Raw genomic sequence first — 72,089 nt, forward strand, 5'->3', positions numbered from 1 at the left:
GCTAAAAAACAAAGATACGCATTTTATTCGTGAATGCTTTCTCAAAGAAATGCATTTACGATATTTTACATACCCAAGAAGACAAAATAGCTATTTTAGTTTCTTTTTAAAGCCATATTATTCTGGACGATCGTATTTCATTAGTTCTATAATCTTTATCATAATTATACCTGGGAGACTAAACTTCATATGGCAGTTTGTATGTGTGTGTGTGTGTGTTTTATGTGTTTTGTAAGATCATAAATAAAATCCTATCCTATGGCGCGTTTAAAGACTTGGGCGAAATCTAATTGAATTACAAACATAGGATCAAACATGAAAAAATTGTATAGGAGTCCGAAGCTTTAAACATTAATCCTTCTGTGATACATTTATGCAGATCATATATAATCACATGTCAATATTTAGTTATAAAAAATGGTTCTTTTTGTGTGTAAATTCGCGTTTTTACAGAAAAGACACCTATACAGGGTGTTTCATAAATGATGGGAGTAACTTTAAGGGGTGATAGTACACTTCAAGACGAGTAATAGTAAATAGGAAACCAAGTATCCCAAACGTCTTCCGAAGGAGATAGGTCAAAGTTTAGGGCCCTAAAGTTTAAATGATGATAAAAGACGGAAAAATGGATCGATTCATTTGCGGTTTTCGCTAAAATCATTCTTTAAATTAGTATTTTCTTTTTAAAAAAATTTTAAAGACAAAGTTTAAAAAATGCCGATAGAGGGCGCTCTAGACTTTGGGGTACCGAACAACTACTTTTTATCAGTATTTTTTATTTTTTATTTTGTTAAATGTTTACTAAAGCTTAGACTTTAACTTAAATTTTGAGTATATACATACAAGTATATACAAACTTAAAAAGCAAAACCTTATCTAAATACAAAATTTTATCCAAATTGTTAGAACCGATTCGGAGAAATAAATTTTTATATATACAAGAATTGCTCTTTTAAAATTATAAGATTTATCAGCACCTCTGCCATTTAATTAACGGTCATAGTATATAAATAAGATATTATCATTACATTTTGCAATTTTCAACTTTCAGTAATCATTTTTTAATCAGTGAATTATATCTTATATTGAATAGAAATATTGATCAGTTTCCAAATCAATTACTTTTATACAAAATAATTATCATATTTAATTTTTATTTTTATGATTATTAATTCTGATGCCACGAACTATTTCTGAAACTCTGTATAACATTATTTTACTTTGCATTTATTATCCATATTTAAATATACATATTTTATAAATTTCATTGGACGAATAATAAAACTGGTAATAAAAATATCTTATTTTAAAATCACGAACAGATGAAGCATGAATAATAAAAGTTTATCACTGTGAAAATAATCGATAAATACATATCAATGACCCATAGTTCGACTTTTTAAAACAAGTGATTAGATATGGCGACTATAACATATTTATGAGTACATCTCAAATTCACAACCAGCTCTATGTTTAAAATATTCATATCAGGAACGCAACTTTGGCAGTCGTTTATATATTTCGAAATTAATGACTTAAAGTAAAATCTTGAGCTCTGATAAAAACTCTTTAAAATCTTCCGAACTCCCTTCGGCGGAATATTATTATCGCTTAAAATTATCTTCAAAAAATACAGAACATTTTTTTTTATATATTTAGTTTTTAGAAATATTTTAAGATCTTTGATAATATTTTAGGCATGAATTATTTTGTCAGGGAATAGCGACTTCGACTTTTTTATACATTTACCTTAAAACAATTTTCATTACTCATTATTGATGTTTCATAACTTTTTAAAAAGTGTGCACTAAATTAAAAATGCATATTGGATACACTTAATTCAATATAGCTTTTGTTTTCTTTGATAAGTTCATACATTATTTAATAACTGTATAAAGTGATTATGAAAATAAAAATAGCGTTGATAGTTATCATCTTATTAAGATTTTTAATTAGTAAAAATATCTGGAAATTCATGAAATCAAAAGTTCTATGATTTAACTTTTTAATTAATGAGGTAGAGGAAAAGGAAATCATAGAAAAAATATTATTTAAAATATAATTTTTTAATAACTTCTTTACACAAATACAACTGGTAACAACCTAACTAGCATGAGATATGAAATTCTCCTTTTTTTTTTTTTTTGAAATTTCCATATTAATTATGCAACGGTTTAATTATGCAATTAAAAAATCTTTTTTTTATCAACAATTTAAAATACAAAAGTAACTTTCTACTTTCTTGAAAACGAAATATAAATCGTCAAGATATTCAATCTCTAAGGTCTGAAAAACATACTTTTTAAATTACATTTGCTAACCTATTTGTGATCTCTATTGCTCAAAAACACATTCAGCAAGAAGAATGAAACTTTTTGAACTTCTAGCAAATTTTGAACGAAATATTTTGAACAGAATTTTTTCTGTTCAAAAACCTAATTAGAATCTATGGAAAAAAACTGGTTTTAATATTTGGCAAGTAAAAAATTCATGATTTAAATTTCAATGAAATTTTAAACAAAATAGTAAAATAACAATTTTTAAATACATTCTAAACACTATTAATTATACAATCAGATATTTTTAAAATTCTAAAGCTACATATTTTTTTAGAAGTTTTAAACAGCATAATATGAAATATATAAAATATAATCAATTTTTAATATTATCTCACATTTAAACGATACTTGAACAGTTCGTGCATATAGCCTTTATAAATGAAATAAAAGAATAAAATTAACTGTCAATGAATAAAAGAATAAAATTAACTGTCAATGCTCAGAAAAAAAAAATCATAATCGTAATAGAAATTTCAAAAGCCCTAAGCAATTGCTGCTGTCATAAAAAAAAATGATTTTATTCAAATCAGTCAATTAATTGATCATCGAATTCTGAAAACATTAAAACATCATATTCCCATCTCAAAAACACATGTGCATAGACATTCTGAAATCTAGGATACTAGGAAAGCAGAGAAGAGTTCCATTTTTATATATAAAAATAAAAAGCTAGCTTGAAAAAATGCATGCAAAAAACGGTTGCTATCCTCATTTAGAAGAATGTCATGAATAACAAATCAATTAATTGATCGTCAAATCCTGAAAACATTAAAATATCATATTCCCATCTCAGAAACACATTTGCATAGGCATTCTGAAATCTAGAATACTAGGAAAGCAGAGAAGAGTTCCATTTTTATATATAAAAATAAAAAGCTAGCTTGAAAAAATGCATGCAAAAAACGGTTGCTATCCTTATTTAGAAGAATGTCATGAATAACAAATCAATTAATTGATCGTCAAATCCTGAAAACATTAAAATATCATATTCCCATCTCAAAAACACATTTGCATAGGCATTCTGAAATCTAGGATACTAGGAAAGCAGAGAAGAGTTCCATTTTTATATATAAAAATAAAAAGCTAGCTTGAAAAAATGCATGCAAAAAACGGTTGCTATCCTCATTTAGAAGAATGTCATGAATAACAAATCAATTAATTGATCGTCAAATCCTGAAAACATTAAAATATCATATTCCCATCTCAAAAACACATTTGCATAGGCATTCTGAAATCTAGAATACTAGGAAAGCAGAGAAGAGTTCCATTTTTATATATAAAAATAGAAAGCTAACTTTAATAAATGCATGCAAAAAACGGTTGCAATCCTCATTTAGAAGAATGTCATGAATAACAAATCAATTAATTGATCGTCAAATTCTAAAAACATTAAAATATCATATTCCCATTGCAAAAACACATTTGCATAGGCATTCTGAAATCTAGGATACTAGGAAAGCAGAGAAGAGTTCCATTTTTATATATAAAAATAAAAAGCTAGCTTGAAAAAATGCATGCAAAAAACGGTTGCTATCCTCATTTAGAAGAATGTCATGAATAACAAATCAATTAATTGATCGTCAAATCCTGAAAACATTAAAATATCATATTCCCATCTCAAAAACACATTTGCATTGGCATTCTTAAATCTAGAATACTAGGAAAGCAGAGAAGAGTTCCATTTTTATATATAAAAATAGAAAGCTAACTTTAATAAATGCATGCAAAATACGGTTGCAATCCTTATTTAGAAGAATGTCATGAATAACAAATCAATTAATTGATCGTCAAATTCTAAAAACATTAAAATATCATATTCCCATTGCAAAAACACATTTGCATAGGCATTCTGAAATCTAGGATACTAGGAAAGCAGAGAAGAGTTCCATTTTTATATATAAAAATAAAAAGAGTTCCATTTTTATATATTAATAAATGCGCGCAAAAAACGGTTGCAATCCTCAATTAAAAGAATGTCATGAATAACAAATCAATTAATTGATCGTCAAATTCTAAAAACATTAAAATATCATATTCCCATCTCAAAAACACATTTGCATAGGCATTCTGAAATCTAGGAAAGCAGAGAAGAGTTCCATTTTTATATATAAAAATAAAAAGCTAACTTTAATAAATGCGCGCAAAAGACGGTTGCAATCCTCAATTAGAAGAATGTCATGAATAACAATCCACTAAAACTCTAGCACGTCAACTGTTTTCGGTCCTGATAACAAGCCCCACTACACCAGACAAACGAGACATCAAAAAAAACCCTTCTACGTGTTAACTACACGAGAAATCTCTTTCTATCCGATGTCTCACGCTTCAGAGAATTGGCAGCAGCAGGAACAGAAGAATCCACCGCCACCAAACCCCAGGAATTCAACTTCCTGTTCCCTATGGATACCCCCCATCACACAGAGTAGCCCATTAATTCATGATGGTTGCAGCCTGAAACTTGGCGGACAGCATATTGAGTGGAAGACCCAGAATGGGCCATAAAAGCACTACAGACTTTAAGCCGCTATCCGGAGGAAAGTAATGCAATTAGGTAGTAATAAAAAACAGTACAAGCCGGGTTTTATTTTCATGCGCTTCTTCCTTTCGAACTGTGAAAGGCTTTTATACGAAGCGAGAGTCAAAAGATTCAAAGAGTTGGTTGATGTTGCAAGAAAGCGAAGAAAGTTTTGAACATTTAATGTCCGACTGTGCTTTGAATTTCTATGACCCTTAACTAGATATGCGTGCACTATGTATTCATCAATATCTTGGGGAATGCGTTTGAACAAAAATGCAGATAAGATATGTGAGAATCGGAAAGGATTTGCCGAGATTGACATCGGAGAATCATAAAAGTAATGGCTGGCCATGAAATGGGGTCTGGACGTCGTTGTCTATAACATTATATATGCTGAATAATTAAACACACCGACTGTTTTTATAAACGTCACTATTATAAAGCTGATAAGCTAGGAATTTAACTGAATTCCTAAGAAAAGCCAATTTAAACGACTCTTGAAATTATGATGATAATGTAGATTCTATTGGTATCTAAAATTGCATTCCGTGCATTTTCAAAAAGACAACAGAAAGGGTCATCTATCGTTTTTATCTATTGCGACGAAAGGGGAAAAATGTATTTTTAGTTTAAAAACCAAAGTAATTGTGAAAAATTAAAGTGAAATCTGCTATCGCAAATTTCGTATTGTCATGCGAGAACATCATTATTTTATAAATCCTTGTTTGTCTTAATTAATTTAAATCATTAACCAGTTTGAAACAATCACGTGAGTATCAGATTACGCATGCGTCGATATTTAGAAATCGAGGGTAGTTTTTTCACTTGAAAATCATTCGCTCTCCAAAATTTTTTCTCAAAAATAGGGGTTTTTTTTTCTCCAAAAATCCTGTTAAAACTGGTTGGGAATGATCACGTGACTAAAATCCTTTCACCTCCAAACGCTTTCTTGCCAGATAGACAGAGTTAAAATTTAAAACATTTATATTATTATGCATACATATATATTACTGGCCATACCTCTAATCGCTGTTTAGAACTCTGCGCTTATTCGGGCGTCAACTTCTTACGATCCTGCCCTTTATTGGCCAGACAGGAGAATCAGGTACATGGCGGAAATTCACAATAACAGCCTTCTTTATCATTTTCTAATAACCCTATAAGTGAATAAATAATTAATGCCTCAAAAGCGATAAACCGCCCTTTTTTCTACCCATGCATTTTGTGGCTTCAAAAACCTCAAACAAATGTTAAAAAATCAAGAAAATGTAGATTTAAATTTCAATGTGAGTATGCGCAGACATCTGAAGATCAATATAATTTTTTTCAATCCCATTATAATATGTTTTTCTGGAAATTTATTCTATTCTTTATTTTCTTTTTCAGCACATACAAAGAACACATTTCATAACTTTCCAAAACAAATAAGTAGTAAATTGTTGTAGAAATAATGAAATTCTGATGGCATACATTTTAATAATTCAAGTATTATACTTTAGAATTTAATTTTTTAAGTAAAAAAAACTATTAAATTAAAATTACTGTTTTTAACTGACTGGCACAACCGCAAGTGTCTTCATTTCGAAGATTTTTTTTTTTTTTTTTTTTTTTTTTTTGTATTTTAAACTTATTAAAGTTGTTGAAAGACTCAGTTTGTTATTTGATTAAATATTTTGAAATTTTCGAAGAAGTTTCGTAATGATGCTATCAAAGCAATAAAAAAAATAGAATTTCATCTTTTATGTTTATACTTTTGTCTCTCATATTCTATTAAATTATATGCTGCATGCAAATATAATATAATTATAGAAACTGAAACTTTTCGATAGAAACAAACAAACTAAAAAAATGGAGCTGTCCCGACATCTCATAACCATAGAAAAATCTAATTTCACGAATAGTATTCATAAAATAAATTAAAATTCCCTTTCACATTCTGTAATGGAGTCAGTAAATAATAATGGTAATTACTTTATTTGAACTATGAGTTAGTGAATAATTACGATAGTATTACTAATTGAAGAAAGGCTCGCTTTTTTTTCTTTCAAAAATGAACACCTAACATAAATGAAATTTACTAAGAAGGTGGATAAATGCATTATAACAGGATTATAATATTAATATATTTTCAATTGATTAAATTCTAATGGGTTTTATTATTTGGCGGAATTACGAATTGATAATTATATCTATTTCACTTTAACCAGTAATTAGCTATTTCCATAATTATTTCTAATATACAATACATAATAATAAGTCTATGAAATAAAGGTAATGTTCGGTTCATTTTTTTATTAACCCCAATCCCATATTTTTGTTAAAAATTGAAAATTTCTTTCATTTATACTATTCAGACAGAAACAGCATTCTAAAAAATAACAAAATATTTCTAAAACGATCTTATTAAAATCATTAAATAAAGAAACTCTCAATAATTACAAGAGGATAAAATAAAACAGTATTTTTTACAGATGTCATTTAAATCAAATTCTTTAAAAAATTATAAAAGAAAAAAATAAAGAAAAATTTGTACTATTAATGGAAATAATAAAAACCAGTCAATTTTACGTATTAAATTCTGCAATAGTTTCTAATAATTAAGAGCCAGTACTTATTTCCTCTTTATAATCCCCCATTCCCTTAATTCGTATTATTTCAAAACATACTGTCTTTTGCATTTAGTTCCGTATTGTAGGAGAGTGAATTGAATGCGAATTTTAGTTTCTTCTCTTTAACCAATTATGTCTAAAATTCGAGATTTTTTTAACAAAATAATTTAATATAAGATTTTATTTGTATATTTCTCTGTTTTGCACAAACAGACAGATATTATTACAAAAAGTATTTATGGATTCAGAGTAATATGAAGCAAACATCGAGGACATACCAAAATTTTCAGTAGAAAATTTTGAAAACCACAAAATTTTCTCTGTCCATATACAAACAAATAAAAAAGAACACACGCTCTAGAAACAACTTTTATTTAATTTATTCTGCTTTCAAAAATGAGTCATTATCATTTACAGTATTTTTTTTTTTACTTAATTCAAAAATTACATCATAAAGCAAAACTTTTAAAACTGTATTCCCCAACTTTTTAAAATTTTATACCATATAAATAAAAACCAAAAATAATGTATAGTTATAAAAATATATTCTAATTCACAATCAATATATCCAAAATAAGATATTTCAACTTAAAGATAAAGCATTTAAATTCTGTATTATTCAATTATTTTCGTAAATGAAGCTTATTCATTATAACTAGCTGCCCTTTGCGACCAACTGGTTATTCAGGAATATAGGTTGTGTTTACTTTCATTTATACATAAATTCTTGCTCATGAAATTATCAATTTAATTTTTTTTAGCAATAATGACTATTTTAATAAACTCACATCTGTTCTGTTTATTGTACATAATCTATCCAAACGGAGTCAAGTCCTATAATACCATAGTGCTATTAAAAACATATAGCATAATCTATCCAAATGTAGTCAAATCCTATAATACCACAGTACTATTAAAAACATATACATAATCTATCCAAACAGTGTCAAGTCCAATAAAACCACAGCACTATTAAAAGCATATACATAATCTATTCAAAAGGAGTAAAGTCCAATCCAATAAAACCACAGTACTATTAAAAACATATACATAATCTGTCCAAACGGAGTAAAGTCCCATAAAACCACTATTAAAAACATATAGCATAATCTATCCAAATATAGTCAAGTCCCATAAAACCACAGTACTACTAAAAGCATATACTTAATCTATCCAAACGGAGTAAAGTCCAATAAAACCACAGTACTATTAAAAGCATACACATAATCTATCCAAACGGAGTAAAGTCCTATAATTACCACAGTACTATTAAAAACATAATTGTGTAGTTCATCATCGTCTAACATATTCCTCATACGTCAATATAGATACTCGCTGTTTATATTCCTCATGAAAACTGCAGGGATATTCTTTCTTAGGCTTCAACAATGGAAGAAAAGCACGCGATTAAATATTTAATAAAGTAATGGAAACGGTATTAATTTCAAAAAGCAATCAAATATTATCAAATATATCAATTATCAAATTGCTTAAAGATATACAAAAAATATTTTAAAACCTGATAAAATTCGACAGCTATAATATTCGTTTATATTTAAATTATTTAATTTGTACAATAATAATTCCTACAACAAAGCACTTTTAAGCACCAAATTGTTACAAACATTAAAGCTGTGTTAAGGTGAGATCTTTACAGTGCTCCGCTTACAGCGTACATAAATCTTTCTAATGGAGCCCCGTGACATCAGAGAATCATTAAAAACTTAAGTACTTGGTAATCTATTTCAAATTGCACGAAGTATTTTATGATAATACAATTTCACTTTCTGATTTCTCTCGTGGAATCTCTCCCTTTGCTTTCTACAATGGAAGAATTTCAAGTGAGTAAACAGTTGATAAAACATTGAAAACGGTTTGAATTTCATTGCAAAACTATGAAATCTATTGTTGAATATTATGCAAAATAACAATAGTAATAACTGGTAAAATTTAGTGAGGATTTAAAAACAACAAACTGGAAAGATTAAAAAGATAATGTCTTAAATTTATTTTCAGAACTTTCAAGGATAAAATGATAAATCCAAGGTAGATTTTAATTTGAAATTTATTTAAAATTTCAAAAGAAAAAAACACGCCACATTTATATACATTCTTACCATCCAAAATATTTCTGTTTTGTAGCTTTTACACAAATGGTTTGCTTTGGAAAGAGTCAAAACGCTTACATTTTTCTTTATTGTTAATCGAGATTTATAGCATAGATGAAAATACATTTTCGTAATTATGCGAAGCATTGAGAAGTATCAAATATGTTATCGACTGTCAGAAATATGTATAAATATTATTTCGCCCATTTTTTATTAAATGGCATTGGTATTATAATTTCCTTGCAAATAAACGGAAATAATTATATTTAAATGATTTTATAACTACCTTTAAACATTATTGTGTAACATTTGGTTAATATTAATTTTTCAACTAACTAACGTGATAAATTTTTTTCCAACAAATAACATTTGTGGGGATTTATATTGCATTATTTCATCGCAATGAAATAATGTAGGTAATATAATGAAGAGGCGGGAACACATCGGTTGTTGCTAAACATTTATGGTCAATAGGTTTCATAGAATATAACTTACAAAGAATAAAAATCGGATTTAAAAGTACTGATTTCAATACACATCACAAAATAACAATTCACAAGACAAGAACCTTTGCAACCTGATCAAACTATCAAGCAACAAATCAAACTGAAAGAAGCATTGATGGAGAAACGTCTAGAATATGGCAAATGACATTACAAAGATATTTTCCAACATGATAATGCTCGCTCTCATGTCGCCGGACCAGAGAAATAAATTTTAGAATCACTTCTTCTTGCCCAATTGCTTTATTCCCTATATGTTGCTCCTTTAAATTACTTCTTGTTTTGTTTCATGCAAATTGCTATTTCCGGAAAGCAGTTCCTACGTAGAATTCAAAAATTGGCTTGACAAATGGATTGTATCTAAATAACCAGACATTTATCAGCTCGTTTCGTTGTTGCAGGAAAATTTGGCAAATATTGTAGTTTTTAGAGAGAAATTGTTTGAATAAATAAATCTTTAAACTTTATAATTAACAAGTGTCTTTTTTTTTAGTTCATAAAAAGACGTAATCGTATTTATGTACTCAATACTTACATTCCGTTAATTCATGCATATTTTACCCTCATTTAAATATTGAAAAATTTGGAAATTTTGACAAATCTCCTCATTTTAGACCCCACCCCCCTGAGTTCGAAAAGCACATTTTAGGGAAATATCCATTCTATCTGTCTGCAACAAAGAGAACTGAAAAAAAGCTTTAAGATAGGCAGTTGAAATTTGGTATTTGGTCTTTATATCAAATTTGCAGACTTCTATCAAATTTTGAATAAAATCAGTTCAGAGGACATCCGTCTGTCCAGCTGTTATAATATAATTTTACACAATAATTATAAAACGAAGAGAGCTAGATGGATAAAATTCGGTACATACATTTAACATCTTTAGTGTGGACAGCTATCAAAGTTTGACCTAAATCCAACAAGTGGTTGATTGTCTGCAAGTCTATATTTTTAGAAACATGTAAACGCGGTAACTCAAAAACGAAATTATTTAAATACATCAAATTTGGTATTTTCTAACTACAAGTGTATTTTAGGTCAAATTTTTGTTTCAAGTGAGTGGGAAAAGCGTGTCTAAAACACAAATTCAATTTTCGGATACTATTAACTACACACTAAGGATTAATCGCCAAATAACTCGCCATGGATGACATGAGAAATTCAGTAAAAATGCTAAATTCATAACCAAAGGTTAATAGGATTTAACTATTGTACGCCAATGCTATGCGAAGCATTTCTTGGGATAACATCTTTATTGTGAGAAATAGGGATTGCAATACTGGACCAAAAGTTCAATACCGGTATTCGGTATTTTTTAGATCTTAATACCGGGATACTGGTTTTAATACCGGTATTAGAAATTTTAGAAAAAGAAAGAAAACACAGTCGTTTCTTTGTTTTATTTGCCAGTTTTATAAGAGAGTGTAAATATCAAAAATAATATGTAACTTATAAATTATAGCAGTATAAAAAGAATCACAAAAAAAAGGAACAACTTATTTATTTAAATCACAAAAAAAGTGTAAATATCACTATTCAGTCTGTGATACTATTACAAATTTTTGAAATGTGATCTTAAAACGCATAAATCAATGGTACTGTCATTAAGCCTGAAAAGTAATTTTGTGTAAAAAATTACCAGCTGTCGAAAACGCTCTTTCGGCATCTACGCTAGTTGGTGATACTGTTAGCAATGCACGATATACTTTTTCCAAGTATTTACCTCTAAATCCCTCATCTTCAAATGCATCAATTTCTCGTCGGATGGTTTTGGATATAGCTGATTTCTGTATCAATGTAATATATAATTCTTCAGATAGTGATGTGTGCTGTTCTTTCATGACTGCAAAATGAAATTTATTGTTGCATTAGCTGTTAATAAATTAGAATCCCTCCGACATAATGCCTCAACAGCCAGTTTTATTGGAAGTAGAGCTGATGCAGTTCTGGATATTAAGTCGAATTCACTATCTGAAAAATTAATTTACAAGTTTAAGTCGATTATTGCTTTTTGGATTGGATTTCTAAATTTCAAAAATCCTTCAATCATTAGGAGGAAACTGTTCCAACGTGTCTTAGAATCTATTATTAACATATACTCTGTTTTATTTTCAGTAAGTATATATTTTTGTAATATGGCATTTTTTGTAGGGGAACGTTTAATTATCTTAACAATTTTTCGAACTTAATAAATTATAGGAAGCAATTCTTGAAGGGTTAATATTTCATCCTCATTAGCAATATCTTCTTCAACAATTACATTGTCATTATCTTCATCTTCATTGTCAATATAACTCTCATCAAAGTCGGAATCCGAAGTTTCTATATACACAGTATTTGGATTCTTCTGTTCTTTATTTTTTTTTTGTATAATACATCTATTACTCCTAATTGAATTAATTCCGTGAGCATAGCATAATTGCTGATTTGCACCAATCAACTTTCCAACTTTTTTCATAAGTGTTGCTCCATTAGTCGTTATGGATACTATATCTTCTTTCAGGGATAATCCATGTTTCGCTAATTTAGATTTAAGCAACTAATTAAGCCATTAATTAACTAATTAATTTCGCCTGTTAGGGAGACATAAAAACAAAAACGTATACTATTTTGCTATGTTGGCAATCCCTGAACATATAGTGGAGACAATTTAAATAACTTTTAGTAAATACCGAAAAACCGGTATTTAAATCTGTAAATACCAGTATTACAAAATTGTACAAATGGCTCAAAATACCGGTATTGCAATCCCTAGTGAGAAAGTATTAAGGAGATCATTCTCGCTGGTGTGAATATTGTATCATTAAAAATAATATAGTACCCATTAATTATATATATTATAGTTTCAGAAACTTTAACATTAAAAGTGTGGAGAATACATACATTTGCGTCAAGTTACAATATTACTTTTCTAGTGTTATAATAAAAGCCAAAACAATTACAATCTAAACTTTTACTAACAGGATCTTGGATTCTTTCCAAATGCTATTAAAAAAATCTGAATCGATCTGACAGAAAAGTCTTCTCAAATCTAACTTATCATACACTACAAACAAATTCATAGGAAGAAACTCCGAAACTCAATTTTCCAACTTGGAAAAAGAAAAAAAAGGGAAAAGGCACGGAGGAAACGAAAAATGTCATCATTACAAGCAGAAAATACGAAGAAATAAAACAGCCACCATCTCAAATTCTACGGCATAAAGTCTTCACTGCCTTGGAAAGTGAATGCGAGATGATATAAATATTAAACACTCCGACAAGTATGGCTTAATAAAAAAGACTAACCCTAAAGTAACTGTCCGTTTTAAAGTCGGAATTTACCCTAATGAGCAACATCTTTTCGCCAAAGCTTCATCATTACCAACCCTCTAAAAGGCTTGAGAAAGCGATGCGACGTTCTACCGAATCTACAATATTTATAACTAAGGGCTATGCGAAAAGTTTTAGTGTGGAGTTAGTTTTATTTTTAGCGAGCTCGTTGTAAGATGCCAAGCAGGAATTGCATATATTTCACATATAAATGTAAGGACAAAGATGCTGGAGTTAATATTAGTGATGCCGCTGCATTTTCACTCAAGAGGATACTTTTTTGCTAGTGGAAACTTCGAAAAAGAAAGCGAAGAATTAATAATGGCCCAGGGACGGTTTTTGATGAGGCAAGAGAGGAAGAAATGCAGAAGAATTTAACATTTTTTATTCGTTTCTTGTGGCTTTTTCTCGGGCTCTTTCCATGTTTTAGCACTTTGGTTTTTCTTGTTGCTCATTGAATGGCTTTGCGCAAATATTTACGGTTGAAATATTTCGCTGAAAAACGTGGTGGATTGGTTGGGTTTTTAAAATATTTTACATTTCCCCCGTGTTTCTTAAATGATGGGGGTTGGATCGGAACGCAAACAGAGGCCCAAGGCGAGCAACTAAACGGAAGGTTAGGGGTTTAAGTAAAAGATCAAAAGAGGATACATTCGCGCACTAAGTTGGCATTAACGACAACATATGCTTTAATACATATTTTCTTTTCTTTTCAGCTCAGCACTGTAAATATAAGTTTCACTAGAAGTTCTTCATATTATATATTTCCTTTTTTATATCTACTCAATTCTTTTATCATTTTCATAGCAAGAAATTTATCATAAATAATTGCAACATTTTTTTCTGATATTACGAGATGTATTTTGTAATTTATTTTCTTGAAGTAGAAATGTAGTTATTTCATATAAGTTAACCCGTCACTGGAGACGGGATCAAAATAACTCCGCCTTATTCATTAGCTCTGATTATCACGTCATATTTTGTCCTTGAATACAATCATCTTCTCAGTACCTTGTTCTTTCAGCAGTATATTGACGAAAGTCTAAGTATGAATACGTGTGTATAACCGAGTTATTCTTTTTCAAAGTTTTTGTTGTTTTTTTATGGAGTCATTGACTCCATGTCTCTGAAACTGCTTTTAATTTGAATGATGCAAAAAGATAAAGAAATATTCTCAAAATAATATTTTAAAATATTGTATCCTCCATTTTTATTTGTTAAATTCTAACAGTTATTAACATTAGTGTCATTCCGTAACATCTAAAAGAAGTAAATACTCATTAAAAGATTGTTTAGATATTTTTATAACATCTTTCCAATATTTAATATTATAACATTTAACATTTTAAATATTTTTGGTAACTACATGATTCCCAGATTGTATTTATTGGGTTTTCAAAATAAATTCCAATGCTCTTTACAAAAGGCAAAAAAGAAAAATAACAATCTAGTCATTTTGACTCCATATGTCTGGTCACGTAAGGAAATTCACCACTCCAGTTGCGGGTTAACACAACGTTAGAAACAAAAACGTTAAAAATGTGTGGGGGTCATGATTAAATTCCTTTGTAATATGTGATAGGTATTAGAGGTTTTTATCTTAATCCTTTTTAGGCAAAGTTCGTTACAATTTTATTAAACACCCTCTTATAAGTGAAATTAAAAAAAAATTATTGAGTTCTACTCACTTTCTAATAAGCAATGATTGTGAAAATTTGAGCAGTTATTCTTCCTTGGTGAGCACAAAATATTTTCATATTTGCAAACTTTTTTTCATTATTATTTGCACTAATTATCTTTTGATTAATAAATCTTAGCTGCATTTAGGTCTTTCTTGAGAAGCCCATCTGGTAATGAAGTTAAAGAAAATTTGATTAGAACTTTCCATAGAGTTTTAGTAGCACGTCATAAAAAATATAAAAAAAAACAGGCAGTATAAAATAATAAAAATAAACCGCGGAAATTGTCGCTCCGAAAATTCCTTGCCATTTCAGAAAAATGTAGTTGTGTAAAGATTTGTCAAATAAATAACTGCAGGTATTGTTGATAAATGATTTTAGAGCATTCTTTTATTTTTTAACTTGTTCAAATCACCTAATCTAGGTTATTCTCTCGTTATTTGATCCTCCATTTTTAATTCACTAGAAAGTTATATCGATGAATTAGTTAATTAAATTTTTATCCCAATTTAAAAATGAGAAAACAAAACGCGTATTACTGACGTACTTTATTGTATTATTTCCGAAAAGCCAGGAATACATCGCAAGCATATTGAAATTATGTGCATGGAAAATGAATTCTTGAAAGAAAGGCAATGTCAGGTCATTTAGTTAAAGTTGATGAAAATCTTGTCAAGGTCATAATTGATTCAAATCGCCAAAGACATCCCATGATTTTGCAGAGAAGTTCATTGTATTACACATTTGCATTAAAAAATATAAAACAAATTGGCAGTGTTAAAAGATATGATTTATGCGTCCAAAAATATAATATTTAAAAAATATAAAACAAATTGGCAGTGTTAAAAGATATGATTTATGCGTCCATTGTCAGCTTAAGGAAATTCAGGTGACACTACGTATTATCATATCTGATTTACTTCTGAAAACGCAACGAAAATTAATCAATTTCTGAAATGTCTGATTACGGGCGACGAAAAATAAAGACTTGTTCAAAAATGATTGTGGATGTAACAGGATGAATGAGTCCAGGCAACATCAAAAGTTTGGATTCACCAAAAGAAATATTATGCTATCATTTTGATGGAATTATAATAAAAATCTGGAATTATAATAAAATCCTGAAATTTTTTCCAGGAATCCAAGCGGTTAATTCATATGTTTACATTCAACAACTCATCAGCTGCATGATACAGTTGAGAAAAAGAGGAAAAATTGTAAAATCATAAGGATGTTGTTTTCGAATATTATAATGTAAAGCCTCATGCATGTTTGGTCAGTCTCCAAAAATTATTGGAACTAGGTTGGGATGTGTTGTTACATCCACCATATAGTTCTGGCCTTCCGTACTTAGATTTTTATATATTCATTCAATGCAGGCATTGATGATGTAAAATCTCATTTAACTTAGATATATTTTTTGACAAATCTCAGAAGTTTTATGAACATGAAATTACGACAAAAAAATCATTGCACTTAGTAACAGATCATTGACAAAAACGGACAATAATGAAGTTATATTTTCATGCAAAAATTTTTAATTTCTTCCTATTTAAAGCTCATGATTTAAATTAATTACCAAACCAAATTATTAACCATACGTCTCTGACGAACAGTAGTACGAAAGAGTCCATTAGAGTGCTATCTTTGACAATTAATCGCTGGTATGCGATGTCCAAATATACATTTTGGACATCCTTTTTTTAGATAGACTGAAGTCAAAATTTGACACAGAATTGTAGTTACATATACATTATATCATATACCAAATTCTTTTACATAAGTAATTGTATATTTTAGTTATTGTGTTTATATGCAAGAGAAAGCATAAACCGATAGAAGGTCAACTTCTTGACGGATTTGTTTCCAGATTTGATACAAATATACGTTTTAGATGTTAAACATGGGTATCAAATGTACCCAGTATCTGGTACCCCAAATGTAAGAGGTTTCCTCTGAAGGAATTCCATTAAAATTTGATAGAAAACGGCAAATTTAGAAAAAATGCCAAATTCCGTCCTAGCAATTCAAATATTGTTTTTTTTTTTTTTTTTTTTTTTTTTTAATTTCTCGTATTCACGGACAGACAAGTATGATTATAAAAACGTATTTGCGAAGATTTTTCTATATCACTATTTGGAATTTTTTGAATTTGACAATAATTTCTCTTTGTATATGCCTTATATATGAAAGTAAAAAAAATTTAAACACTTCTATTTTAGCATAAAACTTTTAATTTATGTAGAAAATGATATTTTACTGAAAATTTGAAATTTAAAATAAAATCATAAAAGCTTGAGACAATTGAAATATAAGTATAATAAATTAGGTCACATTGAATATCATTAAAAAAGAAAATCCCAAAACACACATTCAAAATTAAAAAAAAAAAAAATTATAAATGTTATTAAATTTGAAACTTACATAGAATATTACAATTCTGCGACACATGGTTTTATCATTCAATTTTGACTCCAGATTTTTGAGCACAATTTTATTTTCTAATTAATATATTTATAAAAAAAGGTTTTAATTTTCCATTATATTTTTTATAAATAGGCTTATTTTATTTATTTTTGGTGCAAATATTTAAAAATAATAAGATATAAGATTTCAACTCAATACAAGAATTTAGCCATAATTCCTTGTTAATAAAATAGCACTTTTCTCTAAAGATTATTCTTACCAATAGAAAATATGTTAATGATTTTTTTTTCCATTGAATGGAATTGACCTTTCTTAAATGATACCACTAAACAATATTTATTGTAATTATCTATACTTATAAATAAAGCTCAATGTGTTTGTGTGTGTGTTGGTGCTCTACAGGTCAGGTCATTTGACATACAGCTACCAAATTTGGTGCATGTATACCTTAGAGGTCGGGAATGTGCACCTGGGGTCCCTTTTTTTGAATTTTTAATTAGAATTTTAATTATTAATTAAAAACTAACTTTCCCGCCAAAAAAATCTTCCATTTTCCCCACCGCCAACTTTTCCGCCAAAAAAATCTTTCATTTTCCCCACCGCCAAATGAGTAAGGCTTCAGTTTTTTTTCTTCCAACAATAATGAGGCTAGGGTTAACATTTTTCGGCCGATTATTTCAAACGATTCTGTTTATTTTCTTAATGTTTTATGCATTTAAAATTAAGCATTGTTAATTAATCCATGTTTCAGATTCATTCTGAAGTACTTTAGAATGAAAATAACACAGAATTAGGGAAATTAAAAATGTCTAATCTGCATAGCGTTACCCCAACTGGCGTAGAAAAATTCACGCATTTGCGTTACCGTAATTGGCGAAGAAAATTCACGCATGCGCATTGTGTTCTGATTGTTGACATGACAACCATTATCAACGGATGATTTAAATTATTTTTAGGTTAGTTGCATGCTTTTGTAAGTAAATTGCATTTATGTTAGTTATATATTTTTTGTATATGCTTATAGTTTTAAGTACATCGTTTTTTTTAAGTAGATTTTTTTAACCTGTTTTCAATGATTTAAACTATTTTTAGGTTAGTTGCATGCTTTTGTAAGTAAATTGTATTTTTGTTAGTTATATATTTTTCGTATATGCTTATAGTTTTAAGTACATCGTTTTTTAAGTATTTTTTTTAACCTGTTTTCGACCGATTATTTTAAAAGATTCGTTTTATTTTCTTAGTGTTTGATGCATTTAAAATTAAACATTGTTAATTAATGGATCTGTTCAGGATGAATCTGAGAAAATTTTGTTGACAAATTCTTGAGGTATAACATAAATTAAGAAAGATATTCTTTAGTGCCCATAAAGTTTAAACGCTCAGTGACTCTATAATCAGTAATCATATTATTAAAAAAATGCTTTGTTTCAGTAAAAAATATTATTATATTAATTGCAGATTAATCATTTAATACTTTAATTTAAAGCATAAATTCTACGAGAGGGAACAGAAAATTAGAGAGATACATATTACGTTATGACTGAAGGCCTTTATAATATTATGAGTGAATTATATGGCTATCAAAATTTGAAGTTTTAAAATATTTTGATGAAGAATCTATTAATGTTGGATTTGCGTAAAATATTTAATGGTACGACAGGAGTTTAACCCCCTGCTTGGAGCAATTTTTAAAAATCGCAAACAACGGTCTTGCGAAATGTTCAAAAGCAAAGGAGCAGATGTTCGATTATAGTGCATAATAAAGATTGCCAGCTTTGGCGCGTTATCGCAACTTGGCGAAGAAGGGGGTTAAACTACGATTCAACCTATTTAATTATTAAAATTGAAACGAACATTAAGATTGGCGAACCAGCTGGTCGTCAAAGGCGGCTAGTATATAATAAAAAAGTCTTGAACTTAGTTAATTATTGTACATTGATAAAACACTGTGACGGGAATCTGGTTTGGTCCACATTTTAGATGAAGATTATAATTTGTTTTTGGTAGACAGCCAATTTATGCGTATAAAAACTTTTCTTAATGAAACCTTTATTTGATATGAAGTAGGAATACTATATTCTATAGAAAAATCAAAATGTCACGTTCTGAGTTACCTAAATATATTCATAAAAAATAACCATATTGATTATTTAAATGAAGCTTCAAATTTCAAAGGAATATGTAGGAGTAAAATAAGCAAAATTCATTGAAAATGTGGTTAAGTTTCAGATTGAAATACAAAGTACCAAAGTACTCAAATTATGGAAGTATTCTTAAGCACTGATTTAAAACTAATTGAGTTTATTTTATTTAATGTAAATAATTATTCTAATATATCAATTGTTCAAATTGAAAACCATATACTTTATTTCAAAATCAGTATTGAAAGTTAATTTTCGACAATTTCCTGCTGTAGTTCAATGCCAATATCTTTTTAGGAAACTTAATTGTCTTTAATTACAGATACGAAAAAAGGAATTTCAAATTATTTCTTTCTAAATTGCATCTATTATTTTGAAACCATTTACAACTATTTTTTTAAATATTTGTAATAAATATATTTCCCAGCTCTTTTTAATCATTTACAAAAAACAAAGAACTCCAACTTAATCTTTAATGTTATTTTATAAATGAAAAAAAGAGACAATCTTGGTGTTTAATTGATGTTTCTGAAACAAGATTTAATTGCCATAAATTCTTAAAAACAATAACCATTAATATTCAAATCAGTAGTTTGCAAATTTTTATTAATTGAAAAGCATTTATGCATTTTTATTCTGACTTGAAAAGTTAGAAGGAAAAAATATACTTTATTAAAAATTCAAGAATGAAAAACAAATGTATTTTTAAGTGTAATGGCAATATATCGATAATTTATATATGGATATTCCATATATTTAGAGAGTTTTATTAAATTCGAAACAACTTTTTTTCTAAATAGAATAGATTACTAAAAGAAAGACATGAATGTAGAAATAATTGCCTTCTCGAGCAAATGAAAAATATAACAAATATGCCAGATTTACTTGTAATATTTTAATTTAAAAAAGACTGTTCAAAACTTTGAATTTTTATTACATGTTCATTACAAATTCATACTCTTATCATTCTATGAAAATGGCATTTTTTAACGGACTGATAGAAAGATATAATTTTGATGGATTCATCTAATGGATGTATATAACTTTTCTTCATGATTTAAGTTTGGCAGCAAATTCAAGAGCTCGTAAAATAATCCTACTGATAATAAAACAGTTTATATATGTACTTATTATATAAACTGCTAAGATGTACTTATAAAGCATAATTATAAGTACATCTTATAATTCTTCTATGTCATCTACCCATTTATTCCCACCATTCAATGAGGGTTTGATATATTTGAGCATATCTTCCTGACCAATCACTAAGATTGCATCTTAGCGAATATCATGGCGCATCTTGGCGACCGTGTATCTTGAAGAACGCTACTTAAATTCAAAAGAAGAAATAGTTGTTCACATACTCTTCTTGTCCCATCAAATCAAACACCACGTCACTCTTTCTTGATAACTGAATTATCCAAAATATCTACTGCCGTTTCCCTAGAAACCGACAGCTGCAACTTTTTTCCCTCTTTTTCAGTGGAGGACATTTCCTATCTTTTCGCCGGAATTTTTGGAAATAGAAGTTTTTTTTGTGAGATAAAATGCATTCCCGCTACACACCCAATTCTACAAGATTCATACATAGATGGTGTAGGGGTAAGTAGTGGAATAGCATTGTATGATGGAAACGGGGAAGGTCCCTAAAAAAGCTTTTTCGTCTACATGTCATAGCTGAATCCCCGGAGAAATTATCGTGTTCTCTCTGTCAACTTAAATGCGTCACCCCCATGCATTTCTGGAATCAAGCAAATGAAACCTAGGAGAAGGGACACAGAACAAATGGAGAGGGAGAATGGGGGCAAATCCCCCCTCAAAATATTCGGGGAAGAAATTCAAGACTTCTATTACTAAAAATATATCGAAATAATTATTTGCGATCTTATTTAAAAAATAACATTTCTTAAAAACATACTTTTATCAGTATATTAACAAATTTTTTACTTAAATACTTTCTAAATTTTAATTTTTAATTTCTGATTTTTTATTAAAATGATTATGGAATCACAATTTTTTTCTAAAATACAGGACGAGATGTATCATTAGTACGAGATCAAAATTTTATTCATCAATTTATAATCAAATTCTAAAAAATCACTACAAAATTCTCGAATTCAATATTCTCTGATTCACTGTATTTTTAAATTAAAAACGTGTAAAATTATATGCACAAGTACATAAAATTTATGAATTCTAGCACGTCAGAAAATAGTGAAAATCAACTTTATAATACTATCTTTATAAACACGAGACAATAAAATAAAATAAGAATGTTTAAAAATAATATCCATATTTCTTTTTCTAGATTATTATTTAATATTTAATTGTAATGCACAGATACTAGAATTTCAAATCAACTGCATCCAAATATATTAGTATTCACAATCAATAAGTGAACAGTTTTAATCAACTGTTAATAAGTGAACCTCAAATTTTTGACGCAGATGTTATACCAATAGTGTTTCTCTCTACAAAAGAGATGGAGCAATAGTTCTATCGCAAAGTTATCAAAGTCTTCCTCAGGTACATAGCTAATCGATAGACACAAAGAATTTCCATCTTAACGCTTTAACTGCACCAAAAGTGTCATGCCAATAAGTCATTAGGATTATTTTTCACCAATAATATATTAAATTTCAAGATAAAATTAATCAAAATTTTATTACAAATTTCCTTATGGTACAAATGCAGCCTTAGTACAAAGGACTGGTACAAAAGTCAGTTAATAAATTACCATCCCAACTCACAACTAATCTTCTGATAATAGAAGACATTTCTCGTTTAATCAAATAAAGAAGGAATCTGGTATTTTAACATTTACCATCACACCACACCTCCGTTTCTAGAGCGCATGTGGCCCTTTCTGGATTGGTATAAATGTAGGTGGACTTTATAAAAAAACAAAAAGAAAAAAATTACACTGCAATCAGAAAATATCACTTGGAAAGAAACGTACAAGTGACAAAATAATATTACATATAACATAAAAAATGGTATAAACTAGAATGAAAAATGCCTGGAGTACAATAAAACTGTATTAATGAACATGATAATGTACAGTATGAGTGGAAAAATAAATTGTAAAAATTTGGCACTTGAGGAGGCTTAAGGATATGTTATGAATAAAATGCGACGAGTATCAAAACATAACACGGAGAAATCGATAAGGTCTAATTGGAATGATTCTTCATGAACTATTTGATATTGGAATAACATGAAAAGAGAGGTGATAGTAGTACGCAGCTTCTTCGTCAATATTCTGGTATGAAAAGGACATATGAGACTTTATCATATTCGTAATCTAAAAATTAATATGAGATGTCACAAAACTGGCTGTGAAGAATGGATGTTTTTACCATAGTTTCATTTTATAACAATTTTTTAGAGATTAACAATTACAGAATTAACATTATTTTCGAAGTTAAAATCTCTTTCTTTTCAAAAGCCTGCTCTTTTTTTCCATATAATAAAAAAATGACTATATAGTGATTACCTTCGTATTATCTACTTCCTAGTCATATCTGTTTTATGAAAGATTTATTCATCCTTCGTTTCTTGTATTTATGGCCATTGTCTAAAAACTGTTGGAAAAGAAGATTCGTTTATTCATCACTGAGAGCCGTTTGATAAGAAATTTTTTAAAACATCATTTATGATTTTATAATTCAATTCTTTCCTTTTTGGTGAATGAGATAAATCAAATTTAGTTTCATATGGCTTTCTATAGTTGTTTATATAAAATCAATCCCAAAAATAAGACATTGATCATCATTTAAAAATTATAATTGGAAGAATTCATGAAAGCATCATCGATATATGTTATTTTCATTACACATCGAGTACCTGTTAAAAAGTAGAAATGAACAAAGATAAATTCGATTTGGTTTAATTTAGCTTTTCCTCCGCAAGGAGTCAGAAATTTACTTGATGATCTTAGAAACAATTTTGATAACTTCCTCACTAATAGCAGATATTTCAAATTTCATTCGGTTATAGCATGTTTATTTATCAAAGGTCTTTCTATGTTTGGAACAATATATTGCATCCTCTATTTATTTATTGTTGAATTTTAACTTTTTTTTTCTTGCTTATAATCCGAAGAGTTTCTATTGCTCAGCTGGCAGTATTTTAGTTTCTTATCATGTGAATATCAAATATAAATCTTCTGGATCTAAGTATTATTTGTTAAAAATATTCTTACTTCAGTTCATGCTTTTTCATATTTTGTTAACAAATTGTTATTATTATTGCTATGAAATTAAAATTTTCTCTTCACGCTGTAAGGCAAAGGTATATTCGTTACATTTAAATTACTTTCTGGCAACATAAATTTTTGATGTTAGGAACAGTCAAAGTTAGGTTTTGAATCAGTTTTCAGCCCCCCTAAATGTTAAGATATTGCAGTTGCTGAAAAACTTTAAATACAAAAGCTGTTCGTTTTAATAAGGCGCTAAAACGGTTAATGGATTTATTTTTTTATCTTCAATGTTAAGAAAGTAAAAGAAATTTCACCCCCTCCCCTCACCATTTTATCTCCATTGAGCTAGATGGCCATTTAAGAACTCGTCCGGGATTTTTTCACTTCCATCAACGTATTCCAACCCAGTTAAAATCCAAACAAAATTGCTCTATTTAGATTGTTTACAATATGGGCAAAGTGTTAAACGCATATATATAAGAAATTTTTCAGAAGTATCGTCATGAAAACCATTGCAATAGATAGTTTTCCTATAGAAATCTACCTAAAAATATATTCATATATTCTGTAGATTTATTTATGTCCATACACAGAGTAGAATCTAGAATATATCCTTTCATAGATGATAAATACGAATAATATTTGTCTGTTTTAGAAAAGAGAGCTTAAGTCATTCTATCTCAAATACTAAACCTTGATTTCATCTGTGTTTTTTTTAATAAAATTATTTAAACAAAGCAAAAAAAAAAAAAAACGGGATATATATTTAAATAATAATAATTACAAAATTCGGAGTTAATTGATTATATTCTATACAAAATTCCCCTTTAAGTAATGTTAGTAAAACATTTTGGTGTGACACGTTCGGAATATAAAGTTATTTTAGCATCAAACGTTACCGGCCAGACCTCATTCCATTAAAGATCATTAGCTGTCGACGCCAATAGCATAATACATTAAACAGGAATTCAGTCGAAATTGGCTCATTACAGACAATATTTTAATGCACACGGTAGACAGATAACTCAGTAATCTGTGTTCACTCCAATGCCTAAATATTCATAACTCAGTTGACTATTACAACCCATTCAGGCCTTAACAACGTATGCATGCTATTAAATTGTATAGTTAATTATTGCTCAATGAATGTAAGAACTTTAATCTACAGTTAATGAATTAGAAATGCACATATTGAACAACGTTGTACATTGCAGAATTGTAAATTCACCTTGTGCTTTACAAAATAAAACAATTCAATATGTAGGGAAATATTATTATAAACTAGGGGAAGTGATCCCCCCGAAATTTTCTAGCGGCTTTCCAAGCGTTATTCACTTTATCCACTCATCCCCCTTCCACTAATCATAATCTCTACAGTCAATGTAAATCTTAGGCATGGCCATGTAGGCTTCAACCACTTAGAATCTTATTTTCAAAATCCCGCTCATGGTTGTATGCTTCTTAATAGGAAAAACAAATTATCTCGGCTAGCTGGAAGGCATTGGTAGATTCCTTTACATCAGAGTTATTATATGGCAGCATAAATTTTTGATGTTAAAAACAGTCAGCAGTAGGGCGCGAAAATTATTTGTCAACCCCTAACTTCTAAGATACTGCAATTATCGAAGAACAAATATAAAAACTGTTCGCCTTAATAAGGTTTTAATTTGTCTAATTGGATTTATTTTTCTATCTTTAATATTAATGTAGCGAAATGAAAATTTCAACCACCCCTTCATTTCCACCCTCTTAGAACTAAATGGACCATTGACGAACTCATCCGAGATTTTTACATTTCTAACAATATATCCCAAACCAGTTAAAATCCAAATAAAATTACTGCTTACTGTACTGTTTACGAGATACCATGGGCAAAGCTTCATACTCATTTATAAGTGTGGTTTTGGGTTCTAGAGACCATAATCGGTGAAGAACTGAAAATTTTTTCCTGTAATCATGTCATGAGAACCATTGCAATAAGTAGTCTTCCTATAGGTATCTATTTAAAAAAATATATATGCATCTTGGAAACTGTTTATTGAGCGACGGAAACCAAAATTTATCAAAGGATTTCAATTGTAGTCACATGTTCACATACAGAATTTCATTTATTTACGTAATTGCGTATTTGATTTCCCGCATTTACTTGCATAAGAAAGTAGAGACTGATGGACATTCAATCTCAAATGGGATTTAGTTCAAAAATTGACGCAAATCTAAATTTTAGATGGTAAAGGTGGTTTCCAAATTTTATCCACATATCTCTTTATAATTTGAAATGTCGTGTTCACTTATAGCCATACAGATAGATATCTTCCAAATGAAATTCATTTAAAATTTGGAAGAATTTTACAACTTTGATACTAAGACCACATACCAAATCTCTCTAGATGAAAACGTCTCTGAGCCATCGTGTTGTTCACAAACAGGCAAACAGGTATAAGTCTAAAAAAAAAGGTATTTTTTCGAATTCAGGAAAGTGTAAAACGAGTTCTCGATCTCGATTAGAGTTTTTTGAACAATTATAATATATTCTATTTATAAATCTCTGTCATTCTTAAGATTATTCAATTTTTAGGTACACTTAGCCAAAAAGGAAGGAAATATCGCAGTAGCGTTTATATATATATTATATGAAAGAACTTTTAAGACATTTGACATATTGATTATTTAATACATATGCATGAAAAATTTCATAACCCTTGGTGAATAATTCATTAAAGTGTCTAATAGAGTCCACCATTTCCTTAATATCTTTGTCGTAAGGCGTCTATAGGGTGTTCAAATGAAACTTCTGCAGGGCGGCCGTAATGAGCTTCAAACGTTCTTCTACATTTTAAAACTTAAAACATTTAAAACGCTTTGTATATGTTTTCTTTTTTTTATTTTTGTTTGTTCTAATGCGGCGAAAGACAAGAAAAACAGAAATTTTCGCTGACAGGAGAGGACGGTGAAAGGGTTAATTAGGTGGAATTTTTTTAAAACTAGTCTTGTAAATAAATCGTTAGCATTTATCATTTATCTAAACATAAAATTATTTACCATAACTTTTGAGTAAATTAAATTTTTAAGAAAAAGTTTATCAACTTTTATTTGATACATTCTTCTCTAACAAAAACTTAATATTTTTTTAAAAAAAACTTTTTTTAGTAAAATTTTTATTACATTTCTATAAGTAATCGCAAACATGTAATGAACTATTATACTTTCTTTTACACAAAAATACATTTTTTAAGAGAACTTTTATAAGTTTCTTTACATATAATAATGTATGAGTACTTAAAAAAAATATACCAAAAATGTCTATCGTTTACATAGTTTTCCCTTGGTCTGCATTTTTGTATGTGTTTTCTAATGACTATTCTGTATATGATTACAGTTCTTTCAGAAATATTTGCCTTATGTTTCCTGATATTTTCCCGAAGTATATTAAAACCAAAACAATCTTCCAGTCTGGGCCTCGTTTGGGACAGATTCTAATCATTCCAAGCTGTAAATTGCGCACATTTTTGCCTGTGACTACTTACGCAACTTTTACGACTCGGCGAGAGAGAAAAACATTAGATTTTATGCGAGTCCTCTTTCTCTTATTTTCCTACGCAGGACAGTTGCAACCACAATAATATGAAACCAGTAGTCTCCTCCTAGTCCCAGAAAGAAAAAAGTCGCAGAACGTTAATGCAGCCTTTAAAATTTCAGAGGCTTTTCAAGTGACTCCCTAGCCATTCCCTGAAAGAAGACCACAAGACCAGATACGACAACTCTCTCCTCTCCATAGAAAACCAAAAGAAAATAACCACTCCAGCTGGAAATGAGAGTGAAAAAATGGAAATAAAAACCCGAGAACCGTCGGCCAAAGAGAAAATAAAGTTGCTTTTCATAAAAAATCAATCGCAGTAGGGAACATAGCGATCCTGGGTCCGCCTTCTTGATGTGTGTCTCTGAATTTCCCTCTGAAGTAGTTCCATCGTCCAGTATATTCCTCCACTATGGATGCTGATGTATTTTACGACTGGTGGCCATGTTTTTCCTTCCAGTTTTGTTGTTGTTGTTTTTGCTGTGACTATTCCATGTATATCTCTTGAAAACTTTGTATGGGTAATTTTTTCTTTCTTTCTTTCTGCTTTTCCGCCATAGCGCACATTGGATGAATCTTTTCCCATTTCTATTTCATGTTATTGTTGTTTTCCGATGACGTTATGTTTACGAGTTTTAGAAAGGTCCGTTTTATGTGTCCCTTTCTTTCAATGCTTCTTTCAAATCGATATCAAAAGGAAAAAAAGAAATACTACTGACGCATTTCTGCATGTGGGATTAAAGGGTATAGTTTGAACTAAAAGAAGATATCTGCACATCTTACTTTAATGTAAATGCCTTTAGAACGTATGTCTACCATGTTGACATGGGTTTGATTATTCAGATGTTACAGAATAATCACAGGAAAGTTTTTTTTTAAAATATCCCCAAGTTTTAAAAGACTGGTTTTTGAAATAAAGATGCTGCTGCATATACTTAATAGGAAGAGAAACATCTAATATAAAAATATCTTATAGATTTACGTATTAACCATCTTCATCGCTTAAAATAATAAAAAAATAGATATTTCCATTCATTTATTAAAATTTTGATTATTTTTGCATAAATTAAATTCTTAATATTTTTATTTTTATTTTCGAAAAGGATTCCAAAGTGACTTTTTAAATAAAGATCATTCGAATTTACATGTGAACCTTTTTTCACCTTTTTTTTAAAGTATTCTTAGAGCTCTCAAAGAAATCGTAACAGATATTTGCTACCTCTTTTTAAGAGTCAACTCCTTTAGAATATAAACTGTCATTGATAGCTTTCATGTATGTGTTCGAGGGAGGTTGTATATCGTCATTGAATTCGAAACTGAAATTTCGGTATTATAAAGTTTTAGAGTTTTTAGACTCATATAATTCAAAACGTTAAGGATGACTGTGAATCAATGACACTTGGTGACACTTTTACAGATCTAGATATGACTTTTTAATGAATCAAAGCATTTCAAATATTCTAGAAAATACTTACAATTTTAAATCTACACAAGAAATTATTTGACTTAGAAAGCACGGCAAAGAATCAATAGAATGCATTCGACTCACTCATTATAAAACTAAACGCAATGGATCACAATGTCATTAGAAATATGACGCATTTGATGCTAGTTCAGGAAAAAAAAGAGTCAGAAACAAAACAAATGTGACTTATTTGTAAAGCCTATTTATTAAACAAAAGGTAAAGAGCAAAAAAGATGCTATGTGTTTGATATCATTAATAAAAATTTCGATTTTTTTGTGTCCTGGAGAAAGTTACAAAAAAAACACACCCCTATTTACAAAAGCCAATATTACATGGTTGGTATGATGGTAAATACATAGTATGTCTCCCAGGCGATGCAATATAGTCCGTACAACGCCTAGGCATGCCGACTATCAAATTATCGATCTGATTTGGGGGAATATTACACCACTCATCAAGCAATGCTCTCCGAAGGAGGTGGTTCACAGGCTGCAATTCGCTGGCCAAGCATGTACCAAACATGCTCTACTTGATTCAAGTCCGGTGAGAATGCTGGCCAGTCCATACGGGTGATATCCTCCGATCGAAGGCATTCTTTTACGATGTTTGCACGGTGAGGACGGGCGTTGTCATCCATAAACACGAATTCTGCACCCATAGCGCCCCGAAACAAACATACAGGTTGTTCCAGAATGATGTTCCGATAGATTTGGCCTGTCATGGTTCCAATTTGAACATGCAAGTAAGTTCTTGAACCCAGATTAATTCCTCCCCAAACGAATAATCCTGCACCACCGTAACGGTGTCGTTCCATGATGTTCTCTTGGTGGTAACGGGTACCTGACGCTCTCCATATGAAAGTTCTGCAAGAACCAGACTGCAAGCTAAGCCTGGACTCGTCGGAAAACATCACACAAGCCCACTGTCCATAATACATGCTCTCTACTCCAAGGCTAACCGCAGGCGACAGTGAGTTGCAGTAAGTGGACCACATCTGACAGGCCTACGAGCATATAGACCAATCTGCCCTAAGCGTCTGTACACGATCTGCTTTGAAACTATCGTACTATTGGCTGAAGAGAGCTGACGTGACAGGTCTGATACTGTGCTCTGTCTGTTTCTTTTGGCAGAAACTGCCAAATACCGGTCCTCATTCGGCGTTGTAACTCGGGGCGATCTGGGCTGTAACGTCTACTCACATTACCGTAATCTTGGAATCGTTGCCAATGCCTGGAGATGACACTCTGGGCGATTCCAAGTTCCTAGGATACTTCCAGCTGGGTATGCCCACATTCCAGACGGCCGATAACTCTACCACGTAAAAAATCATCAAAATGCGTGTCATAACTATGCGGTTATTGCACTGAAAAGCTTATAAAGCGCTTGCGAACAATTTTACTTCTTTCCCTGTATTCCTTATACATCCCTCCCTTACGCTATCGTCATCTGGTGACTTCCTGCAATTTGGATATGATTTTTGAAAATGTGTGTAGTTATTTTACTGGTGATATATACATTTTAGCGATCGATTTCCGCGTGACTCTAAATTATCCTTAATTTATGGAAAGTATATTTTGGAAGCCTTTTTTTTATAGGCTGATTGACACTAAGATGTAACCTAAACTACCATTGAAATCACATGATAACTGAATTTCATTGATTTAAGTCATTGCGTTTATCAGTTATTTCGCCTGCATGTATATGAAAGTACATACCGAAAGACTGAAAACCGTTTGATGGATTTGGTACAAAATATGCTAAATCTGTCCACCAACTATCATCTACCTAACTCTTTGCGTTTTTTAATTAATCGAATTCACTCGTTGCTTAATAACTACACAGACAGACCTCATGTGAATGCATTATGCCCAAAATTTTATAAAATTCTACAAATTTGGCGTAAAAACCTTATACCAAATTTCATCCGTCTAGCTCAAAGCGTTTTTCAGTTATCGTATCTACAGCCAGACAGATATAATGTCAAAACTATATTTCTTGGACATAGGAAGTTTCGAAACGCAGAGTATCAAATTCGAATTTTTTGAGGAATATAACAGTTCCTCTATACTTAATATATGATAAAATAAAAATGAAAATGAAAAAAGGATTCAAAATTTCAGTACAATCCATTAAAACAAAAGCTATGCATACCATCTGAAATATTTACTTATCCCATTCTTCGTTAAAGAAACTACTCTTTTGTTTTTGCTTGGTGCATTCTTGGTCATGCAATTTTCTGCCATGAAACTGATAGTTTCACGAGGTAATATACCATGAAAGAAAAGAACATTATGTCACTTCCATTTTTCTTCTTTAGTGGCTCTCTTCTTGTGTTAGATATTCTTTAGTCGGATGATGAAAACCAGATCTTTTTAGATAAGACATGAAAAGGCCGTAGGCGATAAATAACTAACCAGTTTCTCTATGCCATTTTCTGACTTGCGGATGAATTTAGGAAGAGCTACGAATATCCTCTTCCAGTAGCACCGCTACTCCTCAAGATTTCTAATTCATCCTATAGCCTATTTTTTAGGAGTTGTTGGTGATATCTATCGGCAGTGGAATATTGATTTTTATTTTTTCTGTATTTTGGTATACTTTTGAGACCATCTGCCCTTCTTTGTTTTGATACTCTGTGTGGGATTTGAATCTAATATTCTGCCTTCTATTGATAAGGTGGTTGTTTTCATTCTGGTAATAGTTTTAAGAATTTTAATATTTTTAATCCTCAAATGTGATTATTTTTTAAATGTAATATAATTCCATATATTTTACTTTCTCATCACATGAATTTCCGGATAGATTATGGAGCCATCTAATATTATTTTTAAATTAAAATATGACCGACGTCCTCGCCTAAGGGTAACGCGTCTTTCCCGTGATCTAGGCGTTCCAGGTTCGAGTCCTGGTTCGGACAGGGTTTTTCTCTTCCTTGTGTTCTCTCTGTGAGGTGAGCCCCCCTGTAAAAGGGGGTTGTGCAAGCGCGTGTATGTGTGCTAACTTCATTTGAGCTAGAAGTCAGACTTCTGCCCTCGGGTGCTCAGGGGTCTTTACTCTCAGAAGCTACTGCGCAAAATTTGGCTTAAAATATTCACATGAGAAAAAAAAATTTAATATCATTAAAAAGTTAATTATATGGGCAATATTGGTACTGTATATGGAACAACTGTAAACATTGATTGTCTAGATATTCTGATTACGAAAAATTGTATTAACCTTTTATTACATAAAAATAAATGACTGGAATTTTGGGTGAGAAAATCTCACTCAGAATAACATTTATGAAGAACTGGAAAATAATTCATTACAAATCTGGAACTTTCTTGAGCAATATTTACTTAAATGTTCTACAGACGGTGAAAATTTTTATTTTTCTCTTACAGCATAAAAATAACTGACTGAAATTTTTGGGTGAGAAACTCTCAATTAGGAAGATTATAAGAATATTCTTTACAAATCTAGAACATCCTTGAACAGTGATGACCTAAATGCTCTGCAGACTATGAAAATTGTATTTATCCCTTATTACATAAAAATACACTTTTTAAAAAACATTTTGAAATTTTTAATTTTTGAAATTTTTAAAATTTTATTCGGAATTTTATTTATGAAGATTTTAGGAACAGCCATTGAAAAATCGAATAGTTTATTAAAAAAATTTATGTTCTATTTAGTGTCATTCTATTGGTAGTAATTCTTAATCTTCAACATTTAATATATATATTCTAATTAATTTAATCTTATTCTATCCAGAATCAACTTAGAAACTTAAAAAATCATCGTCTACGTCAGAATATCTTGAAAAAGTCATCTAGAATTTTAGATTGATGAAAGTAAAAATATATCGCATCTTGCTCCATTAACAACTTGAACCTCCTGTTTCCTCATAGACGCGAAAAGACATAAGATATTTATAAATGAAATAAGAAAAACATTTTTTTTAATTAATGCGGCTTATAAATAATTGAAATATGAGTAAACGCATGTGCAAACAGAATCACTCAGATGTGCGGAGCAACTTTAAAATTCAGGAAGCCGTCTTCGTCGACCAACTGTTCGCTAACCTTAATAATAATGTTTTTCTTATCAGGATAATTAATTTTGACCAATTACACTTTATCACAAGAAAGGAAAGCACTATTTAAAATTAATTTTATAAAATAAACTCAAAGAACTATGGATGGTGAGCAATACCTACGCATTGACGAAATCAGTCCTGTTGTTATTGCTTGAGGTTCCGATAAATTTTTATTGCCTAGTATCTCTCGAAAGTCTAAGACGATAAGACATATTTCATTTTTAAATTTGACCAGCGAAGGCCAAGTGATCACTGATCATGTAACAAAGATTCAGAGCTTTCATAATAAATAAAAATCTTAAAAAATCGGTATATTGTTTTGGTTGGGGAATTCTGTCATGGGTTTTCTCTATAAATAATAGTAAAGTAGTGATTTAATATTTTAAAATCGATTTGGCGAAGGAAGGCCAGAATCAAGGGCATATTTAGGGGTCATAGTTTTAATATGAAAAAGTTAGCTAAATTTGACCAGCAAAAGCCATCTAAGAGACAATTTTTTTTTTCTAATTTTTTAATGTATACAAAATTTGCAAAGGAATTAAGATCAGGTGTTGTTTTCTCATAAGAGATGAAAGTATAACTAGAATTATTCTCAATAATTAAACAATTGTTTACAGTTAATGAGTGAATAATTTAACCATTCGGTGAGTTCGCAATTTTCGAAATGTCACGTTATATAGGATAAGCCAACTGAATGAATAATAACTTATAAATTGTAAATGTACTATCCTGCATTTATAAGTGGTATCAAAATTTTCACCAAAATCGACAAATTTTCTTTTATTCACATATTATCTTAACTAACTGGGAGTTAACACATTGAACATTTGAATGTCATTGCACCACTCACTATCTTACTCCATGAAACTTTAAACTTAAACCGTTGCAAAAACTATCTCATGATTTATATTGTTCTCTATGTTACAGATAAAATCTGATTTCATTGCAAAAAAAATCCAATATTATTTCCATTATTTATGCAAACAACACCTTTCTATCTTTATTCCAACACAAAATATTGTTTTTGTTTTACCTATCCTTCGCAACCCCCGGGGGGGGCACTTCGAAATGAGGATGGTGGGTACATAAGAGGTGGGGGAACTGGCTCCTCCCATCGATGACGGGACGTACTTCCTTCGCGAAGGGTTGTACCGTGGCCGGTGATGGCTCTTGGGACTCAACTACAGTTCCCGCCAATATTGTTGTTGCGGCCGTCCGGTCATTCAGTATTCTTTATCCGTATGACTTCGGGCGGGTTGGAGAGTCAGTGATATAACATATATCGTTCGTTTCCTTCATGATTTTTTCTCTCTTATAATTTTCTAGAATATGATTTCATTTAATCAACATTCCATGTTAAAATTTGTTTGTCTATTTTGAAATGATAAGTATTTTTAATCATATACTTAATCAACTTCTAATAAATTTCATTATAAGGGGAGAAAAATAAAAGTTAAATGCATCATATCATATATCCGAAAAATAGCAAAGTTTCTATAATATATTTCAGTTTCTCTAATATCGAAATAATGCTTCAAAAAATATGACCTATGAATAAAGGGCTGTTCTAATAACTAAAATAATGCGCGCACTATTAATGCATTGAATTATCATGAGTTGAAATTAAGGCATTTGGTGGTAGCGGCAATAGAATATAAAAATAACATATCTGCTTGTGACCTAGTAGACATAATATTTCAGGAACACAAATCGAAGACTAGGATTTCTATCCTCTGACTAATGAACGACACTTAATTAAAAGTTAGTAAACTAAATCACAGTTCAATAATGAACCAAACAAAAGACAAATGTGTGCAAATTTCCCCAAAGAATACTCCTAAAAGATAACTTTTTCTCACATTTATAAACTAAATGGGATTTTTACTTCAATGCTTCAAGGCCACTTTGATGAGCAGAAAGTGCTGCGTTCAACCTACATTGCATGAATCCTAGAAAAACTTGACTAGACATAAATGACCACGCGGGATTTGAACAAACAAAACTATTTTCTACAAAATATATAATAGAAGCAATAAAAATCTTAAGAGTTTTAATACCTATGAGTTGCTAAAATAACAACTCACTTTCAAATCAAACGTGGAAATCTAATTTGATATTCAAAAAATATTAAACTATTGAATAGTTAACTGATTTTCAAAGAGGTTAAAATATTAAATCGCTTATGAGCGATTTCGTTGCTTTAGGCGTTTATTACACTGCAGAGCCGATAAGGAATTTTGTTTATCTCTCATCGCCTTTGATTGTTATAATGTAGTTAAAACTTGTCAGTTTTCCTATAAGCCTGCGGGAAATTACTTATTTGAAAGATTAAATTTCTCTTTCAGTAGGTTATTGGGTACTTCTTTATTTTTCGGCCCTCGGGTTTATTTGGCGATTTCAAGATTACGCCAAGAACGTGTTGCTTCATTGTGTATGAAATATCAAAATTTTGCAAAGATGGTTGGATTCCAGCTATTTCTTCTCAGTTTTCAGATCGCGTCACGATAATGAGTTTGCTTGGACATTTTCAGATTAAGTCAATGTTTTCAAGCTCCATGAAATGTTGAGATTTCGCCAAAGTAGCTAGAATCTCAAGTTTATTTGGCGGTTTTTAGATTACTCTTAGATCGCCACATTGAGGTGTCAATCTCCAAGTCGGTGACGATTTGCTCTTTTTCTTCGGGAGGGGTTGAGAGATCAATGATAAACATAAATAAGGACCGAAAATTGAACATTAAATTTTGCAAAATATCGCCAAAGGTATTTAAAACCAAGCATTCTTTTTACTGATTAATTAGTTTATGAAGTGATGTTAATATAAATTTCCGGCTCAATAAAATCCATTTTTAAAAATTTAATTGACTTGAAATTTTGTCAGAGATGTAAAAATAAAAACAGCTAGATTGCCCTGTCCTCACCTTCCTCTTATATCCTCACAATTAGGGATTGCAATACCGGACCAAAAGTTCAATACCGGTATTCGGTATTTTTTAGATCTTAATACCGGTATTAGAAATTTTAGGAAAAGAAAGAAAACATGGGTGTTTCTTTGTTTTATTTACCAGTTTTATTAGAGAATGTAAATATCACAAAAATAATTTGTAGCATATAAATTATAACTGTTTATAAAGAATCACAAAAAAATAAAAAAAATAAAGGAACATCTTCTTTATTTCAATCACAAAAAAGTGCTGTTATTGTTTCTGATCCAAAGTGGTATAGCTGCACTATGCCACCTCCATGAAACCAAAGATCTCTAAAAAGTCCAAAAACAATAGCGGACCCCTTAAAATCTCAAAAATCGTAAAATTTAAACATTTAAGAATATGATTGGGGGAGGCTTGATCTGCCTTGCACCAAGGACATTCAGCAAAGATCCTCCGTCCGTGTTGGAATATGAGGGATTTGGTGTGTCCACTTAAAAAACGAGAGAGAGCCGTTTGCTGTTTTCTAGAGATATTCAGACGGTGACATCAATCGGGACTTTTACCAAAGTACTAAGGGTCAGCAGGTGGGACTCTCCAAAATGCACTCAACTCCATCTTTTTGATAGAGGAGATTTCAGAATAACTTAGTGTTGCATCACCATGAAATATGTCTGCTTAGGCAGTCTTAGCTAAATTATCCGCTATCTCATTACAATTTAAACCAACATGTGAGGGGACCCACTGAAAGAGTATAGAGTGTTCAGCAGAGAACCTGGCAATAATAATGTTTAGATAAACAAAAAAGTGTTAACATCACGATTCAGTCTCTGGTACTATTACAAATTTTTGAAATGTGATCTTGAAAAAAATAATGCATCCATTGTACTGTCATTAAGCCTGAAAAGTAATTTTGTGTAAAAAATTACCAGCTGTCGAAAACGCTCTTTCGGCATCTACGATAGTTGGTGGTACTGTTAGCAATGCGCGATATACTTTTTCCAAATATTTACTTCTAAATACCTCATACCATACCTAAATACCTCATTAACCGATAGGTTTAGTCAAAAAATTTGATATGCATTTACAATGTTGATGATGAAATATTATGTTGAATTCCATCCTTCTAAACCATTGAGCTTCTTAATTACCATATTTATACACACACATATATACATAAACACACGGACAGGCTTTACAAATTTTGCCAAAAATTTAAAAGAAATTCACAATGGGTTGAATTTTCATTTGTTTAGCCCTCTTCCATTTGTGTAATTTTAAACATACCCATAGACAAACTGACAGACAGAATTCCTAATTCCTCAAGTATTGTTTTAGAATCACATATTCTGACACATGGTGATACTGCAAAATCTCAATGTTTAATTTGTTGACGATTACAGTACTTTTTTTAAATTTTACACTAAATGTATCACCATGTCTATGTTATTTAGCAGTATATTCCATAAGTAATTTGATTAGCTATCAGTTAACTGAAGAGTAAAAATGATTAACTTAATTCAGTCGACTGATTGTTCTCTAAAATACGATTTAAGCACAACAAACAGACTCGATTGTTTTGAAGCTTTTCAATAAAATTAAAAAATATTTTAATTAACTATACTTTAATTTTATTAGAAAACTTTATCAGACTAAATGTTTGAACTTTCAATAGTTGCCTTCATGCTCTAATTAACGTTTAGCAGAAGTCCTTAAGTTCAATGCACCATTCGCAAAAGAGCTTATAAGAATATATAAAGGAGCTTATAAAAAGTTTATAAATCACTTAACCATGTTTAATGTTACTTTTTTTTTTCTCACTTTTCCTAGAAAAATATTTTTTATCCAACTAATTTATTTCATCTTCGTTTCGATAAATCAAAAATGTAATCGTAATTTTGAGACACTGAAATTAAATTACTGTAAAAATAAACAATTCTTACCTCATTTTCAATTTCAATATTTTTTTATTTCTAGCATCATATACGGTAATCCTTTAATGGTGAAATCTGTCTGGGATATTTTAAGAATTGCTAATATTATGTATTGAAAAATAAATTCTTTTGAATATCACCGGAAAATATTTATAATTCAGAAGTTGCCGTTTCATCTGATACAAATAACTCATTTCTTCTCAGAATAATATTTTGAAAATTTCATTCTACTGAATACTTCTCAGCCATCCATCATTGCTTTGATCCCTATGCATTATAAAGAAGAATATGTGTTTATATTTATGTGCTGGCACTGTACAAACAAGACTATTTGATCTAGAGCTACTAAAATTGAAATCTGAAAATATGCAAGTTAGAGCGATTTTTGAAAGAAATTTAATTAATTAAAAATTAAGTTAAATTTTGGTGTTTTTCCGTCATAACATCAAGAAATATTTCAAAAAAAAAAAAAAAAAAAAAAAAAACGTCATTTGAAAATTCAAAACTTTACTGTAATGCGAGAGTTGGAAAAGAGGTGAATTACACATGTACATTTTCAATAACGCTTTGATATCGTGGGACTGGTTTCCATTTGAAAGGTATATGCACACACTGAGTTTAGTTTAGTTTGGTTTAGTTATATTAACGTCCCGTTGTAAAGCAAAACTAGGGCTATTTTTATTAACGTCCCTTTGTAAAGCAAAACTAGGGCTATTTTGGACGGACCTCGTAATTTTGAACCGTGGTCAGATGACGAGGACGACACCCGAGCTGGCACCCCCCTCTCCTCACCACACCAGCGGGAGGACGTTTGGCATGACGGATTTAACGTTCAACAGACCCCCTTAAACGACGGTTCTTCGGTGGAATCGGGTCTCGAACCTGAAACCCTACTGCTCACTAGCCGAGACCTTACCACCAGGCCACCGCGGCCTTGTGCACACACTGAATAGAACATACATGAGACAAAGTATTACAGCTTTAATATCTAACAGTTTGAAGGAATCATGAACATATTGTTATATCTAAACGATTCAAATGAAATTAAATATAACTACTTCCAGACGAACCAATTGGTTTCGAACGGTGACCAGCATTTTAGAAATTGCGAAAATGTGTTGTCGCGTGCTATTTGCATAAACCTCTGTAAATAATAAATGTTACAAATGTTTATTGTAGCTAAAAATGAAATTTAAAATTTTTTTTAGAAAAATTGCTGCTTGGTAAAAAATTTAAAATAAAAAAAATTGAAAAACTTATGCCCATAATTTTTATAATAATCAGTAATGAAATTTATAAAGCAATAAAACTAGAAAAGAATAAAAAAGAAAAAAAAATTGCAAAACATATTGAACGATGCAAACGCTTTTTAATACAATTCTGTGGAATAAAATACATAACTTAAAAGCATGTGACATCAAAACTTCATTGTATTAAAAAAATTGTTAAGCTGAATACATAAGAAAGAAATTTTCAACCATTTTTTTAATTAAATATAATCATTAATGTTATTAAAAATTCAATTTACTCATAGTAATCACATTTCTGTCAATGTTTAATGATTTCACATTTCTATTTTGATATCTTAATCTCTCGCCAAATATTGATTAAAAATTAACTCCTGCTTTTTGTGTACACATAAAAAAGTATTTAAAACGTTTTAATGGCCTTACTTAATAACAGAAATGCTGCTTGAGTTCACTTTCCGGTCTTGCTCTAGGTTAGGCGCATGTAATACAAAAAATATTCTCAAAACTTTTTTGTCTAGGATGGGTACAGTTTCTACAGAAATATTTACATGAAAAATGCTTTGTAAACAATTTCTGACTTACTTTACTTACGATAAGAACATGTGAATGGTACAGAAATTTTTCACGTGAGTATAATATCAGTCTTGACATAACACATCACATAAGAGATTCATGTAAATAATTTTAAGTACATGAATCTTTTATCTGTCTCTACCTTATGCACACGTGACACAAAAACTACCTAAAATACGCACGTGACACATAACATAGCCAATCGTGTCACAGTCAGGTCACACAAAAGTACCTATCATAGGGCACGACTGCCCTGTGATAGGTGCATGTGGTGTATAAGTAATATACATGACTCTTGTCATAGTATGGGCACATACGCTACACATATTCATTTCTTTCCAATTTCCTTTAAAGTATGCTAATGTGGTATAGCAACCGTAAGATAGAGGAACAATAAGCAAGGTCTGTCTCCAACTTTTATGATTTGGTTTTTATACATAATTTGAATATTACATATTAATTAAAAGCAAGGAAGTAAATAATTTGTACTCATACTGCGCTCCATTTAAAATTTTACACAGTAGTATAAAGATGAGAGCAATATTCTTCACATTTGATTTCATTATATAAATTCTATGAACTCAATATCTTTCTTCATTATATAAATTCTATGAACTCAATATTTTTCTTAATATCTTTTTCCATTATATAAATTCTGTGAACTCAATATCTTTCTTAATATCTTTTTTCATTATATAAATTCTATGAACTCAATATCTTTCTTCATTACATAAATTCTATGAACTCAATATTTTCTTAATATCTTTTTCCATTATATAAATTCTATGAACTCAATATCTTTCTTAATATCTTTCTTCATTATATAAATTCTATGAACTCAATATTTTTCTTAATATCTTTTTCCATTATATAAATTCTGTGAACTCAATATCTTTCTTAATATCTTTTTTCATTATATAAATTCTATGAACTCAATATCTTTCTTAATATCTTTTTTCATTATATAAATTCTATGAACTCAATATCTTTCTTAATATCTTTTTTCATTATATAAATTCTATGCATTTAATAAGTTTTTTTTTCATTATACAAATATATCTATAATATAAATATCTTTAGTTGAAAGAAAAATGCCAACAATTTTCTTTTCTTTCTAATGCAATTATATATTTAACAGAATATTTTTTTTTTCTTTTAATATAAAATAAAACTTTAATTCTTGGATATTTTATTTTTCAATAAGCATTTAAAACTCTTTTAAAACACAATGCATCATATACTTTGTTCACAGTAAATGATAATTAAACTTTCATGACAACATTTTATTTAATTTACATAATTTCTTCACGGCGTCCTTATTTCTAAACTCAACGTCTTTAGTTTGTTTTAGGGGGAAAATGGACTTTTGTTGATTGTTTTGAAATCTTATTATTTTTATTTAATAATAATTCTTAAAATTAAAGAAAGTCATTTTCTCAGCACTTAATGTAATTATTCTGAAAGGCATTGCATTTAAAAATATTAAAGAAATGTTAACACACTGAAATAATACAAAGTTTTCTAAATTAATTTTTACAAAAAAATAGTTTCCCCTTACTCCGTCTGGTAGTCATATAAAATTAAATTAAAATACCTGCGTGAAATTAAGACATTTAATTAAAAATAGGACAAAGTAAACATGTCTGAAGATCTGATCCAGAATTTTCGAGAATTCGTTGAAAGAACTAATTATTTCAAGTTTTAAAAATTATTTCATTTAGTTTTTTTTTATTTAAAATTATTTTATTTTTTTACATAATTGCTATCTGCAGTGCTAAAACTCTAGTCAAATCAGATTTCAATGTTGCAGTTACAGTTTTCTTTTGTACGAAGAGGGATCAAATATAAGGAAACTTTTTTTAAAAATATTATGTACCAAAATAGCATTAATGCTAGTTTCTATATATCCACCTACAACTTTTGCAAACTTTTTCTACATTTTTAGATCTTTTTTTTTATCCATCATAATTTGTATGATAAGAAGAAATCAGACGAGTAAAAAACAGTTGAGCACAAATGCTTCTACTTCTTCATTCAACGACAAACTTTCGTTCTTATCCCTAATCTAACTTTAAATTAATTTGAAGTACAAACAAATGATAGTCTAAAGGTGCTAAATCTGTATAATAGATGGATGTTTGATATATTCGCAAGGTGAAATTTCTTTAATTTTTCGTTTGTTTGCCTGGCATCATCTTGGAATAGCAGAACAAGACGGATAGTAATGGAACATACTTTTAACTGCTGTGCCAATTTCAACTAATTTACTTTACTATACAATTTATTATTATCATTATAATTCGACTTCCTTTAATAGAATCAAAGTGCCTAATTTCTTGTTTATTTAACTCCAGTTAAAACACTCCACCAGTGAAGATAATATTCCAAATTTTCATCTTCTCCATGGTTATTTTTAAATGGCTGAAGCCAATCGTATACATGAGAACTCGTTAAACATTTGATATAGGCCAAATTTCAAATAGCTTAAAGTTTTCATTAATTAAAGATGTAATGCTTATTTTCAGTGTTACTACAATATCTGTTTTCTGTTCATGCTAATAAATAAATAGATTAGCATATGAAAAATAAATATCCCAAACGATTATTTAATTTCTAGACAATTTATAAGTTTCACTATATAAACATATACAAAAGCCCCTTCTCAATATTAAATAATTCTCGTTTGTAATAAATTTACCATCATAGTAATTAATATTACATCACATTACTTCAAGTAGTTTTGTTTCTGGAATTCAATTTTAAATTCAGAAATTAATTCAAAGACTGAAATTTCTTCTTAAAACATTATCAAGCAGTTAAAAGCATTTTCATAAATAATAATTTTAAATAATATGTTTAAAATATTATCGATTTCTTCAAAAAATAGTATGATTTGATGCGAAACTGAACGAATTTTCGTAACATGTCAAAGAAAAAGACGAACAAAAGACAACTATATTTTATATAAATTATTACTATTATTGTCTTATTGGAATTATTACCATTATTGTTTTACCATTAATATAATTATTATTATTGTTGTTGTGATCATTACTGAATTTTTAGAATAGCTTTTTATCTCGGAAAGCGGTTCCAGCGAATCAGATTTCATTTGGGAGCCATTTTTCTTCCAAATGATTAATACGATAAAAGAACTACAATAGCTGACACATATTCACACATCAAAATTCATTTAAATTATTTTTTTCTGGTATTTATCATATTTATATGCTTAAGAAAATACCGATCGACAGACGTTCAGCCCCTTGATGGATTTGGTTCCAAATCTAATACACATCTGTACTTTATATGTGCAAGATATTCTATCTATCTAGCTCTCTTCATTTTGCAGTTTTTATGTTACCCTGTACTTTGACAATCGGATAGGTGAACATGAACGAAATTCTCTGCGTGGATTTCGTTCAACATTTAATAGAAGTCTGCAGATTCGATGTAAAGACCATACACCAAATTTCAACCATCTAGTTCAAAATGTTTTAGGTTCTATGTTCGATGTCTGTTATCTGTCTACACACAGAGTGACAGACAGGCATGAATGAGAGCCAGAAAAGTGTTTTGCCATCTCAGGGAGGTTTGATACTTAGAAATTCGTCAAAATTTGAAATTTAACACTGATGCACGTTATTATATGATATTACATACATTTTTGGTGTACACTTTATCGGTGCCATTTAATTACGGGTAATTTTTTTAAAAATAAAACAAAGAAAAAAAATCAAGTCTAAAGTATAATTATGATATTATTTTGTAAATTTTTGCCTTTCATTTTTTTATCAACCAAATTTCTTTATCATTTTTTTTTATATTCAACCAAATATCAACAAAAAAATTCACTAAATATTTACATCAATATTCTTTTGAAAGGATACTCTCAGCTTTCAATAAAGAAAACAGTACTAAGCTAAACAATAGAAATTGTAAATAATTTTTCTATGAAATTATTCCAAACACTTAATTCAACCAATCATTAGAATTTTATCTACCGTATGAAAATATGTAGAAAGGAAAAGAACGTATATTCCTAAAATTATCTTTCCTTTCTAATGGCTAGAAAACTTGATTTATTTCTTCTTTATTGCAAAATAGGTCCAGAATTCTGATTCGATCGTTACCATAAATATTTTCCAAGCAATTCAGTTCTATTGAAAATTTCATCGGATTCATTGCTAGTAACTCAAAACAGCAACTTATCTCCAACTCCCATAAACAGATCATTTCGTATGGCAGAAACCCTATTGAAATATTTCTCCCAAAAAAAGATAAATAGAAGGAGGCATATTTAGAAAAGCAGTTTTACTTCTCTTAGCTCAAGGGCGTAGAGATAATTTGGACAAATTCTGTCGGCAAAGATACGTGTCATTTTACAAAAGAAAGCAGATATGTAAATTTATCTTAATGCTTGCGAGAATATATATCCCGCAGTTTTCCAACTGCAGTTCGTGTTATATTCAATTGGAAATAGAAAATATAGGCGTTTTTTTTTTATCTAATTCAACTTTTATCATTACACATTACCCTCTTTCAATTTGCGTAGCGGCCAAAGAAAAATCGTAAAAGAAACAGAAGAAAGAAGCTTGAAATATAAATAAACTTCACCGAATGCATTTTCTGATATTGTATTTGATACGCGCAGTAGTTACCAAAGATAAATTTATCTGAAAGAGTGAAGAGCGTTTTGAGAAGAAGAAAGAAAATTTAATCTTCCCTTTCGGTAATAATCTTCTTTCCATTTACTATTAAAATAACGTCCTCCCTGATAGTAATCTCAGCCTAAGGGTTGGAATGAGTTTTGCAAGGGAGGGGACTGAATACTGTAAGGGAATCTGCCCCAGTTTTGCCAGCAATGCTGCCATTTTGGTAGAAATTTCATTATTTTTTTTTTTTAAGTTTTATATATTGTTTGCAAAGATGTAAAGGAAAAAGACTAAAAATGATTACTTAATATTTTTCTCTGAGTATCGTTTTGATGAAATTTTTTTGTGCTCAGAAAAGATTCAATCCGATACGAGAAAATTAAAGGGAAAATATTTTAAACGCAGTTGAAGAAGAATCGGTATAGACGGATTAAAACTTTTAGAGAGCCAATTTCATGGCATTAAACTCGCAAAAATATTTTGCGATCTTCGAATATTAGTTTCTTTTTTTTAAGCACTCTTCCTTGAGGTTTTTATGAAATGGAAACCAAATATGAGAAAAAGTATTTGTATATTTTTTTATCTGATACTCAATATAAACTTAAACAAGAAATATGTTATATTATTAGCTAAAAAATGAATAAGTGCATTAATAGTGAAATAAATAATATTTTTATATAAGTGCGATTGAATTCGAATACTTAAATGTGGGAAAATAGGAAACTTGTAATATTAAAGATAATAAAATATGATTAATTAGTTTTATAAATTAAAAATCAGCTAGAGTAATCTCTCTAAAACTTTCTTACACACTCCCTGATAGAAGCGTTATTCCAGAGAAATCCTTGCATGGCATTGGCATACAATTGTTATGAAATACTGACCTTTGGCGCGAATTTAACGTTTTTACTGAAATTTTCTCGTGAACATTGGTGAATATTTTGGCGATAAATCTCAGGCATTCGGGTAATATTATCCGAAAATAAAACCTGTGCTTTAGACCTGATTTTCGCAACTGATTGAAACAAAAATGTGACACAGAACTACATTTATATACAAAAACTCATATGCCAAATTTGACATGTTTAAGTCATTGCGTTTTTTAGTTCTCCCCAATTAAATGCTTCTGAAAGTGGAAACCACCAGACAGTCAACAAACACCTTGTTCGATTTGGCTCAAAATTTGACAGGCGTATACCGTATAGATGATAAATTTGTGCGCAAAATTTTATTTATCTAGATCTCTCCATTTTGTAGCTACCATGCTAATTTATTTCAAACAGCCGGATAGGCCGATTTTATTTTATCTAAAAATTCATGACGTTTCGATACATCATAAGCGATTGTCCATTTAAATAGCCTGTTACTACCCCCACAGCCCAAAATTTAAGGTTTCGAGAATTTAAAAAAAAGCCTGTAGCAAACCTTGACAAAGCACCCTATTTTACTAAATATAATAGCCAAATTATTCACCTGAAATAATTGACAAAACTAAAGAGGCAATCCCCAGTTCCAAACACTGGTCCTATTTCGTTAATTTTTATTACATATAGAAGTTCATTCACCTCTAGTATATGTCATCAATAGTAACATGCTCTTCTTACTTACTTTTCTACAGAAATTGAAAAAAAGAAAAGAAAATTCTACTTTATTGTATTATCTGTGTAGGGTAAAAATTACAATAGCTATCACCATCCTCAACCACTATACTGATTTCACCAATTTTTATTTTTTATGAAAGCTCATGATCTCTAAATAAGTTTCCAATGGTCACCCGTCCTTACCGTCTCCAATATCAAAATGTACAGTTAATCTTTAAAAGTTAAATTAACAGATAAAAACATCTTTATCATGCAAATATAATAAATTATAATTTCATTTTATTGCGAAATGATGCAATTCATTGAAGTTGATTGACATGATCAGAGAACAGCTGATGACGGATTATTGATAGCTGTTTTATGTCGTCAAATAATCAATTTTGAAAATCCTGAAAATCAAAAGAAAAGAAACCACGTTCTTTATTAAGGAGGGAATTTTTGATTAAGCAACTTTTCAATTATCTGAAGTGATTACAGATCCAATCTTTTCTAATCAGTTTTACTTTGATTAATTAAGTGTTTGATTATCTGAAGTAATTACAGTTCTAGTCTCTTCTAATCATTTTTACTTTCAACTAGCAGCTTTTGGAAACCAAGTGGTTCACCGGAAATAATGGTTATATTTAATTTCAATTGAATCTTTTAGATAACATTTCCTGTCTATGATTCTAGGGTTTTTACCTTCAGGAGCTTCTGCACCCCCTTTCCGTGGTAACGCGGGCACGACATCGTCATCATCAAACAATGTATTGAGAGCTAAATGTTTCTGTAAGACAACATGGTGTCAATTCTTTTTTTAAATAACTATTTTATAAATAATGTGTCGTGCAAATCAATTCAATTAACAAATATCCCTTTTTCTATGGGGACATCAAATTTAATTTCAAAATTCGCATTAATTCTTAAGATATAATTATTTTGTTCTCTTAGTGCCAGCCCACTAAGTAAATTTCAGATCATTATGCCCATTAAGTAAATTTCAGATTATTATAAGCAAAAAAATTACACATCTTTAATTTTGTTCACTGTGATTCCAAAAAATTAATCAGACTTCACTCAGATTAATCAAATCATTAGCATGGACATTTAGCATTTACTTTCAAATTCCAAGTAACATATGAATTTATTATTGGAAATTGAAGCATTTCATTACTTTACAACACATTTTCAATTCCGCCTTCATTCGCAGTTTATCCCGCCTTAGACATTTCAATAACATTTAGATACTTTTACTGTGAATAAAATGCATTAGTTCCAATGTTTTGAAGAGAAATTTTACTTCCTTGGTAAAAATAAGTAAACTAATTCCCATAATGGTATTTTAAGGCAATGAATTTTTCAGTCTTTATTTAAAAGAGAAAATTTTATTTTCTGGTAGAAACGATTGTTAATCAGATAGCATCAGCATGTTTAAATCTCCCTGATGTAAAAAGAAAACGTTTTTTTGGAATTATGCCCGCCTGTCTGCGAACATGGAAAATCAAAAAGGGAATGAGTTAAAAAGAGAATTAGAGTTGTTGAAATTTTGCATTTGTCTTTACATCAAAAATGTAATATAGTATCGAGATTTGATTAAATTTGAATAAGAGAAGTTATTGCTTCTATCTATCCTACCATATGCATGTGAACATGGCAGCTTAAAAAAAATGGGTATAAAATTTGATATATAGTTTTATCATAAAGCTTAAAGACCTCTTCCAAAATTTGGGTCAATTGACTAGTCAGCGATTGACTATGTACTAGTCTTTCGATTCATGAATGTTCAATGGAAATTGCTCAGAGATACAACAAGCCAGATGTATGAAATCTGTTAGTTAGATTTGACACTGAAACTGTAGTCATGTATCGAATTTTCGATTCAATCAATTATTGCTCAAAAGATGCATTTTTATTATTATAACGTAAATAAAATATCAATTTCATTTTTGAATATTTTCAGTAAGAGTATTCATCTGCAAAATAGATAAAATATGTATACAGCTATGAGGATAACCAAGAAAAAATTCTAGTTAACATTTTACAACTTTTATATAATCTAATTAAATATATTTATATTACATAATAAATAAAATTCCTTTTATATAAAAATAATCTGAAAATTGGTTTTGGAATTAATCCAATGATTATTTTATAATAGAAGTTAAAACTCATGAATCACGACAAGCAGATCGATAGAAACAATTGGAAATAATATACAGACTTTCAACAAGTAGGCGTGCCAAGACATTACCTATCAACAAAGGAATTTTGCAATATTTCAATCAAAAGAATCAAAGGAATTTTGCAATATTTCAATCAAAAGAATCAAGGGAATTTTGAAATATTTCAATCAAAAGAATCAAGGGAATTTTGAAATATTTCAATCAAAAGAATCAAAGGAATTTTGAAATATTTCAATCAAAAGAATCAAGGGAATTTTGAAATATTTCAATCAAAAGAATCAAGGGAATTTTGAAATATTTCAATCAAAAGAATCAAGGGAATTTTGCAATATTTCAATCAAAAGAATCAAGGGAATTTTGAAATATTTCAAATCAAAAGAATCAAGGGAATTTCGGAATATTTTTGTAAATATTTCAAAAATATTTACAAATATGTACGTAACATTTGGGATTCTGGTGTTTTAGTATCCCAGCTTTGTTGTCATGAAAATTTTTTACTGCGTCACTTTTCACATCACAAACGTGTTTAAGTATTTGTAAAAAATACTTTTTTTTAATTTATAAATTTATTATCATGTTGTGCAGTAAAATTATGCTCCTTAAATCAGCCAAAAAAATTGAGAAATGTATTATAGTTAATGAAATATCGTTATTTAAAATTATCTTTATTTATCGTTAATAAATAGTGTTATCATTTATGTTTCATTAAACATTGGAGGCCCTAATTTTTATAATGTTATAACTCTCAAAATTATCAGAAGTTTAAAAAAAATGTTAATCAATAATTTCAAGACAAAAGAAATGGATTGAATGATAAAAATTGGCAATCGTAATGGAAGTATATTGAAATACTAATTAATTAACTATGTTAATTAATTCAGTTTATCAACGTATATATCTAAATAAGCCTGTACAGTTGAGCTATTTGAACCACTTTTGAGCTATTACACCACTTTTATGACGATGCGATAGTAAATAATAAAATTACATTATTTTTGTTGATGACTCTACGTATAAACTTTTCTAATGGAGACCAGTTTCATTACATCATAGCCCTACTATGTCCGGTTCATCTCTAAATTTAACGGTATTGTAATTGCACTTTTTTATTCGTCCTACAAACTGCATAAATATTAAACAGGATCCTTCTTTAGATTTCAACACTGCAAGAAGATCAAGCGATTAAATATTTGATAAAATAATGACAACTATTCTCATTTCATCCATTCAAAACAATAAAAATATTGTGAATTCTACTTAAAAATATGTTTGCAAATTAATTAAATCTAAACTAAAGTAGTTTGCAGCACCTAAGCTCTAATCATTCAAAATTTGGACTTTAAAACGGCTTAAAAATATTTTTTGTGAGGAAATATTCCCGGAAATTATCACGAAATAACATCAAAATCTCACTTATTTTAATTAATTAAAATTTTAATTAAAATTTCAAAAAAAGGTGCTCTAACATGTATATTCTCATAATTCGAAGTATATCTAGGCCAAATTTGGTAGATCAAGATCGTAAACGCACATACTTGAAAACACTTTTATTTTCATTACTATCCGCCTTCCGAAACCAGAGGGCTAGCTGGGCTCAATGGTTTCTAAAAAATTCAATTATTCTTTCAGCATATTATTTTTAAACTACAAATTTTGATAAACATAAAATTTATACTATTTCAAAAGACTTTCACAATTCTGTTTATTGTGCTTTGCATTTTCCTAATTATCTGTCAGTATCATTAACCAACCAATAATATCACAGGAAAATGCAGCAGTATTTTAAGATGAAGGTATTTTATTATTTTTCCATCTTTCCTGATTTTCAACTTATACTTTAATTTTAAACCCAATAAAACATCAAAAAAAATGTTTAAGGCATGTCCTATATTGAAATCACTTATTATAGGAAAATAAGTCGAATTTTGATAATTTGGTCACAAAATTGGGAAAAAAGTAGGATATCAGAAGCAATAAAACGAATGATTTGGAACTCACTTCAAAAATAAAATAATTTTTAAATTGTATTAATTGTAAATTGAAAAATAAGCGTAAAATATTTACAAGAATTTATTAACAATATTTATTACAATTCAGTGGCAAAAAAATATGATATCATTGAAATTTTTTTTAATTATAAGATGCTCAAAATATCATTTTTTTCTCCTGTTGTAATATTTTTGGATATTAGCACGAAAGAGTAGCAAAATTTTGATTCGTTTTAAATAAATTAAAATTGTAGATGAAATTTCAAAAAACCTCAGAGGAGCATATTCCCATCCTCGAAAGTATATATGTGCTAAATTTAGAAGCTGGAAGTCACATGGTATGACCTGTGCAGCTCCAGCACGCACACTTGCATCTTTATTATTAGTTTAGATACATAGAGATAAATGAAATCATGAAAAAATAACACAGAATATAGGTATAAAGTTTGTTGAAAAATAAAAATGAAAACCTTGGGTAGGCTCCAAAAGTGATAAATTTCATTAACAGACTTCGGATTCTTGTCCTGCAAACATTTTAACATTACCAGGGTAATGACTGGGTGCACTGTTTCGTTTTATTTCAAGGATAATAATTCAGTAATTAGTATACGATGGATTATTAGCAAGGTTATTATGTCCATACTACATTTTGATTTTACTTCAGAAGAACCCAAACTGCCTCAGTGAAGGAACTTGATATGACAGCCTCAAGTTATTCAGCCATGGAAAGATGACGAGCATTGGTAAATTGTTTTATTTAATTCGTTATGAAAAGATATATCATCATCATTTAATATGGCAGCTTCTTACCTCTTGCGTGATTAAAGATAGAGAAAGAAAAGGTAATGCGTGTCGTAACTTCAGTCTGGAACCTTCTCCATGATTTGTGCTCTTATTTCTTACTTTTATTTCAACCTATAAACTGGTCTAGTTGTTTTACATATTTAATTCTCGTCGCCCATTTTTCTTACTCATATCACAGTTTCAGAGTAAGCCAGGCAAAAGCGTCTCCAAAGAGAAATGAATCTTATCTGATCTGCAATATACATAAGAATAGGCATTTACTTGTTTTAAATTAGTTAAGATGAATTCCGGTGAGAATACTTCAAAGGAATATCTTTAATTAAATTTCTAGAAAATATATGTTCTTTAACGATCAAAACAAGTAAACATATATATATATATATATATATATATATATAGAGAGAGAGAGAGAGAGAGAGAGAGAGAGAGAGAGAGAGAGAGATAAATAGAGAGGGAGAGAAATAGGGAGAGAGAGAGAAATTTAGTTTTTAAATCTGATAATATCCAATAAATTATTTAAAATATTTATAATCATGAGAAGCTTAGATATCTTTGCAGCCATATTAAATAGGATATTTGATTATATTTTATATAATTTATATGCCCATATGACATTATTTATTTATTTGATATTATTTATTATGAATAAAGGAAGATTGAACTGGATTTCGGTCTTCAAATAAAATTTTCAATCAAAATTACTTTTTTTTTATTTTTATGTATATGAAGCAAAGAAAGTAAATGGAAAAAATGTTATGAAAATTTACTGAGCTTAAAAAAACTTGTTTTATCTCTACACTTTGTACTTCTGCAATCAGGAATTTTTTTTTTTTTTTTTTTTTTTTTGAAATTATGTCTGGTTATTTGTCTACGATTCCGACAAGTGGGGAACGAAAACTAGATAAGTGGAACTAGATATGAGATCTTGACAACAAAGTGATATTTTTATATCAAATTTTTAGCGCAGTACATCAAAAAGAAGTCAGTCCATTCATGTGCTTATGATTAGATAGTTTAAAAAACTTGGAAAGCTAGATAGATAAAATTTTGCAAGTGATTTTATCTTCATAATTACCCTCCTACATGAAAATTGTCGAAATCTGAGAAGTAGTAATTAGTTTTCCTTTCTATCGGTTCATATTGTAACGGAAATCACCTTCGTCCAAAACGTTGGACACTGATAATCGAAGGTTAATTCCTAAAAATACACGAAACACATGAAGTAAAAAAGAAAGGAAAAAAAAAGTGCCTATAGAGAACAACATTTATAGAAGCTCGCAAACTACAATATCAAATTCTCAACAAGTGCCCAGGTTACAGTTAAAGAGCTCTCTTCGCAATCGACATACCAAAGAGAGAACGAATCTCTCATTTCTAAAATCTTTCGAATTCATTACCTGGAAAAAAAGGAAGTACCTAAGTTTCTATTTTAAAGATGTGAAAAATTACAGGCCTCCTTAAAAGCCACAATGACAACCCGTATTCCTAAGGGTTTGATATAAAAAAAAAGACGTCACTTAGCTGATGGCTATTACACAACTGTATATTTGGGCATCTTTTTCCCTCTGACAATTTACCTGTTTCCTAAACCCATCGGGGCGAGCCCCTGTACTGACTAAGCATGCACCATAGATATTCAGTCAATCCCATTTAATGGGAAAGGGAGCAATTTGGCAATGATATTCAAGTATTTCGGACGTGTAGTTCCGTTAAATAAGCGATTGGGGATTTTCAACACTGATGGAATTATTCTAATAAGTTCGTCTTTTATAGTATCCTAAAGAGGTATGGAATTTTCTAGAAATATATCCAGATCTTAACTCCTAACTGAAAAAGAACCGATATTTCTGCAACATTTTCGAAACTTTCATTTTTGTAGCCGAACGATTATAAAGTATATTTGTCAAGGTTTGGGATCATTGACTTTTCATCCATTCATTATTTATTTATTAAGAATCATTGTAAATATCTCTTTTTGGCAATGATATTAACATATCAGAAAAACGATATTACAGACTCGAAACAGTATGTAAGTGAAATTGATAGCTCACACATCTACGAGGGCAAAATTCTGTATGTGAAGAATTTCCTATTTTGAGTCTTGACAGTAAAACTGAAAACGTGAATTTGAATTATCAGTAAAACTGTAATTTTGCATTGAATATTGAAGTTTAATTAAATACCCGAGAACGAAAAATCAATTTAAAACAGCAAAACAATTTAGAAAATAGAATAATAATAAATTTAAATAAAATACAGCCCGCTTAATGAAAATAAATACACAAACAGAGTATGGATTCCACAATGAATGAAAAAAAATAAGAAAAACGAATCTTAAAACTAACATTCCATCTAGTTCTTTCCAGACATTGTCCAAACAAAAGGGGAAACTTTGACATCTGCACGCACGAGATTAGTCGGGGGATTTGAATTCACAGTACAATGTCTAGTTTCCGCCAGCTTTCAACTTTTCTAAAACGCGAAAGATGATATAAAAGTGCGAAACTGAGGAGAGAAATATAGCATAAATACACGCATTTCCACCTCTTTTTCTTTTGTGTATATATTTGTCTAGCAAAAAAAAATCCTCTTTTTTTCATGAAATAACCAAGTATTTATTTTTGAAATGCTATTTATAAATTCAACCTCGTGAATTCAATAAGTCTAAGATTTTTTTCCCTCTTTAACATATGGGGAAAAGAGTATTTTAAAAGAATTGCTCTTTAATCGAAGAAGTTAATAAGAAAACTGTCACATTTAAAATATAGCGGAACTGGAAATAGTTATACAATATGGAAGAAGTTTCTAAATATTTTTACTGGAAATAAGCTCCTAATAATGCAAAAATAATAAATATTTTTAAAAGTATATGGGGCAAGAAGTTCAATACACTACATAACTAATAACCATGCTATATTTCAAGTGAAAACAAGAAGCGCAAATAACAGAAACATTGCCGAAGTATATAAAAAAATTAGCACGAAATAATTAATAAGAATCAAGTAAATGCAAATGACTAATTAAGCAATATAACATTAACCTCCAAAGACAGAATCAGTTCACGTGCAAGCGATTCCACTTATATAGTCATGAATCAAGGTGTCATTCGGAATTCTGTGGAAGAATCTCCAGATTTCGGTTTTTAATAAAGATTATAACTACAATTCCAAAGCATGTTTGTCATAAAAGTCACAGAATTGTCTAATTGGTATCTACTCAGTATCTATTCAAAATCCCTGCAAATATTTTTTTAACACTGAGGTTATCATTGCGGATGAATGGTATTACAGATTTAAACAATATATTGAGATTTAGATGTTTTTGCAAGACAACATGATGAAAATTCTATTATTTTTTAAAATTAACTATTGTATTGTGCAAATGATTGCAGTTAGTGTAATTTTGCCCAATTTTTAGTATTAAACAAAACTCTTTTGCTAAATTAAGTTCCAATAACTGCACCCAGTTAATCTTAATGCCATAACTCATTTAAAAAGTTAAAAAAAAAATCCAAAAAGCAGCAAAAGCAGATTGTAAATCCAAAAGCAGCAATAATAAGCCCTGTTTATTCATAGCATAATCGGCTAATAAATATCATATGTTTTTTATACCAGGATATATTATTCCCAATGTTTTACATTTTGCTATGAAATAAAATCACAAGCAACAAAGGAAAGATTCACAATAGATTCCTGTGAAATTGGTTTGGCGCCCTTGATATAAATCACATTATAAGGAATGATATTTCTTAATAAATTAGATTACACATAAGTAAACGATACTTCCAGCAAACAGTATGGTTACTACAATTGATGATAAGTCGCCAACAATAGTAACCATCAAACAATATAAGAAAAGCGGGATTTTTGTTGTTGTTGTTGCAATTTTAAAATCCTTGGCGATTTTTCAATCTTAATCTGCTAATTTGGTTGACATTAATGGAAAATTGGTACCATATACTTTAGTTTTAACCACAATTTAAATGAAAGCAAACGGTCTACATAGAGTTTATTCTTAATTTAAACTAGGTTGAAATCTATTTTACTGTAGCCCCATATATCAAATCAATGCCAAATTGTCAATTGCAAAAAGCAAGATGCTTACTATTTCAAACAACACAATGAGTAGACATCGGAAAGTTGCTAACAATGCAACTACGCTAATTTGACATATTGATGTGAATTTTATAGCAGATTTCAAGTTCAATTATCTGGAATTTAAATAATTAAAAAGCTATCCTACGTTTGAACAAACATTATTATGAATTATACGCAAACATGAATTATAGGTAAAATCAAAGCATTGCGAGGCAAAATTTATCAATACAACATTTTTATTTACGCAGGCATAAAGCTAAAAACTTTACGCTAATTGTCCATTCATTAGACAACAGTAATCAATAAATAAAGTGTTGGTGAAAAATGTCCCAATTTTGTGGCATGTAAATGTTTATGAGCAATTACTAGGAACGTATGAACTCAACAATCCACAATTTCCGACATTCAGTGCTTTAGTCTTCCTTTTAAGTGAGAATGGCTTAGATATTATTTTCGTCAAGTAAGAGAGGGTTTAGATAAGTTCACTGAAGATTTCAGACTTTTCCCATAAATTTTAATACCGCATAATTTACCAAAAAAAAAAAAAAAAATGTCAAACATAAAAAAATAAATCCTAAGTCATAAATAAATCCAAGATTGCGATTGCTCTTAAATTTGAAAAGTGTCACATTTGGCTGCTATTTAGTAAACACACACAAAAAAAAAAAAAAAAAAAAACTCTTTCTAATTCGATTATTCTAATTTTTTGTATTAATTTATAATTTCTTCTATTCTAATAATTCCTATTAATTTTATAAGATAATGGTACTTATTCATTAACGGCTAAAGAGCGAAACTCGCCAAATGTAGCACCAAAACCAAATTGGCATTCAATCTGTATGAGGGCACTTTAGCACGCTCCTAACTTAGGAGAAGAAAACAAGCATCTGTTTACGCTATTTAGTTACTGTTGTTGTTGTTTCTTATGACACTTGCCATGGACAAGCCCGAAGACAGAGATTTTAAGCCGGTGGGGGAGCGCCTCTTATTTTTTTTTAGTAGCTCCAACTTGGGTACGACTTTGCTACTCACGCATCACACACTCGCTTGCACAACCCATTTTTACAGAAGGGCACATTCACACATTTCACAGATAAAACAACGGAAGAACAACTATGCCTAAACCGCTACTCTAACTCAGGACGCCCAGATCACGGGGAAGACGCGCTACCCCTATGCCAGGATGCCGGCATTTAAATACTTATTCGTTGTAACGGTGACCAAAGAGCGCCAAGAAGAAAAAAAAATCGCACATTAGATGATTTCAATCGTCTAACTACAAAGCATGTGATTCGCACGTTCAAAATTTTACGTAATAAAGTACGTGAGTATATTTTTATAATTTGGCGAACTTTTTTCTTGGCTCTTTTTGCTTTCCATTAAAACTGAATATATATTAAAAAATTATACCGCTGTGTATATTAAAATATGACAAAATTACTGATGTTAAAGATTAAAAATGAAAGTGTCAAAATTATCGCCAATTCTTCACCTTTAATTAATAGATACAGATTACGAAAAAATAACTTAGCTATGATGCATTAAAAAACTCCATTTTTAAATAATATTTAAAATGATTTTTAATAATTTTTCAAATATTAGTATTAAAAGTATTTTTTTTTTCGATTCATAAAGAAAACATTTATAAAACGTATCAGAAATTTTACTTGATAACCTAATAACATATTGTATTTTTATTCATCTTTGACATCCTTCAGATAAGTGAAAATTTATCAAATTGTTCCGATAATCTATTCATTGCCGTCACTTCCTTCGGTAAGTTCCTCAACAAGAGCTTCGTCTTGGGGCTCTTTCTTTTGTTTGAGGGTGGTTCTAATTTCCTTGAGAGCATTAATGAAAAATTCTTTTGTCTCCCCCACAAATCTTCGATAAAGATCGAAATCGTCGAATTTGCTTTCTACAGCAGTTTGCAAAAAGGATCGGAGGAAGTCATTTTCCTCTTTCAGGGCGTCTATTTTAATCGCCAAATCTTGAAGACGGCTCTTGGATTGCATGAAAAAACTTGATTTCTTCCGCCTTTCGGCGATTGATTTTTGAAGTCTTTTAATCTTTTCTGATAATTCTTTCTTTTCAGCATTTTTCTGCATTATTATCCTTCCCGTCTCGACAACTTTCATTGCGATGTCATTCATTTGTTTCTCTTGTATTGATATAATGTACGACAAGCGATGACTCTCCATTTGGGCAGCTTCCAGAAGGGTTTTATATTTCTCGCAATCGATGGTCATTTGTAGAATCTTCGATTTTGACTCAGACATTGAGGGCTTTTTTCCTTCTGGTGCATCCTGTAACGCCTGATCATCATCAGGATTTGGGGGGTTTTCTTGAGACGAGGTTGACTTAGGCTCGTCAGATAAATCAGTTTCAACCGGTGGCTGTGGATCTTCTTTTTCAGTACTTTCAGCATCTTCTTTATCAGACTCTTCTTCAACTAAGCCTGATTCAATGTCTTTCTTTAAACTTTCAACCATATTATTCCTTTCATATGTAAGGCTCTGTAGATAATCGAGCAGTTTTACATCACTTTCGTAGTTATCTTTCATTTGTTTCAATTCATCCTTATAACGTTCAACGTTTTGTCTGACGATTGACTTTTCAGCTTCAATAGCTTCTTGAATCTGTTTGTGTTTGCCAGTGAGAGAATCAATCAATAGATTATTGTCCTTTGCTTTATTGTAAAGTATTTGCAATTCGTCTTTCAGAGACGAAATTTCTCCCTCCAATCTCTTGTTACGCGCCTTATATCCCGCCAAAGCATCTCGAATTTCAGCCCGTTCGTTAAGAGTGTCCTGAAGCTGGTTTTCCATCGTTTTAAATGACAGGACAAGTCCCATGTCTTCTTCGTTTTTGTTGACTTGACTGTCCAACTCTGCTCTGAGAAGATTCAACTCACTATTTAAGTCCCTAAAACGAGTTTTTTCGGCTTCTAATTTTTTGCGGAGCTCATGGCATTCCTTTGCAACCGGACTCATCTGCTTTTCTGCATCCTCTTTTGCTAATCTGCGTTCCAGTTCCATCCTCCAATATGCTTTTCTGTCTTCTGGTATTCTTTTCTTCACAAATTCTTCAGAACAAGTTTCACGTACCTTTGGTGCTTCTCCTTCAAGTTTTTTCAAGTGATCTTGAAGGTCGTGGACTTTCTTTTTCAAGAGAAGTACCGTCTCCAAGCGACCACGAAAGCCTGGATCAGTGCCATGCTTCAGAAGGGTTTGGAAATTCTCTGAATGCTCTCCGATTTCTTTGCAAACCATCTGTTTGGCTAAATGCAGATTTCTTTTTAACATCTGATTTTCGGTTCGGCATTCTGTGAGCCTGAAGTTAAGCTGCTCAATCTTATCTCGGAGCTCTCTGACAGCTGAACAGTTTTCCAAGCTTTTTAACTTTTGATGATCGCAAGCATCACAACGTGGATGAGCGTCTTTCACATCTTTTGGCATAATGGATGCTACACTTAACTAGTTATCAATTTCAAAATGATTAAAAAGATAAATAAGCTGAAACACGGATGTAGTGATTTTATGAAATTATTTTTTAAATATTAAATATCAAATCAAAAGCTTTTTTTATTTCATATAAATATTAGTTCCATCTTTAAACCAAAAAATTTCCAAGTAAAGTATCATTTCACACATGTTCAAAAACGTATAGTATATGTGTGTTATTTTATATTAGTGTTGCCACTATAAAAATACATTTACATTATATTCCTTCTAATTGAAAATATATCGTAGAAATTGCTGAATAAATTAATCTCAAACGTGTTTCCTCGCGAGGCTCATTTTCATTTGGCATTTGTTAAATTACTTGTCTGAATCTTTCAAATTATTCACTATTTATGCATATTGCATGAATTGCTTAAATAAATAACACACTTTGTGTATTTTTCCCTTTTAATTGATTTGGTGTATTAATTTTTCCTTTGATTCATAGAAACTAATCACCAATACTATAATGAATACATAGTAATTAAATGCAATTGGAAACGAATAATCAATTTTTTGCAGTTAGTTAGTTAGCTATATTAACGTTTAAAGCAACACTAGGGCTATTTTGGGACGGACCTCGTAATTTTGAACCTCGGTTAGATGACGAGGACGACACCTGAGCTGGCACCCCCCTCTCCACACCACACCAATGGGAGAACACAATTTTTTGCAGAGATGATTTGAAATTCAATATTGCAAAATATCTGCATATTTTACTATATACTGCACAAATGATTAGTTGTAATAATGATAAAAATTTCTGAAAATCTTTAGGTAGAATTTTGTTGTAACACTTTTTGAAAATGGTTGTATCTCAAATTATTATTTTAAGAATCTCGGAAATATACAACTGGGTAGAATAGTGTCCGGTTTCTCAAAAATTCGCCCTCTTGGGTAACAGATAGATATGGTTATAATATAGTCGCCTTTGACGACCTACCTGGTTCATCTGAAATTTTGATTGCATCTAATATCCCTTAAATCGCTTAAGTATAATTCCATGTCCATAAAATTGTCATTAAAACAATGTTATATAAATAGACTTGTATATCCTTTGTTCATTCTGAACATGAAACTGTCTAATGAAGACCATTCAGGTGAAATCATAATACTATTAAAAGCTCAATTGTGAAATCGTCTATCATCATCGTCTATCTTCTAAATTTTACAACTCTACTCCTTTAAATCGTCTTGTAAACTTAACAGAAGCTTTCTTCCTAAATTGTCAACAATGGAAAGAAAGTCACGTGATTAAATATCTGATAGAACAATGAAAATGGTTTGAGCTACCGAGCAATAACGTAAAATACTAAATTTTTTTATAAAAATTCGCTTTGAGTTGCACATTTCCAAGCCTCTAAAGCATATGTGTGCCAAATTTCGTAGCCCCAAGTAAATAATCTCTAGAGCATCTACACACAACACATACTTTATTATTAGTGGAATTGGCAGTAAACGACTTTTAGGATTCGAATAAGATTTGACGTAAACTCTTCCCCAAAGTATTCAACGGCTGTGAATGGATATTAACCTTAAGCCAGGCCCATAATTGTTCGTATGACTTGTTTATTAGGTTGAAATCTACTTTAATATATTCTTTCACTTCGCCAATGATGCCAGCAAATTCCATGACGCCAAAGGTGAATACAAAGATAGCAAATAATGTAAACAATACAGCCAATAGAGTTGCTAGAAGAAATACTCCATTTTCTTGTTACGATTACCAAATAAGATATAAATTCAAGGGCATATTAAAGTAAATTTAGCCCATTCATTTATTAATTTTTGTAAGATCATAAAAAATTTACTAGTTTTACTTACTTCTTTTTAAAAATTACTAGGTATTCCCCAAATATATTAAAAGTATTCATCTAGTCTGTCAAACAATTTCGATTAATTGTATATTATTACTACAAAAGTAATTACTTTTTTAATTATTCTTGAATTATAAATATTGAACATTTTGATTTTGATTAATAATTAGTGTTTGTAAAGGAAAATGAAATTTTTTTCTTATATGCTTTGTTATGTTTATTAAAACCATGAGAGTGGTTTAGTGAGCATAGACAATTTCTATTACACCGAAACAGAAAAATTTCTCTTATATGCGTTAATAAAGAGATTATCCCCCTCCTCCCCATAAAACTACATTGCTAGGAAAAGATCAGGCACGCCACGGGCACAGATTTTTATTTTCGGAACGCTTCACATGAAAATTTTTATATTTGTAGCATAGTAAAAAAGCATTATATTTATTTTAGATGCCGTTTTCCAAAAAAAAAAAAAAAAAAAAAAGAAAATTTGTAAAAAATTGAAACCAATTTCGACTGAGAATTATAACTTTAATCACAAGATCACATACTAAATATCATATCTAAGTCTTTTGGTTTTTGAGTTATCGTATTTACATGCCTATGAAAGTACAGGCAGACAGTCTAGCCCCTTGACGAATTTGATTTCAGTATTGATATAAATTTACATTTTAAAAGCCTAATAAGTCTACAAAATTCAATTCAATTAACTCTTTTGCGTTTTTTATTAATGAGGCTTAATTGTAAATGTAGAGGCAGACAAAGAGAAATCACAGTAAATGGAATTCATTTAAAAATTGAGAGAAATCTGAAAATTTGATGTAAAAAATATAGTTTCTTCGATTAAGGAAAATCTGAAATGTGGATACTCAAAAAAATGATGAACTTCAAATTTCTAACAATTACATAGCATTTATAGAATTATTATTATTAGTATTATTATTAATAATAATATTTCTATAAAGATTATTATTATAATATTAGAAATAAATTAATTAATTAAATAAAAATAAATAATAATAATAATAAATACTAATTATTATTATTACTGATATTAGAAAATCATAGATTTAAAAAAAATAACACACAAAATAATTAAAAATTTATTGAAAACTTTACTAAAAAGAAACAAGTTATTAATGTTGATATATACAGAATAAATAATAACTTACACATGGCTAACTCCATCTTAGATTAATAAAAAATATAGTCAAAATATGCATTAGCTCTTTATAAGCCATATGCTAAAGCTTATAGCTTAACGAATTAAGTTAATAAGAAACATCAAAAGGTGTTGATTAAATCCTTAGCGTACAATGGCACGCCTCAATCAAGCAGATAACTACAAAATTATTAACAGTGAACGCTGTAATTATGTCATAAAAGGCAATTAAACTGAAAAACAAAAATTATGTGGTACTAAGAATTTCGGTCTCTTTTAGACTCAAATTGAATTGAATGGCTAGAAATTATCAAATTAATTTGTAGCATCTATCAAATTAGAAAGTAAAAAACACACACGCAGGTAAATTCAAAGAATTAAATGTTAGCTAGGATTAGAAAATAGCTGATTTTAAAATGTTAAATTTTGTTGATTTTTTCTAAATTCTTGGCAGAATGCCAAGATTTGTCTGTTCTTTCGATAGTTTATGTATACTTATCAAAAAAATCGGATACATTTTTTTTTTCTTTAAATCTTGAACAGAAATTTCTGTTAAACTAAAATTTATATAATCATCTTTAAAATTACTAGGATGCAGATGGGAAAAAATCCCTTAATAATATTTTTTTAAAAAACTACATACCCTTACAGACATCGAGTATTTGTCTTTATGTTGTCTTTCAAATTGCAAAATACATTTTTATTCGATTTAAGGTGGGCTATCGAAATTTTTTCAAACAACACACAACAGCAAAGAGGATTGATTCTAAAATCGAATAAACCTTTGTCGGTAAATCAGGAACAAACTCTTAAATCTTTAGCCAAGACAGATCCGCGTCTACCACGATATATTGCGTTTTAAAGAAAAAAATAAATAAACGAATCCAGCTCCTAAATAAATAAGATTTATGTTTTTGGGAGTGTGAGGATGCTGAGCCAGAGAAGCCATTTGTTTCTATCAAGTCCCTCAAACTGTGAATCTGGACAAGCACTTGAGTGCTAGGGAATAGCATTGGATGAAGGTTGAGGGTAGAAGTGCTTTTGATTTGGTTAGTGCCCTCGGGTCGTGGCTTGTTTTAGAAGGGCATTGGTAATGGAAGTTTAAGCCCTTGGGAATTCACCCACCACCCCTGTTAACATGCTCGTGGACTGAGAGAGGTTTGTCCTAATACATCTGAGTGGGGGGATGGGGTGGTGAAACTTAAAAAACATTCATGTGGTCCTTTTTTTTCTGTCTAAGACGCCTCGAGGCCATCGGTTTCTGTTAGAGCTTTTTCTGAATGTTTTAAAACATTTATAAATATATGTTTACCTTCATCAAATGGGATTTGGAATGAAATTTGGTCCATCACCGAAGGCAGTGAACGTTGTAATTTTTTTTTTTTATGTACAAAGAATGATGTGTTTATCGGAGGTAATGTTATTGGTTGTTGGATCGTATATTTTCATATATCATCATATAACTATTAGAGAGAGTCTTTATTTTATCGGGATGGAATTTACTGCCCGATTTATTTCTTTTTGTTGCAATAAAAATATTTTCATTGCCATTTCTTACATTCTATCCTTCGACAGTATTTGATTTTTCCCACTAACAAACATACTGATACAAAGGCTATTCCTAAATCGAGTCGTCATTTCACGTAATCTAGCCTGATCCCATATTCTTCCCTAATATCTAACATTTGACTCACAATGTAAATCTAGTAAGTACATATGCATCATAAAACTCAAAATCAGTTCAAGATCCATTATAGCTCCATCCTCATTTTAGAAAATAACAAAATTTTCATACCTTGAAAGTATCAGGGCACATGACTCGCCCCTCCAGATTTAGCATGTACCTGCACACACGGAAGGTCGAGTTATGCTAAGAATCTATGACTTCATTGCTGAGAATCTACGGCCAAATCAACTATGCTTCTATCCCTATATAAAAATACGATGGATTTTTTAAAAAATCACACATTATTACCTTCTTCTGCATATTCTAAAATTAATTTAAAATTAAAAATTTCTATTCCGTGATTTAGATAGATAACAGATAAATGTGTCTGAAACTTAATAAAAGAGGTAAATCTTTGTATTTATTTCCAAAATAACAATTGTTGCATGTTATTTAATGAATAAACTATCTGTTGAATATGAAAAGTGGCAACAGTTTACATGTCAAATAAATTTCTATTTAAAGCATGAATCATTAAAAAAAAAATTTGAAATTTTGATGCATTGAACTGAAAGTTTAACTTCAGATGTAAATAATGGCGAAGACTTTTAGAAATTATCCATTTTAGACACTGTTGCCTTAACTGTAATAAAATCGGAAGTTTAAACTTAAATATTTATTTTTCTTTTTTTATAGTGCAATGAATTTTACGATTGAATCAGAGAAATTATTATTGAATAATCTTCTTAGATTTTTTGTAAGTAATGAAAAATATTCAGTAGTACACACAAAACTTGAAGGCTGAATGATCCTACTTTCTGTTCTTGTATTCCTTTATATTCGTTTAAAAAAATATGCCATTGGACTTGTGTTTAATAAACTTCTCGTTTAATTTAATGTTTCATGCATTTTTAAACAGTAAATTTTTAATGAAATAGAAAAAATTAAGGAAGATAAATGGCACAAAAAGAGCAAATACCATTTTGAATAATTATCAAATTTTACAATTTAAAACTGCATTAAAGAAAGAACCCATTCAATTCAAATTACATATAAAATATTGTTATGGAAATCTTGAATAATGGCAAATGATGCTTTATTCCAAGAAAAAAAAATATCATTGGCTACAAAAAAAACAGCCGATGTGTGTGTAAAAAACACCTTAACTATAAATTAACAATACACTAGCAAATGCTACTTAAATAACAATACAAATATGTTCATAGTTTCAGTTCACAATACGATCAATTAGCCAAAGAGGAAAGTGACTTCTCTCCAACTCTTATTTTAATAAGGTTTTCTGACAGAATATAAATTTACAAAGCAGTAACAAATAACAATAACAATACAAAACTTTTCAATGCGCTAGCTGGCACTGCGATCAATAATTCAAATAGAGAATTAACATCTGTCATTCGTCTTGGGTTCATATAGGGTTTTTTTTTTTTTTTGACAGGACAGGGCAGGGAATCGTATGGAATTTTCTTTAATGATCTCTAGATCTCGGTTCCTAATAGAAATGGCACTATACATGCCACATTTTCAAAGGCCTTCATTTTTAAACCCAATACTTTATCAAAGGCAACGATCATTTATCTGGCATCCAAAGAGCTCTCATTATTAATATCTATTGATCTCTGTCTGTACTGTAGAAAATGAATTCTACAGATTTTACAATAATTTGCAACCAATATGCCTAGCGAACGTGATTGTTACCATGCAAGGTTAGTATAGAAACACAAGGACGAGTGGTAAACGACTTATAAATTGCGTACCATAATAAAAGGAGAAAATCAATGACCCTACCGTGGAAATATTATTTTATACAAGACAACCTAGTGAGGTAAAATGTAAAAATAGGAAAATATTTTTAAAGGACCGACTTTTTTCGAAAGTTTTGCCACTTCCAACTATCAAAGATTTGGGAACTTTCAAATATTATTCCAAATACTAATGGACATACATTGTAAAAAAATATTTCAATCTCTAATTCTATAAACCATAACACATCCATTTTGATTGAAAGTTCTAACAGATTTTAATTTTAGTTAAATTATAATTACACAATAAAATGATAGATTATGCATCCAATATGCAATAAATCTATAAATACAATATTTTAGTAATATTCTAAAAATGATATTTTTATGCGAGAGATGCGAGATGATTACAGGACAAACATTGCAGATATTTTCATTTTGTTACATCTCAGAAAGAATTCGATAATGTGTTTTGATTATATATTTGTAATCTCCACATCCAAATTTAATTAAGAATTGAAGCACAAAAAATATAGTCGACTTTCCTAATTAAATAATTTAATATATTATATTAGGTTATTATTATAATATTAATATATTTATTTTATTAATGTTTCAAGCATCAAAGGTGACTTAATTATTAATAATATTTACTATTTGGGCACAGCTCTATATTCATACACTACTTGAGCTATTATATAGTTAAAATGATTAAATATTAAATAAAAGCAAATATCCTCTTTGTAAAGGCTCAAACCCTTTAAAATACTAAACAAAACTCCTTGCTTTTATCTATTCATATGCGATTTTTATTTATTAAACGCTATTAGTATGAATAAGCTTTCAAAATGAAAATTCTAAATCTATATTAAATATCAACAAAAAAAAAATATTTTTGAGGGAAAAAGAAGTACCTATAATTATAATTCTCAAAAGAAAAAAAAAATGATAATTCATTCGTTCAAAAGGAATTCTAAATAATTTCTAAGAGTTTCTGATAAACATGTGTTGTTAAATGTCATCTCATTTCTCTCATCTCCGCTAAATAAATACATAACTATTCAAGAAAAAAAAAACTTTATCAATTAAATTGAAGTCGGTTGAATACATCTATTGTTTTGTATAATCAGAAGACTCGAGTAGTTTAATCAACGGAAAGAATTAATTACTGGCATATGAATTAAAAAATAATAAAAAAATGTTATCGCAGACATTTGGATGGCTATTTTCTTAAACTACCGAACATCTCAACTCCATTCCCCCCCCCCCATTTTGCTTAATAACTATTTACATATAGAAACGTATGAAACACTCCAACTGTATTGCGAATATTACAAGATCTCCAAATGAAAAGAAATGAGACTGTACATTTCATTAAATTGAAAGAGGGAAAAAAACGAATTTCATCTTCTACAAATGAATTTTAAAAATCGTCTGCTTCGAAATTTTTAAATAAAAAGACACTAAATGAATGAACAATTTTCTTTTTAAAAAACGAGGATGCAGTTAGAAAATTTAATTAAAATACAGATGAAACTAAGACATGGGTGAGGAAATATAAGTTTTAATTCAATTCGAGTTTTTTTTCTTTTAATTGTATTATTTTATGTTGGAAACTCTTGCAGTATATGTTGGAAATTTCTGATGCAGACTAATTTGTTTAGGCATTAAAAGCCGAAGAAGTGTAAACACTGGTAGAAGTACGCAATCTTTGGAAAGCGTGTTAATTAGAAAACGTGCCAGGGAATTTTTATATGAAGATAATTATTTTATGTTTGTTAAAATAATAACAGCAATGTATGCATAGCAGTTAGCGTGTGAATTCTTTTGAAAGTTTTTACACAAAAAAAATGTATGCCCGTTAAGTCTCAAGTAAAACAAATATTCTAAAAGATGCACAGTTTTTTTTATAAATATTTCTTTCTCTGTAGGTATTAAATAAGCAAATATTCAAATGTAATTTAATTCGTGTTGTTAATTTCGCGATGAATGCAAAATTTTTATGAAAACGTTAAGCAATATTTCAACAACCAATACTTATATTATGTATCAGTATCTTATTTCTGATTAATCAGTATTCTTTTGTTTAGTTGATTTTTTTTAGATTAATAAAAACTAAATATATCGTAAAAATAAGTAATTAATTATAGAGTTAGTCAGTATTGATTCTCTATAATTCGATGCTAAAAAGTATAATAGCCGCCTTTGGCAAAGAACTTCCTCGTCCGAATTATTTAACTTTTTGTGTTGTTAAATATTAATGTAGAATGTTTATTTTTTACATTACACCTTGCTATTTAATAAAAAAGAAAAACTTGAATTTAATTGAATAAGTCAAAATTAATCATGACGTAATTATTGCAAACTATGTATTGCATTAAAAATGTATTGAAAATTTAAACCATAGTACAGAAATGATATTGATATCATTAAAAGATTAATTTTCGAAAGTTAGGAAAAGATTCAAAAAATATTTTTTAGATATAATAATTTTAGAAGGTATAGCCATCAATTTCCATAAGCAAAATCATATCGATTACCTATATGGAAACAGTTAAGCCTATTTTCGTGACCGATTACATTTTGTTTCATACCTATTTCTTGATTTGTTTTACATCTTCTTGCCTCTAAGTGAGCATATATTCTTGATAAGATTCACCAAAACTGTCTAATAATGTTTTTCATCTTCATTTATTAGCGAAGCGCTGAATGTAGTGCAGCTATAATAACATTCAATGAAGTGAGTTGAAATATTTGTGATTTGTTTACATTGTTACCACTCAATTGTTGCCATTCGACAATATGCAATAAGAGCTATATCTATGCCATATGTGCTAGGGTGGGAGATAGATAAATAGATATAGATCGATAAATGTTGTGAGAATCATTAACAACAGGTTATACATAAAATATTTTGCATTATTTCTGGAGAAGTTTTAGACAGTATTTCTGGCGAACCAGTTTTTCGCTACTTTTATAAAATACAGTTATTTTGATAAAATAAAATTATAGAGTGTTCTCACGTAAATAATATCCAATAAATTTTTATTATATTTTTTAAACCTAAGTATTAATTTCAATATTCAAAATTACTGCTATTATTCTAGCAAAGTTATAACTTTAACTTTAATGAATACCTAGAAAATAATTCGCCAATTACTTAGTACGTAATTGATCATATAAAGGTAATCTATAAAACAGTTTTCAAGATTGATTTAGCTAATTCACAGATTATCTTGTAAATTTGCATATCTTCCGATTTTCGTGATTTACAGAAAGCACATATATTTATTGTTAAAACTAAAAGAGAACAAACCATACAGTGATTCAGAAATTAAAATGCTAATACAAATAATTTAAATAATTATTTGAAATTCCACATTTAAATATTCAATAATTTATAGCCAATCAGGAATTTTTTTCTTCATTTTTATCTCGTAGTAATTCTAACCATCTCCAAAGTAATGAATGATTTGGAACACTTTTGAATTATTGTGTGCCTTATGTTTATTTATTTCGAAATACGAAAATGCCATTGAAAATATGCTTCGTTTTTTATGACTAAACATGATTTCCCTAAGAACGAAACTGGTCCTTATCTTTTGTCTAGCACCCTCCAAGGGCTCGATAACATAGATCTATAAAATGTTTATGGCTCCAACTTAATAATTATTAGCAGAACCAAAGGCCCCAAATGTGAATGCGAGGAAGAAGTGTACTTCATCTTCTGCTAGTGCAATTATCCCTCCAGCTCCATAAACGACCTTTTAGGGATATCTACAATGCTTCTCCCAGCCAATTCGCTGCTAATCAAATCGTCCACATGCAGAAATAAATTTTGCCTCTCACCATTCTTAGTGCCACAAAACTGAACATCATCTGTGTCGTGGTATCGAGATGTTAGCACAGTCGTAGGGCGAGACTTGATAGTGGTCTTCAGAGACATCGTGGGATGGTTGGTAATCAACATTTATTTTGGGGGCATGAGACAGAAAGAAAGATCATCCGTGATGGGTTACGGCGCTCGGTATGTCAAGGGTTATGCAGTCAATGTTTGAGAGATTAGGGAAGTGTAGATTTTTTTTGGAATTTTTGGTTATAATAGATCATTATTAAAATGCATTGTTGTTTAGAGCCCGACTTTTAATAATGGTAATGTAATATAATAATAATGCTAATGGTTAATGATGGTAATATAATATAATAATAAAGCTAATGGTTAATGATGGTAATGTAATATAATAATAATGACAATTGTAATATCATTTGGTGTGTGATAGTTCTCTAAGAATAAACCACTGGGTCTAGAGATACAAAATTTTGGCAGTAACGAAATTTGATAAGTATAGTTATGTACTGTTGAACAATTTCTAAAAATTTTAAATAGTTAAAAATAAAATAAAATTTCGGTGTTTTTTTTTCCTTGATAATTTACAAAAATATTGAACCTTAAAGAAGTGTCGGCACCATGTGAATATCTAAAAATTATGCTTCCCATGATGTCATTCTAGTTATATGATTTTTTTGGTCCAATTTTGATAATTTTTTAAAAAAAAATAGTTTTAGGTATATTTTATTACAAAATTGTTCATTGTTGTAATGAAATTGAAATCATTTCAGTGTTTCTGCACACATTTTAAAGCTGGTTTTTCTTTCATTGGGGATAATTGTTGTTGAAAGGTACGAAGCTTCGGTTTCTTTTTCACATTGAGTAAATTTCTATTTAAAGTATGACTTTTATAAAAATGCTTGATTTTTTTAAAAGTTTTTTTATAATTATTGATAGTATTTAATTTTAAAACCAAGCAATGATAATTTCTTTATAATTTGTACATTTCTACACACTAATACTCTTTCCTGTAATATATCATTCACTGAATACATGAAAATAGATTATCACTCTAAAAATATTGGTAATATAAAAAAGAAGATGAGCAATGATAAGGAGGGGGGGGGAGATAATTCGTTTTGAAACATTTTTGAAATGGTTCCATAGATCTTCCAACTATAAGCATCAGTATACTACTAGTTATATTAGATTTGGCATACGCCAGCCATCAATGCATAGTATTCATAGATTTGTATCTGCAATAGCACCAAAATGGAGATTCAGCCATAAAATCATTGTGGGTCATGAAATATATTTCGTATTCCTTGTTTGAGTCAAACTTTGCGAATTTTCAAATTTTCCTTTAAAAAAAATACTTTCTTTAAACGTATGCTACACAAGCATAAACCTATACATTAAATTCTTAGCAAGAATTTCTTATGAATGATAGACTATGAAACACATAAATAAATAAAGCATTTTTAAAGCTTTCTATCAACTAAATTTTACTTCCGAATTTTTAACATTTTTATATTTATAACAGAAGGCAAACTGGTAGTTTATTGTTTGGATTCAATAAAGTAACAAATAAAAATAAGATATACAGAAAAATTTCGATACAAGCTAACTTGTTTTCGTGAGGTAAGTTTTTGAAAATAGCTAACATTCCCAAAAAAATAATAATAAATAAATAAATAATACCAAAAATACGGTCTTGTTTTCTTTTTCCCTCTTCGATAGATAGGAAGTCTTCAATTCGATTTTCAACCTTTCAGATCCTTCATTGACTGGAAGAAACTGCTCGCTGTTTTGTGTACAATAGAAAATCGATTAGATGCACGCTGTCCTCCCTTCAGCAAAATTGTTTACAATCCAGCGTTGCCAATTTCGGAGCAGCATCGAAAATCTTTGCATAAAAAAATAAAATAAATAGTAATCATTTTTCTACAGTGAAACAATATCTTTTCAGATTGAGATTTACATTTTCTACCCTTATCTGACTTTTTCCGATAAAAAAAAAAGAAGTTTGGGGAAGAAATGATAGCAAAAATGATATTGCAGGGCATTTTGCCGAAGTCTCTATTTCATAAACCGTGACCCATCTTCCCTATTTATGGAATTGAAGGTATCAAGTCTCGCTGGCATTGTTCTATTGCCCTAGAAGAATAACAGGAAAAGTTGGAAAATGAATTCTATCGTGAAAACAATAATTTCAATATTTTCCTCAAACATTCTTTTTTCCCAAATAATTACGTTACTAAAGTTTATTTATTTTTACTTGATAACACATTCTTAACTTTGTGCTTTGGAGTTTATTTTATTATATAAAGCAACAAATTCATATTCCTAAAGCACCATATATTAGTACAAACTAATAATTAAATAAGTAAAGAGTGTCCCAAAATTAACGCAAGATTTCAATTTCAGACAATTCGTGCAGTAAAGTGTTGGCAGCACTATTAAAAAGCATGAAACAATTGATAGTAAAAATGGAGTATTACACGATAGAACAACGTGTTTCATTTCATTGTTGAACAATATTTAAAAAATAATGAAAGTCTGGCGGCCATAGTTCGAAAATTTGAAAATTGGTCCCCTAGATCATGTGATTATTTAAAAACAGTGCATTTCTTTTAATAGGGTTATTTGAAATCAGGCGTGTATGCCAACAAGTCCACAAGCTCGCGTACATGCATTGAATGATGAAATCCACTGCTGCATCCAAGAAATTTAGCTACATTCATGCAAAATGGACATAGAAAATTTCAACAAAATGCGTATGTGCCAACAAAGCCGTGGAGGCCATTTGCTTTAAGTGTTATTGCATACATAAGCCTATTCTGTGTACTTCACGATTCAATAAAAATGTGACAACTTGAAGTAAAAACACTTTTTTTTTATTATTTAATTCAAATCTTGCGTTAACACGTTGTTCTATCGCGTAACACTCCATATATACTAATACTAAACTATTAGCTGTCAAGTGGTTTTTTTTAAATAGGGTTCCCAACACTTTATTTCACAAATGGTGGTAAATTCAAATCTTTTTGGACATCCTTTATTAATCATACTAAAACAAAAGAAAATAATTCCACAGGCAGTTTGATATTTTAAAATTAAAGCAAGACTTTCTTACGATGCATATATTTTATTATTATAACACCAATCATCTTTGAAAACCAGTTGACTAGAAATATAGGCTTTAATTTCAATTAAATTTCTTATTCATAACTTTGTTTTAATTTATTCAATCAGTAAAGTGTTTTTAAAAGTCAAAAGTCTTTAAAGTCATATTATTTTAATAGTCTAACTTTTGTTCTATTTATTGTGTACGTGATAATTCCTGATAAAGTCATGTTCGAAGGGATGAAAGTGCCATTAAAAGAATAAAGTGTTTGGATACCTTTGA

This window comes from Argiope bruennichi, chromosome 5, assembly GCF_947563725.1.
Source record: "Argiope bruennichi chromosome 5, qqArgBrue1.1, whole genome shotgun sequence".
NCBI classification, from domain to species: domain Eukaryota; kingdom Metazoa; phylum Arthropoda; class Arachnida; order Araneae; family Araneidae; genus Argiope; species Argiope bruennichi.